The sequence below is a fragment of the Dasypus novemcinctus genome, chromosome 22, assembly GCF_030445035.2.
Source record: "Dasypus novemcinctus isolate mDasNov1 chromosome 22, mDasNov1.1.hap2, whole genome shotgun sequence".
Classification (NCBI taxonomy): Eukaryota; Metazoa; Chordata; class Mammalia; order Cingulata; family Dasypodidae; genus Dasypus; species Dasypus novemcinctus.
In genome coordinates this window covers 69193154-69265242 of record NC_080694.1, presented here as the reverse complement: position 1 = coordinate 69265242, position 72089 = coordinate 69193154, and the positions used below count along the sequence as shown (strand labels likewise).

The following is a 72089-nucleotide window of genomic DNA, read 5'->3' as shown; positions in this document are numbered from 1 at the left end:
TGTGCCAACCTCTCCAGGAAATTGCTGGCCTACCCATGGAGGCCAGTACTCATCCTACTCTGGCTGCACAAGCCACCCCTGGAGCTACACCATGGCTGCAACTGGAAGCTCCATTTCCAAAAAACAGGGGAGAAGGAGATGGTTGGCTACTAATTTCAGCTACTGATTAGTACACCTGGCTGGCTAAGATATAACCCTAGGTAGAGTAGGGTGTGAAACTGTTTAAATTGGAAAGAGACCAGTGGCCACCATTTTGACTCCACACCAGCGTGAGGGGAACCCAGGCTGATTGAAAATCACAGTGATGGTGGAACCAGTTTCTTTGACCCAGAGTGGCCTGCAGCCCTAAACTAGGCTTCAGCCCCACCTCTGCAGGGAAAAGGCCAGTGGGCCCTGCACCAGCCTATCCAGGTAACTGCAGTACCTTTGGCTGGCACAGACTGAATAATTGGAAGTCTACCAGAGCAACTGTGGTCATCTTGGACTAGCCTGCATAAATTGCTGCCCACACCTGTATTTCCTTCACAGCACCAGACTGGACAGAAATGGGTGTAAAGCTTCATCAGACTTTGTGTGCAACCACAGTCTTGGATGGCATAATTTGGATTATTCCACACAGCTGGGACTCTGTCCCTACCCCTGGCAAAGGAGAAAGTTGGGAGAAGCTTCATTGGTCCCTGGGGCAATGAGGGCAGAGTAAGCCTTCACAACTTACAGGACCAACTATATCCTTGGCTCCTACTATAAAACCAGCAAGGGAGAAATGACAGAGAGTCCTAAACTAAAGAGAAAATCTGCACCCAGACTAAATTTACTTCCAGTAGGCCAGATGCTAAGACACCCGCAAAAAACTTAAAATCCACACCAAGGAACAGGAAGCTAGGGTACAGTTAAAGGAACAAGATCAGCCTCCAGATGACATAAAGGAACTGAGACAACTAATCATAGATGTTCAAACAAATCTCCTTAATAAATTCAATGTGATGGTTGAAGAGATTAAGGATATTAAGAAGACATTGGGGGAGGTGGAAGTAGCTCAACTGATACAGCATCCATATACCATATGGAGGGTCCAGTGTTTGATCCCCAGGGCCTCCTGACACATGTGGTAAGCTGGCCCATGCACAGTGCTGTTGCACACAAGGAGTGGCATGCCACACAGTGGCACCTCCACCTAGGGATGCACCATGTGCAAGGAGTATGCCCAATAAGGAGAGCTGCCCCACATGAAAAAAAGTGCAGCCTGCCCAGGAATGGCACATGCATGGAGAGCTGATGCAACGAAATGATGCTCCAACAAAAAAAGAGACACAGTTTCCCAGTGCTGCTGGATAATGAAATCGGACACAGAAGAACACACAGTGAATGGACACAGAGAGCAGGCAGTGGGGGGAGGGAGGGGAGAGAAATAAAAAACAAGAAGGCATGGATGAGCACAAAGAATAATTTGAAAGCATACATTGAAAAATAGCAGATCTTAACCCACAAGAAGCACTTCACTCTCCAAATTTCTGTGGTGATCCTGGTGATCCTAAAGCCAACCTCGTTATGCCTCTTCAGAGTCACCAGCATCATCTGGCAGCCCCCATTCTGCAGTGCTCTTGAGCCATCACCTGCTCCACGAGGAGAGCACAGCTTAGGAGCCAAGCCTCAGCTCTGCAAGGCCCACCCCTAGGGACGTCAGCGGGTTTCTATACCTACAGTGTCAACAATTTCAGGGTTTCCTTTGTTTTTTAAGTCTCCCATATCTGTTTAAAGTTCTTGTTTATTATTTTTAAATTTTCAAAATTTACATTCTATGTCCCCAAGCAAGTTTCCCTTTCCCCTCCCTCCACCCCCATGTAACCTCTAATTTCCTTTCTATATGAACTTGCTATTTCTAGCTATTTCATGCAAGTGAAATCCTACTGTTTTTAGTCTTTTTATGAGTTGCTTATTTCATGCAGCATACTGTTTTCAAGGTTTAGCCATGTTCCAGCATATTTCAGAGCTTCACTCCTACTTAATGGCTGAATAATATTCCATTGTGTGTACACGCTCCTTTTTGGCTGTTTCCTTCTTTTGACTATGGTGAAAAATGCTGCAAGAAACATTGGTGTACAAGTATCTGTTTGAGCTCCCATTTTCAATTTCTTTGGGTATTCACCAGATTTTCAGAAAACTATAGAAATCTACTGCCCTTCAAACTCTTGCAATGACTAGAAAAGAGAAAATAAATCTCAATTCCTTCAATGAGACCAATACAACTTTTAAATTATACCCTGAAGGAAGCGGACTTGGATCAGTGGATAGGGCATCTGTCTACCACATGGGAGGTCCGTGGTTCAAACCCTGGGCCTCCTTGACCCATGTGGACCTGGCCCACATGCAGTGCTGATGCATGCAAGGAGTGCTGCACCACACAGAGATTTCCCCTGCGTAGGGGAGCCCCACGCATAAGGAGAGTGCCCTGTAAGGAGAGCCACCCAGTGTGAAAGAAATTTCAGCCTGCCCAGAAATGGTGCCACGCACATGGAGAGCTGACACAGCAAGATGATGTAAGCAAAAGAGACACAGATTCCAATGCCGCTGACAACAGCAGAAGCGGACAAAAGGAAGAACACGCAGCAAATGGACACATAGAACAGACAACTGGGGCAGGGGGGGAAGGGAAGAGAAATAAATAAAATAAATCTTTAAAAAATAAATAAATAAATTATGCCCTGAGAAGAAAGGCATAAGGAAGGAAATGACAAACTTTTTTCACAAGGGATAGATGTGGTGGAGGATAATGAGGATGAGGATGATGGTGATGATGACCCTGATGACAAAGAAGATAGAGAGATGATAGATTAGAGGATGATAGAAAAATAGATAGACAATGGATAAAATAAATGATAGATAGATGATAGATAAATAGATGATATCTTGATGATAGATAGATGAGAGAGAAAATCCCAGACATACCAGCAAACTAAACACAACATTCATGAAAACGATAATCCACTATGACTAAGTTGTGTTTACCTCAAGAATGCAAAGACGTTTTTTAATCTCAAACTAGAAATAAAAGAAATAAAATCTCAAAAAGAAATAACCTATTAAAGACACATCTTTTTAAAAATTCACAATAAACATGATCCTAAATAGGAAAGTGTTAGCAGCAAATGTCCTATATGATAACTTATATTCTACAGTGTGCAAGATTTCCAAGCCAAGAGCAATCAGTAAGAAAATGAAACTGAAGCCATAGAAACTGGAAAGGAAAAAATAAAAGTCACATAAATCAGAGTCTATATGATTGCATATGCAGAAAACTCAACAGAATCTACAGACAAGTTATTAGAAATGATAAAAGAGTTTAGTGAGATGGTTCAAGTCTATTGCATTTCTGTATACCAGCAACAATTAGAGAATGCAAGTCCCTATTTTAACAAGAAACAAGATTTATAACAGCAACAAAAACTCTAATTTAAGAACAATATTTAAACAAATGTGCAAGACCTTTACATAGAAAATAGTAAAATTTCACTAAAAGATATAAGGATGGTCTCAACAATGAAATGATAGATCATGTATAAGGGTAAGAATATTTAAAGTGATAAAAATGTCAGTTCTTTCTAAATTGATCCATGGAGCTTGGATTAGCAGAATTACTCAAAAAATACATACTGACTTCTTTTTGTAGAACTTGGCAAGGTGCTTCTAAAATGCAATGGGGGACGTGGATGTGGCTTAAGTGAATGGGCTCCCATATGGGAGGCCCCAGTTTCAATTCCCAGAGCCTCCTGGTGAAGGCAAGCTGGCCCATGCCACTGTGAGAGCTGAGAGCAGACAGTGAGAGCAAAAAACAATAAGGAGGGGGGGTAAATCATGTAAAATAAATAAATCTTAAAAAATAAAGTAAAATGGAATAGCAAACGGTTAAGAATGGCCATGGCACGTCTAAATCAAAATATTCAGAGTCCTGTTCTACCAGTTAAAGGGACTCATCATAAATATATAATAATTGATACAGATGGAACTGGCATAGGAAATAAATTTCATCATTGGCACAGAATAAAAGCCCAGAAACAGCACATGCTCACACTCACACACAGGCACACACACACACACTCAGGATGTTGACATATGTATGAGGTACCACAGCATCACTGGATAAGAAAAATTATTTCATTAAATTATGCCAGAATTTCATTTCCCATCTGAAAAAAAATTTGTATCCATATCCTCCGCCACATACTTAAATTAACCCAATTCATTAAGGGTATAACTTTAAGACTTTTAAGGAAAACTATAAGTAAATGTCTTTCTGACTTTGGGATAGAGAAAGATTTCTCTCTCTTTTTTTTTTAAGATTTATTTATTTATTTATTTATCTCCCCTTCCCCTCCCCCCCACCCTGGTTGTCTGTTCTCTGTGTCTATTTGCTGCATCTTCTTTGTCTGTTTCTGTTGTTGTCAGGAGCCCCAGAATCTGTGTTTCTTTTTGTTGTGTCATCTTGTTGTGTCAGTTCTCCGTGTGTGCAGCACCATTCCTGGGCAGGCTGCACCCTCTTTCACACTGGGTGGCTCTCCCTACAGGGTGCACTCCTTGCGCATGGGGCTCCCCTACGGGGGGACCCCCCTGCATGGCACTGCACATGGGCCAGCTCCACACAGGTCAAGGAGGCCCAGGGTTTGAACTGTGGACTCCCATGTGGTAGACGGACGCCCTGACCACTGGACCAAGTCCGACGCCAATTTCTCTTTTTTTTTTAATTCTATTTTTAGAGAAGGTTCAGGTTTACATTTACAGAAAAATTATACTGAAAGGATAGAGAATTCCGCTATAACCCCTACACACTCATCCTCACACAGTTTTGCCTATTGCTGACATCTTAGATTAGGGTGGCATGTTTGTTAAAGTTGATGAACCAGTACTAAAAGCATTGCTACTAACCATGGTCTGTAGTTTGCCTTTTGGTTAACACACTGCACTGTACAGTTCCATAGGCCTTGACAAAAGTGCACTGTCATGCGTCCATCATTGCAGTATTATACAGAAGAATCTCCCCACCCCAAAAGTGCCCTCTTCCACCATTCATCCCCCTCTCTCTTCTGAACCCTGGCAAGCCCTATCTTGATATCAATGTTACAAGTTCAAGAAGGATTTCTTAAGAGAGTAAAGAAGACATTAGTAAATTCTTCTACATTACAACCGAGAACTTCTGATCATCAAGAGATATATTTTTATAGTATATATATTTTAATATGTATTTATATAAACATAAATATTTTAGAAGGTATGGGGGATTGAACCCAGGACCTCCTACATAAGAGGCAGGCACTCAACCACTTCAGTTACATCCATTCTCCAAGAGATATATTTTTTAAAGATTTATATGATTTATTTATTCCCACCCCACTTGTTTGCACTTGCAGTCTGCTCTCTGTGTCCATTCACTGTGTGCTTTTGTGCATCTGCTTGTCTTCTCATCAGCAGGCATCAGGAACCAAACCCAGAAACTCCAATGTGGAAGACTGACACTCAATTGCTTGAGACACCTCAGCTCACTGCTTTGTTGTATCTCTCATTGTCTTTCCTCTTTGTGTCCCCTTGATGCATCAGCTCCCTGAACAATCCGGACATGCCGGCTTGCTGTCCTACTCATCCTCTCGAGGAGGCACCAGGAAATGAACCCAGGATTTCCCATGTGGTAGGTGGGAGCTCAATCACTAGAACTATATCCACTTCCTGAGAAAGATAAATTTTTAAAAGTAAAAAGCCAAGCAACAAACTGAAAGAAAGTATTTGCAAGGCACATAACCAAAAGAATTAAAAGCAAGCATAAAAGCCTACTGTAAATAAATAAGAAAAAGACAGCAATGCAATAGAAAAATTGGCAAAATCTGTTTGTAGGCATTACAAAGATGGGGGATTAGATATGTCAGTAATAAGATGAAAACATATTCAACCTCATTAGTTAATATTTTGCATACCCCAAGGGCAAAAATGTGTTTTTTTTGTTTGTCCCTCTCCACCTCCAACTCCATTGTCTGCTCTCTGTGTCCATTCACTCTGTTTTTCTGTGTTTCTTGTATTCTCCAGGAACCCATCCTGGGACCTTCTGGAGTAGGAGAGAGGTGATCATTCTCTTGCTCCACCTCAGGTCCCTAGTTCGCTGCATCTCATATTGTGTCTTCTCTGTGTCTCTTTTCTGTTGTGTCATCTTGCTGTGTTAGCTCTCCATGTGGGCGGGACCACCCCTAGGCAGTCTACTCTCCTGCGTGGGGCTGCACTCCTTGCTCAGGGGCCACTCCTTGTGAGGGGTGTACCCCTGGGTGGGGCGACAACCCTTGCATGTGGCAGCACTCCACTTGGGCCATCTCACCACACAGGCCAGGAGGCCCTGGGTATCGAACCTGGACTTCCTATATAGTAGGCTGAAGCTCTATCTGTTGAGCCATACCTGCTTCCCTGGCCATAATATTTTTGTAGATTTTTTTTAAGATACATAGATCACACAAAATGTTATATTAAAAACTATAAGAGGTTCCCATATACCCACTCCCCACACCCACCACTTCTCCGACATCAACTTAGTGTCAATTTACCAAAATACCACAATGACTTATTTCATTAGTGTGGTACATTCATTTCATTTAATGAGTTCATTTTGGAGCACTATTACACAGCTTGGATTATAGTATATGTTGTAGATTACACTCTCTCCCAGTCCATTGAGTGGGTTATGGCAGGATGTATAATGTCCTGCATATCTCCCTGCAATGTCATTCAGAACAACTCCAAGTCCTGAAAATGCCCCAATATTATTCCTCTTTTACCCTCTCCCTGCCTTCAACAACTCCTATGGCCACTGTATCCATCAATGATATAATTTCTTGCATTGCTAGAATCATAATGATTCTATAGTAAAATACTAGTAAGTCCACACTAATCTGTACTTTATTCCTCCATGCTGAGGACTCTGGGATGGTGATGCCCACTCCACTTCTAAATTGAGAGAAGACTTAGATCCCACATGGCTGATGGATGAAATTCTCCTACTTTAACATGTACTCTCGGTTCTTTGTATGGTGGTTGACCCTCTTCACCTCCTTGTTGATTAACCTGGGTAAGTCCAATAAAGTGAAGAGTAAGTGTTCCAACTCTGCTGAGGCTCAGGGCCCAGCTGTCATATGGACTGTCCAGAGATGCAAGACTCCTGAGCATACACCAACCCCAGTGCCAACCACAGATTCAGTAAAAGTGATAGAAGAGGCATGTGTAGAGAAGCCACATCTGAGTCCAACTCCATCACACTCAGGAGCACAAATTCCAAAGTAGGGACCAGTGGCAAGGCACTGAACTCCAGAGCCATCTGTCATAACTGCAGGACCTGGGTGTCTCTGTAACCCTCAGGTGCACCACTACCAGGACATATAGCTACTTTGGCTGCCTCACAGATCCTACAGAGACATGCATAAATGCAGCACCTCTGATGACCTCCTGACTCATTTCAAGTCTCTTAGCCATATAAATTCATCTTTCTTTACCCTTTCCCCCTTTTGTTTGAGGTCTTTTTCTAGTTGCATCACCAGCTGGTGCTTGGTAGTAATCTCTCAGCACAAGGGAGGGTCATCCCTGGGTGTCATGTCCCATGCTTGGGGTGAGGTAATCCACTTATATGCTGAGTTTGGCTTACAGAGTGGCCACATTTGAGCAACATGGAGGCTCTTAGGATGTAACTCTTAGGCACTCTGCAGATCTGGGCCTAGTTCAAATTTCAAGCACCAGGCTCACAAGCATATTCATCTGTATCAAGGGCCCATCACTGGACCATAATTCTTCACTGGTCTTTGTCCTTGCATATGGGGGATAATTGCTGTTCCATTGGGGAATGTGACAGAGCTCCCCAGGATGGGAACTCAGCACTCCCTCAGTTGTCGTGTGAAACTCTACCGGAGATGCCAATACCCAAAGAACATCTGAAGACATCTATATACACTATATGAATGCCTAGGCAAACTCCCTCCCATATATCCCCCATCAATGACACCCCACTCCAAAACTTCTTCAAAAATGAAGCCTAATATATTGCCAAATTCAATTAATAGGAAAATGGAATAGGAATGATAGGTTTAAAGATTAGAAATAAAATACATCATAATTTAGAAAAACTAAAATAAAGTAAAAATAAATTAGGGTATTAAGAAAAGTGAAAAATATCTTTTAAAATTTTTTTGACATTTTGCCTTTCATCACTGTAATAGGTGTTGCCCTGTAGGTATAGTGGCAAAGCAAACTCTGCCATTCCTTCTTCAGTGTTTACATCCTTTTTTTATTCTTCAAAAAAGTTTTAGGTCCAGGAAAGTCACATGTAGAATATAGGGGACTCCCGTGTACACATCATCAAATCATTTTCCCCCTTCCCCAGTAGTGATCTTTTTACACGTGGATGTTACATTTCCTACAACTGGTGTACAGATATTGAAACATAGCTACTAACAATGGTTCCATTATGGTTGACATTACGGCTTACATTTTAGACTATACACTTTTATAAATTTTTGGTGAAATTTAACATGGCTTATATCAATCATTGCACATACAGAACACTTCCATTGCACTCCATTTACCCCGTTCCATCTACTCTATTCCTCTCTACCCCTCCACTTGGGGCCCACGATGACCGCCAGGCTTCATTGCTTGAAGGGCAAAGTTGACAGATACTTCCAACAATGCTGAGGGCTTGACATACTAGTCTGTCCTCCCTCATTGGGAGCCATGCATGCTCTTGAGAGACACACTCTCCTCTGTTTGAGACTATCAGGCCTCCCCAGGATGGGGGTATAATGCTATCCTGTTCATCGTATGTGTCTCTGCCCATTGATATAACACACTATGACATGAGGAGCACTCACACACTCCCTAGAAGCCTATCCCAAGATGCACTCTGTGCCAGATACTCCTCGACAAACACCTTACACAAGTAACTCTTCCTTATTATATTTTCTAAAGTGTTTTCTCAACTTCAAGTGTTTTCAACTTTCAACCATGTACCAGACAATCTCCCATGTTCACCTGCTCCCTCCCAACCCTCCCCCCAATTCCATGGACCATCTGACTCATTCTCCCAACCCTAGGCCCCCTCAAGTCTACAAGACACCACCCAATAGTATCCCTATCCTCCGGTCTCATCCCTTCACTGCACAACTATTTACCTCCATTTTATCATAGATTTTGCCATGTGGGCACTGGTTCACAACCTTTCTCTCCCTGCCCCATTTCCTGTAAGCCTATGTTCCATCTCTACCTCTCTGAGACAGCTTGATTTGCTTAATTCATATCAGAGAGTTCATGTAGTATTTATCCTTCAATGCCTGGCTTGCTACACTCAACATAAGGTCCTCAAGAGTCATCCATGTTATCCCATGTTTTAGTACTGTATTCCTTCTTGCACTTGAGTAGTATTCCATTGGATGTGTATACCATAATTTGTTTATCCCTTCATCACTTGAAGGGAATTTGGGTTGATTCCAACATTTAGCAATAGTGAGTAATGCTGCTGTGCACTTTGGTGTGCATATATCTCTTCATGTCCTTGCTTTCACTTCTGGGTATACACCTAGCAGTGGAATTGCTGGATTGTGTGGCAAATCTATACTTAGCTTCCTGAGGAACTGCCAATCTGTCCTCTACAGTGGCTGCAAAATTCTACATTTCCACCAGCAGTGGATTAGGGTTCCCATTCCTTCACATCCTCTCCAACACTTGTAGTCCTCTGTTTTTCTAATAGCCATAGTTGTCTTATTAACCATAGTCTAATGGTGTGAGATGATATCTCACTGTGGTTTTGATTTGCATCTCCCTAATACCTAATGATGTTGAGCATCTTTTCATGTGCTTTATAGCCATTTGTATTTCTTCTTTGGAGAAGTGACTATTCAAATCACTTGCCCATTTTTCAAATGGATTGTCTTTTTATTTTCAAGATATAGGATTTCTTTATATATGCTGGATATAAGACCCCTGTCAGATTTATGGTTACCAAATATTTTCTTCCTTTCAGTATGCTTACTTTTCACTTTCTTGACAAATTCCTTTGATGTATAAAAGTTTTTAATTTTGAGAAAGTCCTATTTGTCTATTTTTTCTTTCATTGCTCACACTTCGAGTGTAAAGTTCATGACACCATTTCCTAATACGAGAGCCTGTAGATACTTCCCTACAATATCTTCCAAGGTCTTTATGGGCTTGGCTCTTATATTTAGGTATTTGACCCATCTTCTTTTTTAATATATTTTATTTCTTTCCACTTCCTGCCTCTCCCCACTGTTGTCTGCTCTCCCTGTCCATTCACTGTGTATTCTTCTGTGTCCGCTTGCATTCTGGTCATGTGGCACTGGGAAACTGTCACTTTTTTCTTGCATCATCTTGCTGTGTCAGCTCTCTGTGCAATGCCACTCCTGGGTGGGCTGTGCTTTTTTCACATGGGGCGGTTCTCCTTGTGGGGTGCACTCCTTGTGCATGGCACACCTTGCATGTGGCAGCACTGTGTATGGGCCAGCTCACCACATGGGTCAAGAGGCCCTAAGTATCAATCCCTGGACCTATATGGTAAGCAGATGTTCTATCAGTTGAGACACAACTGCTTCCCTATCTTTGATCCATCTTGAGTTAATTTTTTTACAAGGTTTGAGGTGGTTTTCCTCTCTCATTCATTTAGATATGAATATCCAGTTCTCCAAGGACCATTTGTGAAGAGGCCATTCTCTTCTAGTTGAATGTGCTGAATTGCCTTGTCAAGTATCAGTTGACTGTATATGTGAGGATCTATATCAGAACTCTCAATTTGGTTCCATTAGTCGGTATGTCTATGCTGCAATACCATGCAGTTTTGACCACTGTAGCTGTGCACTATGTTCTAAAGTCAGGTAATGTGATTTTTACAATTTCATTTCTCTTTTTCCATGTCTTTGGCTATTTGGGGCCTCTTGCCCTTCCAAATAAATTTCATAGTCATTATTTCTCCAAATCAGTAAAAAATGTGCTGACTTTTATTTGGATTACATTAAGTCTGTAGATCAGTTTGGATCTTTTTTTTTAAATTGATTTTGTAAAAATATTACATTAAAAAAATATGAGGTCCCATTCAACCCTACCATCCCCACCCCACCACTCCCCCCCCCAGCAACCCTCACTCCCATCACCATGACACATCCATTGCACCTGGTAGGTACATCTCTGGGCATCTCTGCACACCATGGTCAATTTATTTAGTCTTCCTATCCATGAATAGTATATTCTTCCCTTTTTTAGGTTATTGGTAATATTAGGGGAAGAATTCCAGTTATTTGCTGTTTTGATTGGTTACCCCACCTGTAAATTGCCCAGGGTGCCCAATGACAAGACCCTTTGATAACATCCAGGGCTTCTCCTTAATCCTGGATGAAATCCTGTTCCAAATAGGATTCTCATGTGGTTCTTCCAGCAGCCTTCCTGTGGGGTCTTCATGGCCGGGTGTTTCATGCTGTGCTCCTCTGTTAGGTCCCAGACTTGTCTTTTTATTCCCTAATCTAGCCTACCTCATTAGGAAGTAATCTGTCCTCTTCAATTTTTTTGGAAGAGTTTGAGAATAAGTGTTAATTCTTCTCTGAATATTAGATAGAATTCACTAGTGAAGTCATCTGATCTTGGCCTTTAAGAACATCCATGAACAGAAATTGGGAAGAAGTTGATTCCAACCTTCCTAGATGACTTTGAAGGGTTCAAGATGTCAGTGGAGGAAGTAACTGCAGATGTGGTGGAAACAGCAAGAGAACTAGAATTAGAAGTAGATCTTGAAGATGTGACTGAATTGCTGCAATCTCATGATAAAATGTTATGGATGGGAACAACCAGTAAATGGTGGCAGAGTAAGGGGCTCCTAGAGACAGTTCATGCCACAGAGCAGTTAGGAATCACCCAGATCTATCTAAAGCACCTATTCAGGGGCTCCAGGAGAATTGTAGAACATCCTGCAACATTCTTGAAAGAATGGAGGGAAGAGACTGCATATCTGTAATGAAGATTTGTGAGTAGGGCACTCCATGCCGTGGAGGACAGTGCCCATCCTCCAATGGAGGCACAAACCACCTCGGGAGCTATTCTGAGACTGGAGCTGGAATTTCCATTTTCTAATAACATGGGAGAAAGAGACAGATGGTCACCAACTTTAGCTATTAATTAGTAAATTTGTCTAGCTAAAAAATAACCTTAAGAACAGTTAAAGTTTGAGCCTATCCAAGTGAGAAAGAGGTCAGTAACTGTCATTTTGACTCTGCCTCCAGTATGAGGGGAAGACAGTCTGACTGAAAATCACAGTGACAGTGGAGACCAGTTTCTTTCCACCCAAGTCAGACTACAGTCTTAGTCTAGACATCAGCCCCACCTCTGGCAGGGAGGAAGCTGGTAGTACTTGCTCCAGTCTCTCCAGGTAACTACAGGTACATCTGACTGGCACAGACTGAATAGCCAGAAGTCTACCAGGGCAAATATGATCATTTTGGACCACAAGGCATAGATTGCTGCTGAAACCTGCAGCTCTATTTCTACCTTAGGCAGGGGAGAAAGGGGCATGAAGCTTCATGAGTCTCTCTGGGCAACTCCAGTCTAGCCCTGCAAAACTTGGATTATTCCACATAGCTGTAACTCTGTCCCTACCCCTGGCAAAGGAGAAAATTGGGAGAAGTTTCACTGGTCCCTGGGGCAATGAGGGCAGATTTAGCCTCCATATCTTATGGCAGCAATTACATACTTGGCTTCTATTACACAACCAGTAAGGGAGAAAGGGCAGAGAGTCCTAAACTAAAGAGAAAAAGTGCATCCAGACTAAACACATCCTGTAAGCCAGATGCCAAGATGCCCACAAAAAATTACAATCCACACCGAGAAACAGGAAGCTATGATCCAGTGAAAGGATCAAGACAAGCCTCCAGATGGCATAAAGGAGTTGAGACAACTAAACCTAGATATTCAAACAAATCTCCTTTATAAATTCAATGAGGTGGCTAAAGAGATTAAGGATATTAAGAAGACATTGGATGAGCACAAAAAAAGATTTGATAGCATACATAGAAAAATGGCCGATATTATGGGAATAAAGTTACAATAAATGTAATGAAAAATGTATGGGGATCTTATAACAGCAAATTTGAGGAGACAAAGAAAAGGATTGGTGAGCTTGAAGACATGGCCTGCAAAAGCAAACATACAAAAGAACAGAAGAAGAATGGAGAAATTGAACTAGGTCTCAGGGAACTAAACAACAGCAAGAGATGTGCAAACATATGCATCATGGGTGCCCCAGAAGGAGAAGAGAAGGGAAAATGGGGCAGAAGGAATATATGAAGAAATAATGGTAGAAAATTTCCCAAACTTATTGAAGGACATAGATATTTGTGTCTAAGAAGCATGATGTACTTTCATCTGAATAAATCTGAATAGACCTGCTCTGAGGTACATACTAATCAGAATGTCAAATTCCAAAGATAAAGAGAGAATTCTGAATGCAGCAAGAGAAAACAATACGGGATATCCAGCAAGATTAAGTGCTGATTTCTCACCAGGAACCATGGAGGCAAGAAGACAGTGGTGTGATATATTTAAGATTCTGCAAGAGAAAAACTTCTAGTCAATAATTTTATACCTAGCAAGATTGTATTTCAAAAATGAAGGTGAGTTTAGAATATAGACAGACAAATGGAAACTAAGAGAGTTTATAACAAAGTAACTGGTTTTGCAGGAAATACTAAAGGGTGTTCTAAAGTCTGAAAAAAAAAGAGAGGAGAGAGAGACCTGGGAGAGAGTCCAAAAATGAAGATTATATCAGTAAAAGTCAAACTAAAAGTCTCAAAAGAGTGGTAAAAATGAAATATGGCAGGTAAAACACAAAAGTCAAAATCAGTGAAATGAGAATGACCTTTAAGTAATAACATTGAATGCTAATGAATTAAACTCCTGATTCAAAGGACAGAATGAATAAGAAAATATGGATGATCTATATGCTGTCTGCAAGAGACTCCCTTAGACCCAAGGATACCAAAAGATTGAAAGTGAAAGGCTGGAGAAAGCTATCCACACACGGAGTAACAACAAGAACAACAAAAAAGCTGGAATAGCTATACTTACATCAGATGAAATAGACTTTAAAAGCCACTAGTTATATGCAACCTGAGAAGGAAGTCAGGGGAAAAAATTCCACTCACAGTAATGACTAAGAGAATCAAATATTTAGGAATAAACTTAATAAAGGATATAAAGCACTTGTATTCCGAAAACCACAATGGATTGTTAAAAGAAATAAAAAGGACATAAATAGTTGGAAAAACATTCCATGCTTATGGATCGGAAGACTAAATATCATTTAAATATCAATTCTACCCAAACTGATATACAGATTCAATGCAATCCCAATAAAAATTCCACCAGCATTTCTAAAATAAATGAAATACACAATTATCACATTTATTTGGAAGGGTAAGTGGTCCCTAACAGCTATAAACATCTTAAAAAAGAAAAGCGAAGCTGGAAGACTCTTACTCCTGGACGTTAATTCATATTACCTAGCTGCAGTGGTAAAACAGCATGGTACCGGCATAAAAACAGACACATTGTCCAATAGAACTGAATTGGTGGTTCAGAAACACTCTCACATCTATGGTGAAGTAATTTTTGACAAGCCTGTCAAGCCCACCTAGCTGGGTCAGAACAGTCCATTCAAGAAATAGTGCTGGGAGAACTGGGTATCCATAGCCAAAAGAAAGAAAGAGGATCCCTATCTTACATCTTATAGAAAAATTAATGCAAATGGATCAAAAATCTAAACATAACATCAAGAACCATAGAGCTCCCAGAAGAAAATATAGGAAAACATCTTCAAGACCTGGTGGTAGGTGGTGGATTCTTAAAGGAGATAAGGGGAGGACTAGATCAACTACTGATGCTTAATGTATGTAGAAGTTTTATTAACCTTCCTGTAAAAGTATGGAAATGTATAGAGTTGATGATAAAACATTATAGTGATATAACAGCTGGTTTATAAATGGGAATGTGGTTGGAAAGGGTAATCTAGGGATGAAAATGTCAATTGGAAGAAAGCTAGAGAATAATCTACGGACTGAATAACACAGTAAACCCAGAGGTAGATGAGAATTGTGGTTGATGGTATAGATGCAAGGGTGTCTGATATTAGGTAGAACAGATGTACATCATTATGGAAGGGTGTTGGGAATGCGGAGAAGCATGGGGAAAATACAACTGGAGTGACCTATGGACTGTGGTTGGCAGCAATGCTATCATGTTCATGCATCTATGTCAAGGGTGTACTGTGTTGACAATAGGGGAGTATGGAAGGAGTGTGCCACGTGTGCAGAGTGTACCATGGTTGGTGGTGATAGTCTGATAAATTGTCTCATGGTCTGTATAAAATGTTCCACCACAGTGTGGTGTGTTGCTGGAGGGGTATTGTACTGGAATTCTGCACATGGGCGTGGTTGTATTGTATGTTCACAATTTCTGTAATAAAAATATACTTTTAAAATAATGATAAGGTGGGTTTGGGGGGAATACACCAAATGTAAGATAAGGACTGTAATTAGTAGTAAGATTTTGGTGATATTCTTTCATAATTTGTAACATATGTCCCACAACATTGCAAGGTATTGGTGCTGGGTTGATGTATGGGACCCCTGTATGATGTTAGGCATGTTTGCTTTGTAAGTTTACAACTTTTAATAAACACTAATTATTTGTGTATATTCAGGTATAAATGATATAAAAATAATAATAGGGTGGTTTGGGGGGAAATATACACTAAATGTAAGATCCTTTGGTTACTAGTAATATTTTGAGGATGCTCTTTCATCATTAGTTAAAAATGTTTCGCAACAATGCAAGGTATTGGTGGTAGGGTGACGTATGAGAGTCCTGTATGATGTTATATATATTTGTTTTTAAGTTCACAGCTATTATTATACACTTATTGTTTACATATGTTTATGTATAAGTCGTATAATTTAATAACTTTTTTAAAATTATAAAAAACTTTATGGATGAGGAGTTGCTTCTTATGGATCAGCAAAGAAAGTGGTTTATTGAGAAGAACTCTACACCTGGTGAACAAGATGGTATCAGAGTAGCTCTGGCTGGGTGCAGCTCTCTTGCAAAATAAGGAAGAAGGCATAGAAGTAGTCCAAGGGAGCCACTTTGGGGGCCCCACAGGCCAGGAAAGTGCCTCATGCATTGCCCATGAGGGACCGGGGATATGGACATGGAAAAGCCAAAGGGAAAACCATGAGTTGATGCCCCTGTAGGCTCTCCTGAGTCTTTCCCAGGCACGGAAGACCTGGTCGGGCCCTGTGAGGGGCTCCCTGCCACAGTTTTGATTTCTGAAACAGAACAAAAATAAGGTTTCAGTAAAATTAAACTAAAAATCAAAGAAGAGCTGTTAAATAAAACCACTAGGCAAGATAGAGAAACTGATCAACAGAGCAAAATCATCAACATAAACAGATACCAAGGTATCAAGAAAAGATAAAATCACCCACAGTAAGACACAGGAAGATATGGCCCAGTCAAAGGAACAAGCCAAGAATCCAGATAAGACTCAGGATTTAACAAATACTAAAGGATGATCACACAAACCTCCTCAATCAATTTAAGGAGAAGAGGGAAAATATGACCAAAGAGATAAAGGATATTAAGATGAAAACCTGCACACACAAAAAGAGGAACAGGGCTTATGAGAATGAAAGACACAACAGATGAGATTAAAAATATATTAGATAAATAGCTCCAAGGAAAAATGTTTATTTTCAGGATTCATTTAGAGACCATCAAGTTTTCATTTGTACTTTAACTGGAGAGCCACCTTCAATAGTGTGATTGTCATGACAGGAATATTGTGAAAGACCAACAATCACCACTTGGACAAGGCCAGTGAAATAGAAACTTTCTTTTCATAAAAAAAATAGGGGAAGCTGAAGGCTAAGGGAACCTACCATCTCACAAAAGGCACTGAGTACTGTGGTCTCATCAAGTGTTTTCAAATATTTCAAAAGCTTATATTTTTAAAAAAGGAAAGAAAAGAAAAAGAAAAAAGCAGCCTGTGTCTTTCTGTGTTTGCAGTTATCCAATGCTGCTTTCAGCAGGCAGCTTTCAACGCTCCAGCCAGCCTGGCCCCTCTGTACCAGCCCAGTAGTAGCTGCTGCTATGCTGAGCACTGTCTCCTGAGTGGCAGTTCTCAGTTTAAAGTCTGATTAAGGGCAGGGGAATTGATGCAATAGGTCTGGACAAGGAAAATTTGGCATCTGCAGCTTAAAGGGCACACATAACCATATTAAATTCCATTTTTATGCAAAAATTTTAAATCATAATATAGAGAAAGGCGTGAAGACAGTGGATTCCATTCACATGCTGACATTTACAATAGTAATTTAAGAGATTTGTAGCTTACATGACACAAAAACCTTATCAACATCATGCTTAGTTTTAAGAATATTTGGTAGCTTGTTTTCCTTTTCAGCTGGTATTAGGCAAGAATTTTTATTTGCTTTGTCAACAGGACAGTACTCACCTCTTGTTGACTGACCAGAGGAAAAGCAGAAAATTGCTGCCACTTGTGGGAGTCAGGCCTATTACATGGACCATTGGGCATGGCTCCCAGGGACTTGGGGGGCAATGGCTTTAACTACCAACTTCCTTCCAGTTAAGCCATAAGCAGCTGTGTGAAAAGGAGATTGAAAATCACCACCTAGAGTTTTGGACATTAGAATAAAATGCTTTCCAGCTTCCTGGCCCTAATCTCTAATACTAGAGATTAGAGAAAGTTCACCCTGTCAGAACCTTTTCTGTTTGGGATTTTTCCCAACACAGAGTGGAGATTCACCTTTTACCTGGTCTCATGGGCCTTCCCAGCCTGGCTCACCCAAAGGAAAACGGAGTTAAGAAAATCATCAACTAATCTCCCCAGCTGAGGGACCTTGGAACATCCATCAATTTACATTAACAACTCTATCATAGACTCTTCAAAACATGGAAAGTTTGGATATGTGGCCACAGGTTTGTATACATAATATAAATCTGTATACACATATGCACACTATATTCACTGTATACATATGGAAGATATAAACACATGTACATTCATTCAGGCATTGAAGCCTATAAATCTGCACATGCACAAGGCTGCCAAAGGACCCCAGGGTGGCTGGACATGCAGAAGTGCACGCTGGGAGGAGGCACACAATGAGGAGGCCCAGAACCCTGCTCACAAAGACCAAACCAGCTCTGTCTCTATTGGGGGCTGGTATTTTAAAAATCACAAAGTTTAGACATTTTCAAAAATGCCTCACAATCTAGGGAACGAAAGTTGGAACAATGGAAGCATGTGTGGGGTCATCTGTGTTCTACCAGCTGAGATGTTTCCAGGATCTAAAGGGTACTGCCTTCTCTCCCTTTCCCACCCCCTCCACCCACCAAGAAAAGTGACTCTGAGAAGATAACACTTACATGGCTTAGCACAGAGGTATTAAAGTAGACAAGGCAATTCACACTGCAAAGTGGGCAACAAGCTTCCAGACTCCAATCTGATTGGTCCTGAAACTTGGATCCACAAACAGTTGGATCCAATGCTAGAGCCAGAGGACAGGCTCAGAGCAAGACAGTTCTGGTGGAAATTTCCCCACAGGATTAGTACTTTTTCCCCCTAAAGTGAAAGCACTAGATACACCTAGAGCCCTTATAATTTCTTGGCTCCTTATGTGGCTACCCCAGCAGAACAGCTTAGTATATATGTAGTTGGATATATAGGAATCCTTAAGATAAACATTTTTCCTTGGAGCTATTTATCTTAACAGCAGTCTAAAAATAATTAAACTGTGTGTTTAAAAAATATATAGATCTTGTGGGGGAGAGAAAGAAAGGTATGAGAATTTTTTGTAATGCCCAGCTCTGCTTATCAGTTAAGAAGCCTATAATTTTGGTGTCTCAGTATTTATGCATACAACACAGAAAAAAAAGAAAGAAAAAACCTCAGCAACATTTATCACTCATTTTCCAGGTAATGTTCAAGTTTGTTTAATATTTGTGTAACACGTGGAAGTAGTAGACTTTATGTTAAAATGGCTTTTCTTTAGGCAAGTATAATCAGCTGTCATTTTAATGACCACAGCTTCCATGGACTTAAGTGCTGCTACCACATATAACTCAAGTGCTGGAATATTTTTCTACAGTCTCTGTTTTCCCAATTGTCTTATAAAGCAGTGTTCAACTAGTTTTATAACTGAAAAGCTGCACATTTTTCATAGTACAAATTGTAGTTTTTACTTGTGTTTTGGACATCTCTTATAAATAGCTGTATTTTCTGCCCTTTTAAAAGACATCCGTTAAAGGAAGATTTGGATGTTAGATTTTCTTGGGACCGGTACTGTAACCTCTCCCTTCATGAAATAGAAAATGTTGTTTAAGCCATTACATTTTTTTTTTATAAATTTCTTTATTGCAAATGAAATAACACACTCGCTGTAGAATATTTAGAAAATAATCCAACAAAAAAAAAAAGCAAACAAGAAAATGAACGGTGTTGTTAGTCCTTTTGTTTTGTAATTGCGTACCTGTGTGTTTTTCATCCGGCGCTCCTCCTGCACATCTCCGACCCCTCCCCAGGCTGAACGCAGAGCTGCCTAGGGGCAGCAACGGCAGCAGGTCAGGGCTGTACCAGCCACATCCTGTCTAGACGCCAGTGCAGTGAGTAACGCAGCTGTCTCCCCTCTCTTGGTAGGTCCTTCAAGCCAGACTTCGTCCTGGTGCGCCAGCACGCCCATAGCATGGCCCTGGGCGAAGACCATCGCAGCCTGGTCATCGGCCTCCAGTACGGAGGGCTGCCTGCCGTCAACTCCCTCTACTCCGTCTACAACTTCTGCAGCAAGCCCTGGGTGGTAGGTGACGCTCCAGGCTGAACTAGAGGGGCCTGGAAGGCAGTGGGTGGCCTCCCAGACCCAAAACGGGCCCATTCGTCAGCACAGCAGCCTCAGTAGTGAAAAGACTTGTTCAGCAACTGTATATGCAACTTGGATCCCAGGCGCCATTCTTTTTTAAAAAAAATTATTTTATTGGAATAAATTCTACCATTTTATTTACTTATTGACATGGTCCAATCAAAGCCCTAATCATAACTTAATTGTGCCCAGGTACAGACTAGATGATAAACATAATCCAATATCTATTTTTGGAATTCATAACCATATCAAACTGCTATACTCCTTGATGTCTCTTTTCGGTGCATCATCTTGCTGCACCAGCTCTCCATGCATGCCAGCTTGCCATGTAGGCCAGCACTCCTGCGCGGGCCAGCACTAGTGCCCGGGGCTGCACTCCACTCAGGCCAGCACTCCAGGTGGCCAGCTTGCCTTCACCAGGAGGCCTCGGGAATCGAACCCTGGACCTCCAGTAAGCCATTACATTTTAATCCCAGGTTTAAAACTTGTTGAAAGCTGTAGCTTTCCAAAGATTCCCACCCACCCCACCCCCCACAAAGTCAGCTTTGTATATGTGATGGCATTTTAAAAATAGCATGTTCTTTTTAAACTTGGTTTTATATCTAATCATTGTCTTCAGTCATGAAGAAGAATTTACATTGTTGTGTTTGTATATAGAGTATTGCAGTGCATGTATTAGCTTTATGCATTTTATTAAATGCTGTTTCAATGTGGCATTACTGTTGTGGCTTAATACTACTACTGAAGTAGGTTTCTACCATTAAAAGTGAATTAAAGACTAAAAAAGATACAATAGAGGCATAAAACAGCAGATTTGAATTTGGAAAGATAGGAGAGGGGAGTGGATGTGGCTCAAGCAGTTGAGCACCTGCTTCTCACATGAAAGGTCTCAGGTTCTGTTCCCAGTGCAGTAATACCAAAGCCAAACAAAAATATTGTGAAATAAGAAAATTACAGACCATTTCTTTAATGAATATGGATGAAAAAATCATGATCAAGTAGGCTTTATACCAGGAATTGCAAGGGTGGTTCAATATAAGACAATCAATCAGTATAATATGCCACATTAATAAATTGAAGAGGAAAAATCACATGATGATTTCAATTGATGCAGAAAAGGCATCTGACAAAATACATCATTTCTTGTTAAAAAACACTCTGAAAGACATGAATAGAAGGAAATTATCACAATACGATAAAGTGCATATGTGAAAAACCCACAGCTAACATTGTACTTAATAGTAAAAACCTGAAATCTTTCCTACAGAGATCAGGAACAAGACATGGATGCCCACTCTCCCCACTGTTATTCAATATTGTGCAAGAAGTTCTAATTAGAGCAATTAAACAAGAAAAAGAAATAAAAGGCATCCAAATAGGAAAGGAAGAACTAAAAATTTTGTTATTCACTGATGATATGATCCTATACTTAGAAAATCCCAAAATTCAACAACAAAACTAAAAGGACTTATAGATAATTTCAGCAATAAGGCAGGATACAAGATTAATATGCAAACATCAATAGTGTTTCTAGGCTGTTCCCAAACTCTGAGTGGGCTGTTTCGGGGGCTTGCAGGGCAGGAGGTGTCTGGATGTCGATTTGGTGAGACAGTGAAAGAAGAGATTCTTGCAAGAGGTGGAATTTTAGGATTCTGACACAGAGGTCAGAAGTTGTAGGCAGAACCCCTCCCCCTAGGGCTGGTGGTCAGGCCCCAGCGATCCCTGAAATCTTTGTTGTGCTGCAGTGCTCCCAAACCCTGAGCAGCTGTTTTTGGGGGCTTGCAGGGCAGGAAGTGCCTGGATGTTGATTTGGTGAGGCAGTGACAGAAAAGATTCTTGGGAGAGGTGGAATTTTGGATTTCTGACACAGAGGTCAGAAGTTGTGGGCAGGACCCCTCTGCCTAGGGCTGACACCTGGCAGCAGCGATCCCTGAAGGCTTTGTTGTGCTGCGGTGTTCCCAGGCCCTGTGTTAACAGGATGCATGGTTCCCAGATCTGTGTCCCCTAAACCCTGGTGGCCCATGCTCCAGAGACTCACACCTCTTGAGTCTGCAATATCACGGACTTCCCATCCCCAAATCCACCGTGCCCTGAGGTCCGTCTGAGGTCCTTGATTACCCTAGCCCTTGGCGTTTTGTGTTGGTTTTTTTTCTCTCTCTCTCCCCTTGAACTTGGAGGAGTGTACCAGCTGAATTGGGGAGCATCTGGGAAGAAAGGAGAGGCAAATCTGCTGAGAAAGCCTAATTTACCTAAACATCCTGGGATAGGAAACTTGGTCTGGGAGAAGGTGGAGTCAGAAAATCAATTAGAACTCTCCTAGCACACCTAAGGGGAACGGACTGTAGGCGGTGCTATCGAAGCTTCCAGTAACATATTTTGGGGTTCTGTTGAGGGTAGGTGCTCTCACACTGGAAATAAAGAGTCATAGTCTTCTGTGTTGAGTTGGTTCAACAAGGACCTACTTGAATCTCCTACCAGACCTCTCAGGCACCTTTCCTGCTCCACTGGGAGAGAGAGAAGTGAGCAATGGAGAAAGGGGGAAGGTCAGATCCCTAAGTGTATTATTTAACTGCAAAGAGGATTTCTAACTTGAAATATTGGTTCTTTTTTTTCTTTTTTCTTTTTTTTTTTTTTTGCGTGGTTCCTAATATTGCATTGTCTCCTCTTTCATCCCCAAGGTTCTTTTTCATTTATTTAGGTTTTTTTCTCTTTTTCTTTTTCTTTTTCTTTTTCTTGCTTGTTCCCCCTGTTCTTTGCCCCCCCCCTTCTCTTCTCTTTATTTTTCTTTTCTCTTTTTCTTCTTTTTTATTTTATTTTCTTTATATAATGGGTGCTGCAAAGAGTGTTTCACACTTGCTGTGTTTCCTCATCCTCCAGTTCCTCGTTTCTGTGTGTATTGATTTGGCCACCTACACTATCCCCTTTCCCCCACATCTTTCTATCCTCCATTATCTGCTGTTTCTCTTATATTCTACCTCCCTTTCTTTGACCCCCAAATTGTCTAACATTTTATTTCTAATATCTTTCATCTGTTTTCTGTCAGTTATACACTTTTGATATTATTGTCTTTCTTTTTTTTTAATTATTTATTTATTTTTACAAATTACATTCAAAAAATATGAGGTCCCATTCCACCCCACCGCCCCCACCCCCCACTCCCCCCACAGCAACACTCTCTCCCATCATCGTGACGCATCCATTGCACCTGGTAAGTACATCTCTGAGCATCACTCCACCCCATAGTCAATGGTCCACATCATAGCCCACACTCTCCCACGTTCCATCCAGTGGGCCCTGGGGGGATCTACAATGTCCCGTAATTGTCTGTGAAACACCACCCAGGACATCTCCTCGTCCCGAAAACGCCTCCACATCTCATCTCTTCCTCCCATTCCCCAAACCCAGCAGCCACCATGGCTACCCTTCCCACACCCATTCCACATTTTCTCTGTGGACACTGGATTGGTTGTGTCCATTGCACATCTATGTCAAGTGGGGGCTTAGATTCCACATGGATACTGGATGTACTCCTCCTGCTTTCAGTTGTAGACACTCTAAGCTCCATGGTGTGGTGGTTGGCCTTCTTCAACTCGATGTTAGCTAAGTGGGGTAAGTCCAATAAATCAAAGTGTAGGAGCTGAAGTCTGTTGAGGCTCTGGGCCTGGGTGTCATATTATCAGTCCAGAGATTCAAATCCCCTAAATACATCTAAGACCCCAGTACCAACTACAATTCCAATAAGGTAGCATGCAAGTCTTGTGAAAAGAGATCCCCTCTGAGTCCAATTCCATCACGCAGAAACAACAGCTCCATAGAAGGGCCATCTGCCATGGCAGTGAACCCCATCTGCCATGACCATAGAACCCGTGGGTCTCTTTATTCCTCAAAAGAACCAATACCTGGGGTTGTATCTACTTTATCTGTCTCTCAGACTCTGCTCAGTTGTGCATAAGGGCATTCCTTCTGACAACCTCCAGACTCTTTTTTAGAGACTCATAGCCCTATATTCTCATTTCTCCTTTCCATTTCCCCCTTACATTAGGTCAAACAGCATTTTGAAGTCATGTTATTATATGTAGACAGGGATATTCTGCTGATCCGTGGTGAACCTTTACTTCAAGGTCCTTTTCTAGTTGCATCTTCAGCTGGTATGTGGTAGTGATCCCTCGGTGCCAGGGAGGCTCATCCCTGGGTGTCATGTCCCACGCTGGGGGGAATGCACTGCATCTACATGCTGAGTTTGGCTGTGAGAGTGGCCACATTTGAGTAACATGAAGGCTGTCAGGAGGAAACTCCCAGGCACAGTGCTACTCTAGGCCTTATTCTTATTGCAGGTGTATAGGCTCAAAAGCATAGCCATTAGTATCAGAAGCCCACTGTTGGGCCCTCCTTCCTTCCTAGTTCTTGCCGTTGCACCTGAGGGACTGCCGCTGCTCCCCCAGGGTCCACGACAGTGACCCCCCAGCCAGGGGCCCAGTACCCCCCCAGCTGTTGTTTTTAATTGTTTCCACTATGAGTATATCTAGACATTACTATATACCCTGGGCATATGCCCTGTATAACTCCCTGTCAACCATATATATCCTGTCAATAACATCCTATATCAGTATTCCTCCGCTGCCATTGTTGAACCACTCTGTGATCCAAAACTTCCTGTAAAGTGAATCCCAACGTAATGTCAGCTTCACAAGAGTCTTAGATCACCGAAATTCATATATACAATATACAGTACTTCCCCAGATTCACCATAAAACCTTTTCCCTTCCACAGCAAAAATCTTTTAATTTGTTCATATCATATTTCCTGAAACTGATGTACAGATTCTGAGACAATAGCTTTCAAACAAGATGACATCTGTGCTTACTATGTGGTCCATACTTTAGGTTGTACAGTTTTCTAAATTTTTCAGTTATCCTATGTTTTGCCTTATGGTTTACATTATTAGTCTGTCGTCCCCTATATGGTTTTGGTGTGATATTACATGTTTTATATTCATCTTCGTGTACTCTCACAAAACTCCTCTCTTGCCCCCATATTTACCTTGGTTCCATCCATTCCACATATTGTCTTTCTTTTATCATTCCCTCACTCATTAAAACACTGGCCTTTTAATACATACTATATTCCTCCCCATATTCAGTTGACTGTCTCATTATAGGTACTCTACTTACTGCTATAACTCTACACAACTTACATGAGTCTAATATCCATACCCCTAGGTCTCACATTATTGCTTTGCTAACATTTATTATCAATACTACTTTATAAGTTTTCTTTTCTTACTCATTTTGCTTTGGCTGGCCCTAATATTTTCCTTCACAGTTAACTTAGTCAGCAACAAGAAAATAGAGGAGAAGAACAAAGTGACAAAGAGAAGACATACCACATACACATGAACAACAACTAATTAATCCCCAACACTAGACAAAGAAGCTAAGGAACTGATTAAACCCGTCAAGATAAAATGATGACCAGACAGCAAGAAAAAAACTACAAACCAAAACAATAATCAGCAAAACATGGTGGAATCCAAAGAACAAATGAAAAACCAGGAAGAGAAGCAGAACATTGGACAAGTAACTAAAGATCTCAAAACAAATATTAGAGACCAACTTAATGAAGTAAAGAGATTAACAATACGAAGAAAACACTCGGAGAGGAAATTGCAGGCATACGCAAAAAGATAACAGATATGATGGTGATGAACACCACAATTCAAGAAATCAAAAATACACTCTCAGCAAATAGCAGCAGATTAGAAGAGGCAGAGGAGAGAATTAGCAACATGGAAGACAGTACATTTGAAATCAAACAGATAGTAGAACTGAACGATAAAAAGGTAGAAAAAATACAGCTAGGACTTAGGGACCTGAATGACTGCAAAATGCACAAACATACATATTATAGGCATCCCAGAAGGAGAAGAGAAGGGAAAGGGGACAGAAGGGGTGTTGGAGGAAATAATGGCTGAAAACTTCCCAAATCTACTGAGAGAGATGGAAGTACAAGTCCAGAAAGCAAAATGCACCCCCAAACACTATAAATCCCAACAGACCCACCCCAAAACATATACATGTCAAATTATCTAACGCTCAAGGCAAAGAGAAAATTCTAAAAGCAGCAAGAGAAAAGAGAATCATCACATACAAGGGAGGCTCCATAAGATTAAGTGCTGATTTCTCATCTGATACCATGGAGGCAAGAAGTCAGGGGTATGATATAGTCAAGGTACTAAAAGAAAAAATTTTCCAACCACAAATACTCTACGCAGCTAAACTAGCATTCAAAAATGATGGAGAGTTCAAAATATTCACAGATAAACAGAAATTGAAAGAGTATGCCAACAAGAACCCTGCCCTTCAATAACTACTGAAGGGAGTTCTGCAGGAAGAAAGAAAAAAACAGGAGGAACAGAGTTGGAGGAGAGTGTAAGAGCAACAAAAAAGACAAAAAGAGGAGGAAAATAAACAAAATATGACAAACACAAGTCCAAATAAAATATAGCTAACATAAATAATTCCTTGAAAGTAATAACACTGAATGTCAATGGATTAAACTCACCTGTCAAAAGATTCAGGCTGGAAGATTGGATAAGGAAATATGAACCATCTATATACTGTCTATAAGAAACACATCTTAGACCCAGGGATTCATGGAGGTTGAAAGTGAATGACTGGAAAAAAATCTTACAAGCAAACAATAACCAGAAAAAGGCAGGAGTAGCTATATTAATATCAGACAAAATAAACTTTAAATGCAAAAGAACTGTGAGAGACAAAGATGGATACTACATATTACTGAAAGGAATACTCTTTCAAGAAGAATGAACAATCATAAATATTTATGCTCCTAACAAGTGCGCCTCCAAATACGTGAGGCAAACACTGGAAAAACAAAGTGAAAGAATAGATGCATCTACAATTATAGTCGGAGATTTTAATACAAAACTATCAACTTTGGACAGAACATCTCAAAAGAGAATCAATAAAGAAACAAATACTTTGAACAGTATATTAGAGGAGCTGGATTTAGTAGACATATACAGATAATTACACCCGAATAAAGCACAATATACATTTTTCTCAAGTGCACATGGATTATTCTCCAAGATAGACCATAAGCTAGGCCACAAAGAAAGGCTCAATAAATTCAGAAAATCGAAATCATACAAAATAATATCTCTGACCACAGTGGAGTGAAATTCAAAATCTGCAAGGGCTAGAGACCCAGATTTCACACCAAGATATTGAAATTAAACAGCACACTCTTAGAAAAACAGTGAGTCAAAGAGGAAATCTCAACAGAAATTAATAACTACCTTGAAACTAATGAAAATGATAACACAACATACCAAAATTTATGGGATGCAGCAAAAGGAGTATTGAGAGTGAAATTTATAGCCATAAATTCATGCATCAAAAAAGAAGAAAGAGCAAAAATTGAAGAACTAACTGCATATTTGGAAGAATTAGTAAAAAAACAACAAAGTAATCCCACAGGAAGAAGAAAGAAAGAAAGAACAACGATACGAACAGAACTAAATGAAATAGAAAATAAGAAGCACTTGAAAAGATAAACAAAACCAAGTGTTGGTTCTTTGAGAAGGTCAATAAAATTGACAAACCCTTAGCTAGAATAACAAAGAAAAAAAAGAGAAGATGCAAATACACAAAATAAGAAATGAGAAAGGAGATATCACCACTAACCCCACAGAAATAAAGACTATCATAAGAGGATACTTTGAAAAACTATACTCCAACAAAAATGACAATTCAGAGGAAATGGACAAATTCCTAGAAACATATAAGCAACCCATATTGATGAAACAAGAAATTGACGATCTCAACAAACCAATCACAAGTAAAGAGATAGAATCAGTCATTAAAAACCTCCCAACTAAGAAGAACCCAGGGCCAGACGGCTTCACAGGTGAATTCTACAAAATATTCCAGAAAGAACTAACGTCGATCTTGCTGAAACTCTTCCAAAAAATTGAAACGGAAAGAACGTTACCTAACTCATTCTATGATGCCAACATTACCCTAGTACTAAACCCAAACAAATACACCACAAGAAAGGAAAATTACAGACAAATTTCTCTAATGAACCTAGATGCAAAAACCTTCAACAAAATACTTGCTAACTGTATTCAACAACACATTAAAAGAATTATACACCATGACCAAGTGGGATTCATTCCGGGTATGCAAGGATGGTTCAACATAAGAAAATCAATCAATGTAATACACCATATGAACAGATTGAAGGGAAAAAAATCACATAATTATATCAATACATGCAGAAAAAGCATTTAACAAAATCCAGGACACTTTCCTGGTAAAAACACTGCAAAAGATGGAATACAAGGAAATTTTCTGAACATGATAAAGAGTATATATGAAAAACTCACAGCCAACATCATTTACAATGCTGAAATCCTAAAATCTTTCCCTCTAAGATCAGGAAAAAGACACGATGCCCACTCTATCCCCTTCTATTTAACATTGTCTTAGAAGTACTTTCTCGAGCACTGAGGCAAGAACCAGATATAAAAGGCATTTGAATTGGAAAGGTAGAAGTGAATATTTCATTATTTGCAGATGACATGATCCTATACATAGAAAACCCTGAGAGGTCTACAACAAAGCTTCTAGAACTCATAAATGAGTTTAGTAAAGTTGCAGGTTATAAGATCAATGCGCAAAAATCAGTAGCATTTCTGTACACCAATAATGAGCAAGATCAGGAGGAAATCAAGAAACAAATACCATTTACAATAGTCAATAAAAAAATCAAATACCTAGGAATAAATTTAAATAAAGGTGTAAAAAACTTATACACAGAGAACTACACAAGACTGTTCAAGGAAATCAAAGAAGACCTAAATAAATGGAAGAATATTCCCTGTTCATGGATAGGAAGACTAAATATTATTAAGTTGTCTATCCTACCAAAACTGATCTACACATTCAATGCAGTCCCAATAAAAATTGACACAGCCTTCTTTAAGGAACTAGAAAAACTAACTATGAAATTTATTTGGAAAGAAAAGAGGCCCCAAATAGCCAAAGACATATTGAAAAAGAAAAACGAAATTGTACGAATCACACTACCTGACTTCAAAACATACTACAAAGCTACAGTAGTGAAAACAGCATGGTATTGGCACAAGGAGAGACACACAGACCAATAGAACCGAATTGAGAGTTCTGATACAGATCCTCATATATACAGTCATATAATATTTGATAAAAGCACCAAACACTCTCAACTGGGAGAGAATGGCCTCTTCAACAAATGGTGCCTGGAGAACTGTATATCCATATGTAAAAGAATGAAAGAGGATAACCATCTCACACCTTATACAAAGATCAACTCAAGATGGATCAAAGACCTAAATATAAGAGCCAAGACCATAAAGACTTTGGAAAGCAGTGTAGGGAAACATCTACAAGACCTTGTAATAGGAAATGGCTTCATGAACTTCACACCAAAAGCACGAGCAGAAAAAGAAAATATAGATAAATGGGACTTCCTCAAAATTAAGGCTACTGCACCTCAACTGAATTTGTCAGGAAAGTGAAAAGAGGGCCTACACAATGGGAGAAAATATTTGATAACCATATATCTGACAGGAGACTTATAACCTGCATATATAAAGAACTCCTATATCTTGAAAACAAAAAGACAAACAACCCACTAAAAAATGGGAAAAAGATTTAAACAGACACTTCTCCAAAAGAAATATAAATGGCTAAAAGCACATGAAAAAATGCTCCAAATCTCTAGCTATTAGGGAAATGCAAATCAAAACTACAATGAGATACCTTCTTACTCCCATGAGATTGGCAGCTATGAAAAATACAGAAGACTACAAATGCTGGAGATGTGGAGGAATGGGAACACTCATCCACTGCTGGTGGGAATGCAGAAGGATTTAGCCATTCTGAAGGACAGTTTGGCGGTTTCTCAAAAAACTAGCCATAGATTTGCCATATGACCCAGCAATCCCACTGCTGGGTATGTACCCAGTAGAAATGAAAATAAGGACACAAACCAATATACGCACACCAATGTTCATAGCAGCATTGTTCACTATTGCCAAAAGTTGCAATCAACCCAAATGCCCATCAACAGATGAATGGATAAATAAAATGTGGTATATACTTACAATGCAATACTACTCAGCTTTGAGAATGAATACACTACAAACACATGTGATAACATGGATGAATCTTGAGAACCTTCTGTTGAGTGAAGCAACCCAGGCATTGAAGGACAAATACTATATGACCTCAATGATATGATAATTAAACCATGCTGCCTCAGAAAGCTAGAGACTGGATGATAGGCTTAAAGGTAATTGGGGGGTAGAGGAAGGATGTAAGCTGAAACCTACATGGGTGAAATCTAGGATAAGCTGGAGGTAAGTATTTGTACAAGGAAGGGATAAAATGGGGGCATAGGGTTACCGTTGGGTGGGGATTTGTGGGCTTGAGGAGGGCTAGGGATGGGAGGATGGGTAATATTGCCCAAGAAATTGGGAGGAGGGTGGGGAAACATACAAACATAGGAGATTGTCAGGTATTTGTTTGAGAATATAATGCTGAGAAAACTTTTTCAATAATATAATAAGGAGGGTTACCTGTTTAAGATGCTTAAAGGGGATAATCTGATGCAGGACATGCTCCTAGGGAATATGTGAATGCTCATTTTGCCATTGTGGGTTATATCATTGTATAGAGACCCATACAATGAGAGTGAAGGTATACCCACATCCTGGGGAGGACTGATGCCCTCAAATAGAGGGAATTGTATCTTTCAAGAGAAATGGTGGCTCCAGTGCATTAGGGCAGTTGAGCATGTCAAGCTCTCAACACTGTTTCAAGTATCTCTGAACATGGCCCTTCAAGCAATGAAGTTTGACTGTCACTGTGGGCCCTAAGGGGAGGAGGGAAAGAGGTACTGAATAGATTGAACCAATGTAACTGTGGGGCAGCAGATGTGTTCCACAAGAGTACACAAGAATGGATATAAGACATGTAAAATTACACCAAAAATATATAGGGGCTGATAGCCTAAAATGTAAATCATAATGTAAAACATAAGATAACTAAAAATTTAGAAAATTGTGTAGTCTAAAATATAAACCACAATGTAAACCCAATTGTGACCTTGTTTGAAAGCTATTGTCTCAATATCTGTACATCAGTTTCAGTAAATATAGTAAGAATATGTAAAAAGATTAATCTTGTGGAATGGAAAAGGTTTTATGTTGGATATGTGGGAGTACTGTATATTGTATATATGAATTACTGTGATCTAAAATTTTGTAAAGATAAGCTTAATAATTAGGAAAAAGAAAAGAAAAACATAGGACCTAGACACTGAGGAAAAGATGGAAGTAGTTGCCTTGCCAATTTGCATACAGGGCAACACTTACTGCAGTGATGGAAGGCAAAACATCAAAAACAAAGCTTTTGCATTTTTAAATTTTTTGATACCCCAATTTATTTTTACCATAATTTTTCTAAATTATTATGTATTCTATATCCTTTAAACTCATCACTATATTCCATTTTACTATTAATGGAACCTGGCAATATATTGGGCTTCACTTCTGAAGAAGTTTTGGATCACAGAGAAGCTCAACAATGGCAGATGAGGAATACTGGTGTGGGATATTATTGACAGGGGACACATGGTTGGAAGGGAGTTCTCCAGGGCATATATCCAGGGTACATAAAAATGGTTGGATATTTTCATAGTGGATACAATTGAAAACAACAACTGAGGGAGTGCTGAGTTCCTAGCCAGGGGAGCTCTATCACAGTCCCTAAAGGAACAGCAACAATCCCCCAAGTGCAATGGCAAAGACCAAAAAAAAAGGAAGGTCCAACAATGAGCCCTTGATACTAATCACTATGCTTGTGAGCCTGTGCACCTGAAATAAGAAAAGGCCAAGAGCTGCAGGGTGCCTAAGAGTTACCTCCTGAGAGCCTTGGTGTTGCTCAAATGTGGCCAGTCTTGAAGCCAAACTCAGCACATAAATGAGTTGTCTTCACCCCAGCATGGGAAAAGACTCTCGGGGATGAGCCTCCCTGGCACTGAGGGATTACTACCAAGTGCCAGCTGATGATGTAACTAGAAAATGACCCTGAATAAAAGGGTCAGCTCGGACCAGCAGAATATGTCAATCTACATATAATACCAGGAGTTAAAAATGCTTTTCAATCTGAATAAAAGGGAGAAATGGAAAGGACAAATAGGTTGATATGGCTATGAGTCTCCAAAAAGAGCCAGGAGGTTATCAGAGGGGTTGCCCTTATGCACACCTCAGCAGAGTCCCAGAGACAGATAAAGTAGATACAACCCTAGGTATTGGTTCTTCTGAGGGCTACAGAGACCCACAGGTTCTATGGTCATGGCAGATGGAGTTCAGTGCATTGTCAGTTGGCCCTACTTTGGAGTTTGCATTTCTGTGTGATGGAGCTGGACTCAGATGTGATCTTTGTTCACAAGCCTCTCCTGTTACTTTTACTGCAACTGTAGTTGGTGCTGGGGTTTAATATATACCCAGGGGACCTGAATCTCTGGACTGACCATGTGATAGCCAGGCCCTGAGTCTCAACAGACTTCAGCTCCTACACCCTGGTTTATTGAACTTACCCCTTTCAGCTAACAGGGAGTTGAAGAAGGTCAACCACCACACCAGGGAGCCAAGAGTGCCTACAACTGAAAGCAGGAGGATTGCATCCAGCATCCACGTGGAATCTAAGCCCCCTCTTGATATAGATGTGGAGTGGACACAACCATTCCAAGGTCCACAGGATGGAGGAATAGAGTATGGATTAGAGTGGACTTACTGATATTCTATTCATGAACTATTGTGATTAGTAATCGATGAAAATGTGGCATTGGTGTGTAGAAAATGGCCATGGTGGCTGCTGGTGGTAGGGAGTGGGAGGAAGAGATGTTATGTGAGGTCATTTTTGGGACTTGGAGTTGTCCTGGGTGGTGCTGCAGGTACCGTTACCGGATATTGTATGTCCTCCCATGGCCCACTGGGTGGACTGTGGGAGAGTGTGGGCTATGGTGTGGACAATTGACCATAAGATGCAGCAGTGCTAAAAGATGTATCCACCAAGGGCAATGAATGTGTCATGATGATGGAGGAGGTTGTTGTTATGGGGAGAGGAGTGGGGTGATTGGGGTGTGGGGTATATGGGAACCTCATATTTTTTAATGTAATATTAAAAAAATAAAGACAAAAAAATACTTAAGCACAAAAAAAAGAAAGTGAAGAGAGAGCCTACACAATGGGTGAAAATATTTGTTAACCATATATCTGATAGGAGACTTATATCCTGCATATATAAAGAACTCCTATAATTGAAAATAAAAAGACAAACAGCCCATTTTAAAAATGGGAAAAAGATGTAAACATACACTTCTCCAAAGAAGAAATTCAAATGGCTAAAAAGCACATGAAAAAAAAGCTCCAAATCTCTAGCTATTAGGGAAATGCAAATCAAAACTACAATGACATACCATCTTACTCCCATAAGATTGGCAGCTATGAAAAAAAACAGAAGACTACAAATGCTGGAGAAGATGTGGAGGAATGGGAACACTCATCCACTGTTGGTGGGAATGAAGAAGGAACCAGCCATTCTGGAGGACAGTTTGGTGGTTTCTTTAAAAACTAGCCATAGATTTGCCATATGACCCAGCAATCCCACTGCTGGCTATATACCCCGAAGATCTGAAAATGAGTACACAAACTGATATATGCACACCAATGTTCATAGCAGCATTGTTCACTATTGCCAAAAGTTGCAATCAACCCAAATGCCCATCAATAGATGAATGGCTAAATAAAATGTGGTATATACATACAATGGAATACTACTCAGCTTTAAGAACAATTACAGTACAAACACATGTGATAACATGGATGAATCTAGAGAACCTTCTGTTGAGTGAAGCAACCCAGGTATTGAAGGACAAATACAACATGACCTCAATGAGATGAAATAAGTAATCCAAGCTGCCTCAGAGAACTAGAGACTGGCTTGGTGGTGAACAACTGAAGATAACTGGTGCAGGATAGAGGAGCCTTATTTTTATTCTGGCAGCTTGCTATTTTTGTAACATGGTGATTTAGTTGAACACAATCAAAGTGCAATGACTGGTCTCCCCTTCTTCCTGGATGAGTGAACAGATGATTAAATATTGAGGTCTGCATCCTTGAATAACTTCAAATGGGCAGTGTTTGGCTATTGCTTCTGTTTGAAATGATGCTGTGTTTTGGTTGTGGCCCAAAGCTTTCAATTGATACTTGGCCTATCCTTTCTTCCATGGAGCTCTCACCATTCAAACATGACAGATTTGGTAATATGCTAGTTAGGCTGAATCCTGCTTGCCACCACTCCATCATCTTTGTATGAATCCAGTGTTTTTTTATTTTGTTTGGTTTTTTCTTTTTGTTTTTTACAGTTTTTAGCTGATGTTCATGAAGAGCAATGTCCTTAGAACTGTGCCATTAATTATACAAAATCCTATCTAAGAAGGTGAATGTCTTTACCAGAGTTGTGTCACACCATCCGTTGGGCCCTCTGCTGGAAAAGTAGAATCAAGTCTCAAATAATGCCTTTTTTAATTGTATCCTCTAGTATTATAGATGTAGGACAATGCTGTATCATACCTCTGTGAATGTGAAATATTTTGTACCTGCTTTATGATACGTAGTAGTGAACGTGCTATATCAGATCTGTTTTTAATGATGTTATTCTAGAATGTTTTCTTTCCAGATGATGATTGAGAAGCTAATAAAAAATGGTGCCAGGTACCATAAAGTTAAAAAATAAAAATAAAAATAAAAAATAAAAAAGAAGTAAAAGTCAGACCATAGGTAGGCTAGTGCTCAGTCTACCATGAAGGAGAAAACATGAAAGGTATGTGAGACATAAATAAATATTAATATTTTAATATTCTCTCAGGAGTAAGGATCATAGTAAATTTCAACCAAAACAGTCAATGGATTTTAAAGTTCCTGCCTGCATTCAATGTGCCAAGAATCACACTAAATATTTTATGTTTAGGACTCACAACAGTACTGTGAAGCAGATGCTACTGGAATCAGGATTTTACAGATGAGGAAACTGAGAATGAGAGAAGCTAATTACTTGCCCAAGTTCATACAAGGAGAAAGTGGCTGTAATAAAACCACAGATGGTCTGAATCTAGAGTCTAGGGTCTTAACTATTTTTATATTGTCTTATTGCACTTGGACACTGTACAGATAAAGCAGTGCACATTTTGTTTATAATTAGTAAGAGATCCATTTTAGATATTTTTATATTTTACAAAATTCTATATAGAGTAAGATTTAATGTTCCTAGTATTCTCTCATTACTACTATGCCATTCAATTTAGGTTTAAACGTGCTTAGGTTCATCTGTATTAAATTTTCCTGAGGAAAATAAAATGGAAAAATATTGAAGTCCATGTCATGAAACTGAATAAGTGAGTTTCATTTAAAATGTAGCTGCCTCTTTTTTAACTCTGTCTTCAACTCCAGTACTCTAAATTTCATTTTTAATTCACATCCATTTTATATTAAAATATTAATAATATCTAAAATTTAAGATCCAATCTATCTCTATGGAAAAAACTGTTTAAAAAATGTAAATGAAAAGCCCTATATTTGGGTTTGCAATAGTAATTCACATAGAAAATAATTCCTTGGCAACATTTCTAATAAAAAATATCAGGGGCCTTTTGTGATACAAAGATAAAATTGAGCCAGTTATATGTTTCACTGCTAAAAATAGCTAACATATATTTCAGAAAATGTGCACAAATTTTAGATGTTCACTGATTTTTTTTCAGTAATGGAGCACACCTGCTCACTTCTTTTTTTTTTTTTTGAAGATTTACTTTTTTTTTTTAATTGACTTTGTAATAATATTACATTAAAAATATATATGTGAGGTCCCATTCAACCCCACCCCCCCACTCCCCTCTCCCCCCCCCCAACAACACTCGTTCCCATCATCATGACACATCCATTGGATTTGGTAAGTACATCTTTGGGCACCTCTGCACCTCATAGACAATGGTCCACATCATGGCCCATACTCTCCCCCATTCCATCCAGTGGGCCCTGTGAGGATTTACAATGTCCGGTGATTACCTCTGAAGCACCATCCAGGGCAGCTCCATGTCCCAAAGACGCCTCCACCTCTCATCTCTTCCTGCCTTTCCCCATACCCATTGTCCACCTGAAGATTTACTTTTATTTATTTTCTCTCTCCTCCCCCTGCCCCAGTTGTCCGTTCTCTGTGTCCATTGGCTGTGTCTTCTGTATTCACTTCTATTCTTGTCAGGGGCACGGGTAATCTGTGACTCTTTTTTTGTGTGTGTCATCTTTTCACCTCTTCGTGTGTACAGCACCACTCCTGGGCAGGCTAGACTTTCTTTTGTGCTGGGCGGCTCTCCTTATGGGATGCACTCCTTGTGCATGGGGGTCCCCTATGCGGGGGATACCCCTGCATGGCAGGGCGCTCCTTGCATGCATCAGCACTGTGCATGGGCCAGCTCCACATGGGTCAAGGAGGCCCTGGGTTTGAATGGTGGCCATCCCATGTGGTAGGCAGATGCTTTATCTGTTGAGCCAAGTCCACTTCCCTTGTGTTCACTTCTGATCTCACTACATGGAGGTGTTTGATAAACATGGTGTGTCCAAAATATATCAACCAGAAGCATGAAAATTAAAGCTCATGTGTGTTGGCGACAGTTAACAACACTCTACATAGTCTAGGAAGGGAATTCTAAGAGTATATTTGTTAATAGATTATAATATTAAAAGAGACTTAAAAGACAAAGCAAAATCTTTCATAAGCCAAACTAAACAATGTGTTAGGGATCCACATGTAGGTAATTTAACTTAAAAACTGCAGGGAGGTGAGTGATAGAAAACTCTGGTGCTGGAGACTTTGGGGGCAGGAAAGGTTGGACTGAGATGGAGCCCTGGAGAAGCTGCAGGCGACGTACTTGCAAGAATATTCACCTAAAATCATTACGCTGTACTTTTATTTTTGGGGTTTCTTTTTCAGTCCATGTTTTATATTATAATAAACCATTTTTAGTGAAGCCATATAAAATAAATTTACTCTGTTATTTCCAGAGTAAAGAAAAGGAAGCTGTGCCTGGGTGTCACAAGGACCATCCTTGAGCTCAATATAAAAGGTAAGTAAAAGGCACTGATTAAAGAGGTTACTACACGTGTGATGAATTTTCTGTCTCTGAAGTTATATAAATACAAGTTGTGTGGATATTCAGTGGAGTGATTTCCTATGCAAGGTGGAAGGCTGGACTCATGGCTTTTGAGGTCCATTACAACCCTCAAACTGTATGGCCTTTTCATTCCCAACATTATCCTAAAAATAATGATCCAAAAAGCCAAGCGCATTTTTTAATAAAGGTAACTGGGGAAATAGAGTCATCTCCACCAATGAGGTTTATCAATTCAAAGAGTCCATTGTGTTAGTAGGGATTTGGGGGTAAATTAGCTTATGCTTTCTTTCTCTTTTTTTTTTTTTCATTTACTCAAAATTATAGAAAATGCCTCCATTTTGGCTCTGAGCAATCATGGTAAAATCACTCATGTGAAAAATGAAGAGAATAAGAGTAGAAAGACTACTAATGGATGGCAAGTAGATGGATACAGTTTATAATTTTTAGAGTATCATAGGAACCAAGAATGGTGCAAGTGCTTTCACAAATGCAACTGGAAAATGACCTTATACGGAAGGTTCAATGCGGATCAGCAGAATATCCCTGTCTACATAAAATAACATGACTTTAAAATGCTGTTTGACCTAATGTAAGGGGGAAATGGAAGGTAGAAATGAGTTTATATGGCTACGAGTCTCTAAAAAAGAGTCTGGAGGCTCTCAGAAGGATTGCCCTTATGCACAACTGAGCAGAGTCTGAGAGACAGATAAAGCAGATACAACCCCCAGGTATTGGTTCCTTTGAGGGCTAAAGAGACCCATGGGAGTTATGGTTATGGCAGATGGGGTTAACTACCAGGTCAGATGGCCCCTCTTTGGAACTGGTGTTTATGTGTGATGAATCTGGACTCAGATGGGATCTCTCTTCGTAAGACTTTCATGCTAATGTGCTGGAGTTGCAGTTAGTGCTGGGGTTTAAGATATATTTAGGGGATTTGAATCTCTGGACTGACAATGTGATAGCCAGGTCCTGAGCCTTAACAGACTCCAGCACCTACAATCTGATTTATTGGACTCACCACACTCAGCTAAGATGGAGTTGAAGAAGGACAACCACCACACCATGGAGCCTAGAGTGATTACAACTGAAAGTGGGAGGATTGCATCCAGCATCCATGTGGAATCTGAGCCTCCTCTTGACATGGAGGTGCAATGGACACAACCAATCCAATGTCCACATAGAAAAGGTGGCATTGGATTGGGAAAAGTGGACATGGTGGCTGATGGGTATGGGGAAAGGCAGGAAGAGATGAGAGGTGGAGGCGTCTTTGGGACATGGAGCTGCCCTGGATGGTGCTTCAGAGGTAATCACCGGACATTGTAAATCCTCACAGGGCCCACTGGATGGAATGGGGGAGAGTATGGGCCATGATGTGGACCATTGACCATGAGGTGCAGAGGTGCCCAAAGATGAACTTACCAAATGCAATGGATGTGTCATGATGATGGGAATGAGTGTTGCTGGGGAGGGAGAGGTGGGGTGGGGGTGGGGGGGTTGAATGGGACCTCATATATATATATTTTTAATGTAATATTATTACAAAGTCAATAAAAAAAAAGAAAAAAAAATACTGCTCTTCACAGCCTCCCTTGGAAGAAGGGACTCTTATTATCTTTACTTAACACATAAAGAACCTAGGTACGAGCAGGTTAATTAACTGCCCAAGGGCACAGAGCTTCTAAGTGGTGACTCTGGGTTTGATCCTAGGCATTCTAGGCACTTAAGAGCAATATTTGACTTAACTGAAATCCTACTACATAAAAAGTGGACGCAATTCAATTTGCATTTTTCTATTGGTAAAACCGCATCTCTATCTCACATTACTGGCAGCAGACCACTCTTTACAATTATAATACTATAATATTTGCATTTAAACAAGAATGCCCACTTCCACCACTGTTGTTCAATATATTGCTAGGTGTTCTAGCTAGAGCATCAGGCAAGAAGAAGAAATAAAAGGCATCCAAAATAGAAAGGAAGAATTAAAACTTTCATGATTCGCAGATGACATGATTACATATCTAGAATGTCTGGAAAAATCAACAACAAAGCTGCTAGAGCTAATAAATTATTTCAGTAAAATGTCAGTATACAAGATTTGCATTTAAACAATATACTACAGTTAGTTTACCTTCACTTTATTTTACTATAACTTCAGCAAATCAAGTTATTTTCCAATGTACTCTGGGTCAGGAATTACTTGGATTGAAAAAATTTTTAAATCATTCAGTCATTAACCATTCCATCTAGTGGACGGTATGCTACAATATCAGAAATAATAGTAAGATTGATTTATTTTTATCCCTTATCTGTATTATTTGAAAGTCTAAGTGAGGTGATGGCTTTACCTATACAGTTCTAAAGCTACCAGAAGATCCACGCATGTGCTTGTGTGAATTCCATGGGGAAAATCAACTCGCTGATTGTTTAATGAGTTGCCTTTTGTTTGAATAGCGTGCCTTGCTAACTGTGCCTAGTGGCCAGGTAGGTGGAGCTGACAGCTATGTTGCTGTGTGAATAAATGGTTCTGGAATTAGTTTAGGGTGTAAGTGCATCAAGTTAATGAGGCTGTTGACGTGGTGAGGCACACAGTAGTCCTTAAAAGTATCCAAAGCAATATATGACCTCTGTACATGTAAGTAAGGGCTAATAATAAGAAAGCTGTTCAGGCGTCAGACTTGGCCCAGTGGTTAGGGCGTCCGTCTACCACATGGGAGGTCCGTGGTTCAAACCCTGGGCCTCCTTGACCCGTATGGAGCTGGCCCAGGCACAGTGCTGATGTGCGCAAGGAGGAGGGCGCTCCGTAAGGAGTGCCACCCAATGGGAAAGAAAGTGCAGCCTGCCCAGGAATGGTGCCACACACATGTCAACAAAAAGAAACACAGATTCCCGTGCTGCTGACAAAGAAGACATAGCAAATAGACACAGAGAACAGACAACCAGGGTGCGGGGGATGGGAGAGAAATTAATTAATTTTTTAAAAAAGAAAGCTGTTTAGTTCCTGGCATAAAAACATACAGAAGAAAAGCAGTGTCCTCGGAAACACCAAGCCTGATGGAGGAAGAGCAGTGCCACCCAATAAGGAGGAGGAGGAGGAGAAGGAATGGGAAAGGAAAGGGCTGGTGAGCTCGACTGTGATTACAATTACCATGACTGCAGGCAGACACATGCAAAGAGGTTTTCCTACCAAATAGTGGAGCTAATCCCAGGAATATATATGTTTTAAAATTTACTCCCAGCTCCCTTTCATAAGGGAAATGCTATCACTAATCAGGGTCTAGTGATGCTAATATCATAGTGTCTAGGAGGAACAACTCCTCCAAATACATCCCACTCTTAAAACTAGATCATTGGATTTATAACGTTATTAAGAAAGATACATTGAACCACAGGTGAATAGCATATTAAGTTCTTTCACTATTATACAATTTAGTCTGATTGCATTTATCATGTTATTTTTAGAACCACTTTGAATATGATTACATATTAAGGCACTACATTCTCTGAATACTTGGCAAAAAGAGAGATACCCCAATGAGAGAAAACACACAAAGCACCGAGGTTTAAGCACCCATGACAAACTGCAGAGATTTTACAGTTCTGCCTAAGTCTGACACCATTTCTGTTTACCATGGTATAATCTAGCCTTTCATAAGCAGTGGAAACAGGCAATGGAAGTTCTGGAACATACTTCATCCTCCTGGGGTTTTCAGATCAACCCCGATTAGAGCTTGCTATCTCTGTGGTTGTTTTCTTCTTCTATATTGGGACTCTGAGAGGAAACACAACTATCATTCTCGTATCTCACCTGGACACACAGCTGCATACCCCCATGTATTTCTTCTTTTCTGATCTCTCTTTTGTGGACCTCTGTGTTGCAACCAGCATTATCCCGCAGATGCTGGTAAACCTCTAGTGTCAAAAAAAATCTATTACCTATGAAGGGTGCATGCTCCAGTTTTTCTTTGCCCTTGACCTGGGGGACACAGAGTGTCTTCTCTTGGCTCTGATGGCCTCTGACAGCTATGCTGCTGTTTGCCAAACTCTTCAGAACATGGTAATAATGCATCCCCAGCTCTTCCAGAGGATGGTGCTGTCCACCTGGTTGGGCAGTATTGACAGCACCCTAATCCTTCGTTCCTCGACTTTAAAGTTGCTAAGGTGTGGGCACAGGGAGGTAGATAATTTTTTCTGTGAGATGCCAGCCTTCATCAAGATGGCTTGTGCCTACTCAAATATTATTGAGATTGTCTCTACACTTGGAGTCATTTTTCTCCTAGTACCTCTATTACTGATTCTTATCTCATATGCAATTACCACTCAAGTTGTCATGTGGATCAGGTCACAAGCAAGGCAGCATAAGGTCCTGAATACATGTGGTTCTCACCTCACAATCGTAGCTATGTTTTATGGAACAATCATTTCCATGTACATGAAGCCACAGAATAGCACATCCCAAGATGAAGGCGAGTTCCTTTCTCTCTTTTACACAATTGTCAAACCCAGCCTTTACCCTCTGAGCTACACTTCAAGAAATAAAGAAGATGTAAAGAGTGCAGTAAAGAGAATACTGTGGAGAGAAAATTGTTTAGCCAATTTATGAGTTAGATAGGAAGAAAATCAGGGCATCAAGAGAAAAAAAATATCAGCCTTTGTCATCAGAAACTTCATCAATTCATTCATTCAACAAGCACTTCTAGGGTGTTCACCATATATCAAGAATTACACAAGGTGCTAACTTGGTAAGTACATAGATAAATAGAGAGAAATGACAAGAAGAGAGATATAGAAAAAGTTCAATAAATAAAATATAGTCCATTAGCTTACAAAGCCCCAAGATTAATGAGGAACAAAGATAAATAAAGATATAGTTATAAAATATAGTAAGTGCAGTATTTGTGCAAATAGAGTAAGTGGAGATTTTAGCAAATATTAAGGTAAGACTTCACACCACTGTGTGTCCTTTCTTGGCCACCCTCCTAAGGATAAAGCCACTTGCTCCCACCTACCTCACTCTTCTTTCATGGCTGAAATGTGGATTTGGAGGGTACCATGCAGATGAGAACAAATGCTGGAGGTGAATGGAGCAGTAGGAGGGAAGGAGAGTTCCTCAGTGACTGAGCAGAGCCACCCACTAGCAGAACATCATCCACTACCAGAGGAGAAAACTTTCTGCACATCTAGTGAAGTAAGCCACTGAATTGGGGTCTTTAGCTTTTCCCATTTCCTGGTATGATAAGGAGTTTGGGCTTTTTCCTACAGGACAGTTTGGTACCTGGACCAGCAGTAGCAGGGAGATTGTTAGAAATGCAACTTCCTGGGCCCCATCTCAGACCTACTGAATCTACAATCCAAAAATGGACCCAGCCAACCATGGTTTATAAACAAGCATGCCAGGCTGTTCTGATCAGGCTAATGTTTGAGAACCACGATTGTGGAGAATAGGGAAACACTGAGTGTCTCTAGCTGGAAAATTAGCACAGCTCAATAGATCATCCCAGCAGATCATGGAAGGGGGAAGATATTAATTTCTCAAAGCGTTTAAATAAGCAGTTCCCAATTGTTCAAAATACCAGCCTCCAATTCAGTGTCAGTCCACAAGACACTTTTTTTTCACACCAATGTGGAGAAATGAGAAGTTTCATAGAGGTTGAGAGAAATCAATGTGAAAGGTTATTCTTGTTCAATTATTAACCCAACCTGTACTTGGGGTTTATAATGTTCTTTCTTTTATTGAGTGATGGGGGTGGGGAAAGATAAATTTTGGAAAGGAGTGTGATGTTCTTAACTGACAAAACAGAAATTTGGTAATTTCCTGTTCATCATCCTATTTTATTATTTTACTGGTAAATACATTCCCCACTTTTCTACCACCAGCCTTTGAGAGCCTGAAAATCCTCCCTACATGTGACAGAATCCTCACACCTTGCTATATCATATCTATGGCAAAGAAAGTCACCACCTACTCAAGTGTGGATAGGGAGAACAGCAGGGTTATGATTTTCTCTCTCCAATCCTTAAACTCAGGGACTCCCAAATTTCCACAGTGAAACCATCCTATCTCTATTTTAAGGTTTTGAGGCCTCTTTGCAGGACACTTCAAAACTGTCAGTTGTGTAATTCTTGGTAAAAATGAAAAATCTGAGGGTAATGATCACAGGATAGGGAAAGCATGAAAACTCTAAACTTTACGGTGTTGTAAGGACTACAGAAGAAGGAAAACATTATGAAAGGTGAAATTGTGGCCACTAGAAAAGAGTATCACATGTTCTTATAATATCTGACATTTCTTCATAGACATTAGATTTATCACTTCAAACTCTCCTACTCAATATTCTAGACCCAGTTGAAATCTTACCTCATCTGAAAAGTGCTTCCAAATCTCATCAATCCATCCTCTGAATTCCCTACAAAGTCTGATATCAGTGTTATGACATTGTCCCGTTTTATTTATTGTCAGCATGTGTGTTTGGGAAGAAGACATTGATAAACTTTTCAATAACATGGAACTAATCTTATTCATATATTATTTTCCAGTGTTTAAATTGGTTTATGACATGAATTGCATATTCAATAAATGTCTGAATATATAATTATTAATAAAATAATTAAAAAGATTAAATGAATGAGGGTTTTTAATTAAATCTGCTTAAAAATATGATCAACTCTTCAGATTATAGCAAATGCTCATTGGATAATGAATACTGGAGCAATGCCTTCACTTTTTGTGTTTTTTTTTTTTTTTTTAGTGTTTAAGACATATGAAACACCTGAAATTGATGGGGAATGGAAAGATAATATAATTTTCCTTTCATATGCATAATCTTATAGAATCTTCTAAGCATCCCTTGGAAGTACATGTAATATATATTTGGAAACCATAAAAGCAGGAGAAATAAAAGAAAAACAAAGAAAAAAACCACATGATCTCACAGCCCAGAGCTAATATCACTATTTTTAATTAATTTCCTTTTAATTTATTCATATCTATATTAAAGTTTGGGTCAAGCTCAGTTTAGTACCTGCTTTATTTCTCTCAATGCATGCATTCTCAAGAGGGGTGCTGTCATGCCCAAGAGAAGGCGAAAGATCTTAGCTATTACAATAGTTTTTGGCCCTCCATAGAGTCACAGTACATGAACAGATACTGTGTAACTGTTGTATTAAAATTTCATTAGAGGCCAATGGTGATGGAAAAAAAGTGAAAAAAACTGTATTAATGTAAGAGAATGTGCTTCTCCCTATTTGAAAGGATGATTAAAAGAAAGACTCCATTGGGCTAACCCGATTGACAAGGGCACACCCACTCTCCAGCTCTTGGGAGAGGCATTCAGAGTTTTCTAGGTCAGTAACTAAAACAGGGTTTCAATAATGTCTTCATGTAATCAAGTTAAAATGCTGGAAATGTTTTGACATACTATTCAGCTGTGTTTTTTCCAACTTCAATGCTGTGACCCACACCAGCTGAACAGGTTCCTGAGGTGGGAGGAGTGTGAGGCTGAGAAATGAAAGACACAAAATAGCAGGGGCCACGTGGACCATGAGGAGCTTGCAGCTACCTCAGGCACTTGGCTTGAACGTGCACTTTATTTTATATCATAAGGGGAAACACCACATTCAGAAGGTTTGCATTTCCAGGTCACTACAAACACAAAAGTTATTCTTCTATTCATAAGCCTACAGGTAATAGTTTCTTTCTTATCCACACTGAGCATATTTAGTTCAGCACATGACATTGCCCAGTGGGCACCTCCTAATTTATCTCCAGACTCTCCAGTGCACTTTGTCTACATTCTAACTGTGAACCTTGGAGCCTGCTTTGCAGACTTCTGGGGACCCTGCTTTTCAGGGCTCCCCACATCTCCCTGTTTATTATTATAGAAAAAGGCTACCAGCTATGACTGTGCCTGTCTTAGGTTGGTCCTCTCTGGGGCTCTTACCCATCATTGACTACCAGCCAGTGAGGACAAGAAACTTGTCCTAGGTGACTCTTTTTCTATGGGGTTGTTCATATCTTATTGTGCTGTAAAGCTTTTCGAGTTAGATGTAATTGAGTTTTCTGTTTGTATGCGATATATCTACTCTTGCAAATGTGCACGGATTATGAGCAGTAAGCACCAGAGAAGTAGCAAAAGACAGGCCAAAGCCAGCAAATACCAAAAGTTATGATGGAGGAGGTCCCAAATGGCAAAATTTCATAAACTGGTTAGCAGGCTGTTAGCAATAGCTTCAGGATTTAATGTAGCAAGATGAGCCATTTGGAGGGCCAGGATTTTATCATGTAGGCTCCATAAATCTAAACTAATATTTTCATGATTCCAAATTCCTTGCAAATGGAGACAAATGGCAGTCCAATTCCATTTTGTATTATTGAACAATACGAGAGTGACACAAACAAAATTATACTGGGGATGGCACTGTAGGTGCATCCAGTATTGTAAAGCATCTAGTGGATTACCCAAAGAGATAACAGGTTCCTCCAAAGCATTTAATTTTTGTTCTAATTTGTGATCTGCCAGCTACAATTAAACCTAGGGCTCGAGGGCACTGGCGGGGGGTGGGGGGGGAGTGCTAAGTGTTGCTGCATAATTTGCAACACTCTTTCCCTGGTGTCACTATAACAGGGGGTATCTAAACATATGGGAAATGTAACAAAAGTGGGCTGTTGAACTATTAAAAGATCATCATTCCAATTGGCAGTAGTAATACAGTTAAATTACAATGCAAACAATGTACATAAAATATCTTTCCACATTTGTAATATTAGCAGTTCCTCCTACAATAGCATAAGGAGATGGCACATAGGCCCAAGTCCATAGATAGACATAAACTACAAATTCACAGTTCCAGGATTTGTAGTCAATATGATGCATGGCAGCCACCAATTGCCAAAGGTCTCATTGGAGTACTCATTCTGGGCTGGTGAAAACATTGCCAACAAAACCTCCAGCAGACTTAAGATGGACATGCAGATGCTTACCACATTGTGCCCAGGTATACAGTACCTTATGGAGTCCAGTGATGTTATGAACATAACCACATTGCCACTGAGTTAATAACACAGCTATCATGTCATGCTGTGGGCTTGTTAGCTTTTCCCATGCTTCTTCCCCTTTTTGTTTTAATAAGCAAAGTTTTAAGAGTGTTATTGGCATGTTTAATGATAGACTGTCCTTGGGGATTGTATGGAATGCCAATTATATGCCAGAAAATAGTAGCTGTCTTGTTATAAGAGTTCCAATGCAGTGTCTGTAGCAGTGAAAGCATACCTCATCCCCCCCAAGAGCAGGAGGGGTCCAGTGTCACAGTCCTTGGAGTGAGCATAAAAGACACTCACAGGTGATGTTCTTGAGCTGGTGGAGCCACTCAGCTTCTTTTCAGGTCTCAGTGGCATGGCTCTGGATCTTCACAAAGCCATCTGCCTCAACAGTCCTGAAAGGGGTGTTAGAGGAGTGGGCAAGAACATAACAGACAGTTATCTGTTACTACTAGCAGATATCCCAGATGTTTTTCCATAGATCTGAAGGTGATTTACAACAGTCATCATTTCTGTCTTGCTTTTAGTATTTGCAAACCACCCTGTATAGGATAGGCAGTTTTCAGAGTGACCAGACACTAGTGGGTTAAATCTTTCACTTTCAGCAGGGCCTTCTATGCTGCACTCAATTGCTTTTTTATATTGTACTTTTCGCTTCTTTCCAGAATTGTGATTAAAAACCAAGGTGTACTTGTTTACAATTTTGCCTTTGCCACAAACCCCACCCAAAGCTAATATTAGTGCTGGCCACATCCAATTCACAGGCTAAGTTAATGTCCACCTTTTCCCTCCCTTTTATTATTATTTAAAGCAGCTTGCTGGAGGTTTTCCTACTTCCATGAAGGACTTTTCCAAATTAGTACATACAATGATTTTAATACTTGAGCTAGATAAAGGATGAAACATTTTTAGTATTTCAACAATATTACAAACTCTATTAACATGAGAAAACATTGTACTTTATTAATTACAACAGAGGTTATAGTTTATTTAACCCAACCAAACAACATTTAAAAACTTGATAGAGCAGTACAGACTTTCAGCCTGTTCTAATTGTTTGCCTATTTTAGGCTTTTAAGATAGGATACAATTATTTCTGATGTTTCTTTTAATTTTTGGAAAGAGGATTACTGGTTAACATAATGTCATCAGTAGGGTTTCAGCCACAGATTTTTCCTACAGAGCCAAATTTTTTTATCACCATGCCAGTACAGATGGTTGGGCTATGCCCATAGCCTCTGGGAAGCAATGCAAAAGTCCATTGTTGGGTTTTCCACAGATAGGGGAATGCAGGCTGGCTTGACTGTATAAAAAGATACTAAAGAAAGTTTTAGCAAGTTTTGAAACAAAGTGATAGTGACACAGTTGGATATTCATTTCTTGCAACAAACTAGCAGTATTTGGAATTGCTGCATACTGCAGTATTGTTACTTTAATTGATAATAAGAGGTTGTTTCTGTGACACACTCCATTTTTAAATTTTTTTATTTGTCTTTTCTTTTAAAGGTACATAGATCACAAAAAAAATGTTACATTAAAAAATATAGGGAGTGGCTGTGGCTCAATCAGTTGGGTTCCCATCTACCATATGGGAGGCCCTGGGCTCACATCCCAGGGCCTCCTTGTGAAGGCAGGCTCACCGGCATGCTGAGGAGAGCCGACTCAGCAAGGTGATACAACTTTCAAGCACCAGCTGGTGAGTCAACTAGAAAAAGACCTTTAATTAAAGGGGGAAATGGTAAAGACAAATGAGTTTATATGACTGAGAGACTTCAAAATGAGTCAGGAGGTCATCAGAGGGGTCACACTTACACACATCTCAGCAGGATCTCAGAGACAGCCTAAGTAGATACCACCCCAGGTACAGGTGCTCCTGAGGGCTACAGAGACACCCAGGTCCTATGGTCATGACAGATGGCTTAGGAGTTTGGTACCTAGCCAGAGAGCCCTACTTTGGAATTTGTGCTCCTGAGAGTGATGGAGTTAGACTCAGATGTCTATGCATACATCTTCTGTCACTTTTACTGAACCTATGGTTGGTACTGGGATTGGTGTATGCTTCAAAAACTTGAATCTTTGAACTGTCTTTATGTCAGCTGGGCCCTGAGCCTCAGCAGAGTTTCCACACCTACTCTCCAGGTCATTGGACTTACCCAGGTCAGCTAACAGGGAGATGAGGATGCTCAACCACCACACCAGGAAACCAAGAGAGTTTATAGCTGCAAGCAGAAGAATTCCATCCATCAGCCATGTGGGATCTAAGCCACCTCTTGATTTAGAGATGGAGTGGGCATTGCCATCCCAGGGCCCTCAGGATGGAGGAACAAAATACATATTAGGGTGGACTTGCTGGTACTCTACTATGGAACTATTGTGACTCTAGCAACCAAAGAAATTATTTCATTCATTTGGAGACAGTGGCCACAGGAATTGCTGAAGGCAGGGAGAGGGGAAAAAGAGGTGTGATATTGGGGCATTTTCAGGACTTGGAGTTGTCCTCAATGATATTGCAGGGACAGATGCACACATTATATATATACTGTAGTAACCCACTGGATGGGCTAGGAGAGAATGGAAACTACAACATAAACTATAATCCATGCTGTGTAGCAATGCTCCAAAATGTACTCATCACATGCAATGAATGTACCACACTAATGAAAGACGTTGTTGAAGTTGGAAGAGTGGGGGGAGTGGGGAGTGGGGAATATGGGAACCTCTTATATTTTTCAGGGTAACTTTTTGTGTGTCCTATGTATCTTTAAAAAAGAAAAAAGATAATTTAAAAAAATAATAACTGCCCAAAGACTCAGAGCTTCTAAGCGGTGATTCTGGGATTTGATCCCAGGCATTCCAGACAAAAAGAACAACATTTGACTTAACTGAAATACTACGACATAAAAAGTGGACACGATTAAATTTGCATTTTAGTATTGATAAAATCACATCTCCATCTCACATTACTGGTAATAACAGACCCTTCTTTATGATTATAATATTATAATATTTTTACTTAAAATGCTTACAACAATATACTATAATTAATTTATCTTCACTTTAATTTACTATAACTTCAGCAAATCAAGGTATTTTCCTTAGCACCAAAGAGACTATAAATACAATGTACCCTGGGTTAGGAATCATCTGGAATGAAAAAATTTAAAAATCATTTAAAAAATGAGAAAATCAGGAAGTGAAACCTGGATTCAACCCATCCGCCTCCCACCAGAGCACCAGGATGGAGAATGTTTCTTAAACTACATCCACAAAGTGAACATGGATTCACCTCATCCTCCTCCTCCCACGAGCACTAGGTGGGAGCATGTTTCCTAAACTACATCTCAGAAGTGCAACCTGTCATCGTCCTCCTCCCATGGCCACCAGGTGGTAGCATGTTTCCTGAACTACTTCAGGAAGTGGAACATGGAATCACCCCTCCTCCTCTCCCCATGGTCACCAGGTGGCCACCTGTTTCTTAAATTACATCCAGAATGCTGTAAAATTGAATCAAACCCTTTTCCTTCCCTTGAGCACCAGGTGGGAGCATGTCTCCTAAACTACATCCAGAAAGTGGAGCCTGGAATCACCCCATACTCTTTCCCCTACCCCGCCCCGCCCCGGGAACCAGGTAAGAGAGTTTTTCCTAAATTACATGCAGGACATGGAGCCTGAAATCACCCTGTCCTCCTCTCACCACTGGCACCAGGGTGCACCCTGTCCTCCTCTCACCACTGGCACCAGGGTGGTGCTCCTTTCCTAAACTATATCTAGGAAATGGAGCCTGGAATCACCACATCCTCCTCCCTCCCTTGGCACCGGAAGGGAGAATGTTTCCTAAATTACACCCAGGAAGTGGAGCCTGGAATGACTCCATTATACTTCCCCCATGGGCAGCAGGTGAGAGCATGTCTCCTAAACAACAGCCAGGAAGTAGAAACTGGGATCACCCCTTCCTACTCCACCCATTGTCAGCAGGTGTGTTTCCTGAAGTACATAAAGGAAGTGAAACCTGGAATCACCCTATCCTCTCCCCCTCCCCCATGGACACCAGGTAGGAGCATTGTCCCTAAAATATATCTAGGAGGTAGAACCTGGAATCTCCTGATACTCCTCCCCCTCCACCCTACCACTGCGAACCAGGTGAGAGCGTTTTTCCTAAATTACCTGTAGGATATGGAGGCTGGAATCACCCCATCCTACTTCTCCCATGGGCACCAGTAGAGAGTGTTTCCTAAACTACAGATATGGAGTGGAACTTGAACTCGCCCCATCCTACACCCTCCATGGACACTAGGTGGGTGCATGCTTCCATAACTAGATCCAGGAAGTGGAAGCTATAATCACTCTTTCTTTATCCTCCCACAGCCACCAGGTGTGCATGTTTTCCCTGAATTACATCAAGAAGAGAAACCTGGAATCATGCCATCCCTCTCTACCCATGGGTGCCAGGTGGGAGGCTGTTTCCTAAATTACACCCAAGTGTAACCTGGAATCAGCCCATCCTCCTCCCCATGGGCAGAGTTGGGAGCATGTCTTAAACTACATCCAAGAAGTGGAGCCTGGAATCACCCTAGACTCCTCCCCTATGGGCATCAGGTGGGAGCGTGTTTCCTGAACTACAGGCAGAAAGTGGAACATGGAATCACCCCAAACGTCTCTCCCCAAGGTGACCAGTTTGGAAGGTGTTTCCTTACTACAGGCAGGAAGTGGAACCTAGAATCACCCCATCATATGTCCTCACAAGCACCAGGTGGGAGTGTGTCTCTGAAATAAAACCAGGAACTAGAACTTCGAATCATCCCATGCTCCTCCGCCCACGGGAACTGGAGGAAGTGTCTATCTATACTACATCCAGGAAGTATATACTGGAAGCACCTGATCCTCCTCCCCACCGGGAAACAAGTTAGAGTGCGTTTCCTAAACTATAGCCAGGAATTGGAACCTGGAATCGACCAATCCTCTTCCGCTATGGACACCAGCTGGGAGCATGTCTTCTAAACTACATCCAGAAAGTGGAGCCTGGAATCCCACCTTTCCTCCTCCAATCACAGGCACCAGGTAGGTGCATGCTTCCTTACCTAGATCCAAGAAGTGGAACTTGCAATCACTCCTTTCTCCACCCACAGTCAACAGATGTGAGTGTGTTTACTGAATTACATCAAGGAAGTCATACCTGGAATCATGCCATTCTTCTCTTCCCATGGGCACCAGGTGGTAGTGTGTTTCCTGAACTACATCAGGAAGTGTAATATGGAATCACCCTATCCTCCTCTCCCGAGGGTCGCCAAGTGGAAGCCTGTGTCCTAAATTACATGCAGGAAGTATAAAATGGAATTAACTTTTCCTCCAACCCATGTGTACCAGGTGGCAGCATGTCTCCTGAACTACATCCAGGAAGTGGAGCCTGGAATCAACCCATCCTAATTCCGCCACCGGCACTAGGTTGGAGCATGTTTCATAAACCACAACCAGAAATTTGAACACGGAGTCACCCTGATATCCTACTGCCATGGGCACGAGGTGGGTGCTTGCTTCCTTAACCAGATCCAGGAAATGGTACCTGGAATCACCACCTCTTCTTCCCCCCATGGTTGTTGTGAATGTGATTCCTGAACTACATCAAGGTATTGAAACCTGGAATGACTCCATCCTTCTCCTCCCACAGGCACCAGGTGGTAGCATGTTTCATAAAACACATCCAGGTACTAGAACCTGGAATCACCCCATCCTCTTCCACCAACTGGCACCAGGTGGGAGCATCATTCCAGAACTGTATCTATGAGTTAGAATCTAGAATCACCCAATTCTCCGCCCCCCCCCCACCATGGGCACCAAGTGGGACCATGTCTACTACTACATCTAGGAAGCGGAGCCTGGAATCACCCCATCTTACTTAACCAAGGGCCACCAGGTCAGAGGATTTTTCCTAAAGTACAACCAGGGAGTAGAACCTGGAATCACCCCGCTTCCTCCTCCCATGGCCAGCAGGTGTGAGTGTGTTTCCTGAACTACATCAAGGAAGTGAAATCTGGAATCACTCCATCCTCCTTTTCCCATGCACACCAGGTGGGAGGGCTTTTCCTAGAAATCCAGGAAGGGGATGCTGTAATCATGACATCCTCTTCTTCCCATGGGTACCAGGTGGTAGCATGTTTCCTAAACCTTACCCAGTACTGGAACCTGGAATCACCCCATCCTCTTATCCCCACTGGCACTAGGTAGGAGGGAATTTCCTAAACTATACCCAGGAAGTGGATCCTGGACTCACCCCATTCACCTCCCACTACTGGCACCAGGTGGGAACATCATACCATAACTACATCCCATAGTTGGAACCTGAAATCACCCAAACCTCCCACTCTGGCCCTGGGAACAAGTGGGGTCATGTTTCCAAAACTGCATCCAGGAAGTGATACCTGGAATCAACCCATCCTCCTCCCCATGGGCACTAGTTGGGGGCATTTCTGCTAAACTACATCCAGGAAGTGGAATATGGAATAACCTCATCCTCCTCCCCCCACCATCACCAGGTAAGAGCCTGTTGCCTAAACTACATCCAGGAAGTGGAAGCTGGAATCAACCCATCCTCATCCCCATGAGTACGAGATATGTGTGTGGTTCCTAAATTATACCCAGGAAATGCGGAGCTGGAATCACCCCATCCTGATCCCACCACTATCAAAAGGTGGCAGCTAGGCTCCTAAACTAAGCCGAGGAAGTGGAATATTGTATCACCCCAAACTCCCAAGTTTACCAGTTGGGAACATGTTTTCTAACTACATTTCGAAAGTGTACCCTGGAACCACCCCATCCTCCTCCTCCAAAAGGCACCTGGTAGAAGCGTATTTCCTATACAACATGACAGAACTGGGTTCTGGAATCACCCCAACCCCCTCCCACAAGGCACCACGTGATGTCGTGTTTCCTTAATTATACCTGGGAAATGAAACCTGGAAGAACTCCATCCTCCTTTCCACCGGTCTGCATGTGCGAGCATGGTTCCTAGGGGCTCCTCAGAAGGGAACCTGGAGTCTCCCTTCCCTCCTCCCTTCAAGGGCACCAGCTAGCAGTGTGGTTCCTAAATTATTTCAGGAGGGCAACCTGAAGTCACTCCATCCTACTCCACTCAAGGGCTCCCAGGTTGTTGCAGTTCCTAAGCTCCATCTCGGAAGTGCAACTTGGAATCACTCTATCCTCCCATCATCAAAACACTGGGTGCAAGCGTGGTTCCTAAACTACATCCTGGAAGTGGGGCCTGGAATTGCCCCATCTCCTCCCCCAGCGGGAATCAGAGGAACCGTATTTCTAAACCACATCCAGGAAGTAGAACCTGGAATCACCCAAACCTCCTCACTCTGAGGGAACCATCGAGGAACGCAGTTACTAAACTACATCTCTGAACTTGAACCTGGAATCACTCCATCCTCCTCCCCTCACAGACCCCAGGGTACAGCGTGTTCCCTAAATCACACTCTGGTAGTGGCACCTCAAATCACTCCATTTTCCAACCATCATGGGCCCCATGGGAGCATGGTTCCTAAAGTACATATCGGACGTGAAACCTGGGACTATTCCATCTTCCTCTCACCAAGGGCACAAGTGGGAATGTGGTACCTAAATTACCTCTTGGAAGTGGAACCTGGAATCACACCATCCTCCTCCCTGGGCACCTGGTGGGAGGCACCTGGTGGGAGCGTGTTGCCTAAATTTCATCTCTGAAGTTGAACCTGGAATTAGTAGATCCTCCTCCACTCAAGGGCACCAGTAGGGAGAGTGTTTCTACTACATTTCATTTTGGAACCTGGAATCACCCCACCCTTCTCACCTTTTGGGCCCCTGTTTGGCCTGTGATCCTGAAATTACATCCTGAAAGTTGCATCTGGAGTCACTCTATCCTCCTCCCATTCAGAACCCAGGTGGCATCCCTGAAATAACAACTGGAATCACCCCATCCTCCTCATCTCTCTGGCCCCATGTGGCAGGTGTTCCCTAAAATTCAAATCAGAAATGGCACCTGGAATTACCCCATCCTCCTCCCCTCAGTGGCACTAAGTGGGAGCATGGTTCCTGAACTACATCCTGGAAATGTCACATGTCATCCTCCTCCCCACATGGGCAAAAGGTGGGAGCTTCTTTTCTAAAAAATAGTCAGTTAGTGGAACGTGGAATCATCCCATCTTCCACCCTCCCCATGCACCAGGTGTGAGCATGTTTCCTAAACTATATCTCTGAAGTGGTACCTGGAATCACCCCAAACCCTTCCTCCCAAGGGAACCAGGTGGAAGCATGTTTTCTAAATCATATCTCCAAAGTGGAACCTGGAATCACCCAATCCCATTCCCCTCAAGGGCACCAGATGGGTGAGCTTTTCCTAAACTACAACTGGGAAGTGGAAACTGGAATCACCCAATCTTCTTACCCTCAAGGGTACCAGGTGGTGATTTTACCTAAATTATAACTTGTAAGTGGAACCTGGAATCACTCCATCCTCGTCCCCTCAAGTGCTAGCCAACCCTGGTCAATGAAGTGAAAAAACAAGACAAAATAAAAGAAACTTCCAAAAAAAGAAAAAGAAATTGGGAAAAAAAAAAAACATGCTAAGACACCCTAGATTACTATCCAGAGTGGAAGCAGCTTCAACAATTCAATTTATTCTGTTACATGCCATCCCAAGCAGCTGGCATGTATTTTAGAGGCATGTTGCATCCAGCAATATGCCATATCAAATATTACAATGCCCTTATAAAAATTTAGCTAAGTGATTTTTGGCAAATGTTTTCAAAGCAGCCACAGGTTAAATATTCTTTAAGCTTTCTTAAACATGTTCCCACATTACTGCAATACAGTGAGTCATTGCAAAACCTTTCAAAACCTCAGTTGATCCAGTCTTCTGAGTATTTTTTGCCCACTTGCTAGGGTCTGCTTAATAAGTCTCTCTGTGTGTGGCAGCATTTCTTCAGAGTCACTTTCATTATAAACTGGTCATAAGGTTTGGGGGAAATGCTTAACCATCCACCTACCCCCAAGATTTTCAAGGTGTATTCGGTTTTGTTTTGTTTTTTGTTTTTTTGAGTTCTGATTTTGTTTCATTTCAATTTTTTTTATTTAATTGCCTTTTTTAAAAGGTACATAGATCACAAAAAAGTTATATTAAAAAATGTAAGAGGTTCCCATATACACCACACCTCAATCCACCCTACTCCTCCCACATCAACAACCTCTTTCATCGTTGTGGCACATTCATTGCTTTTGGTGAATACATTTTTGGAGCACTGCTGCATCACATGGATTATAGTTTACAGTGTAGTTTACACTCTTCCCCAGTACATTGAGTTTGTTATGGCAGAATATATAATGTCCAGCATCTGTCCCTGCATTATCATGTAGGACAACTCCAAGTCCCAAAAATGCCCCCACATCACATCTCTTCTTCCCTCTCCCTGCCCTCAGCAACTACCATGACCACTGTCTCCATATCAATGCTACAATTTCTTCCACTGCTAGTCACAATAGTTCTATAGTAGAATACCAGTAAGTCCACTCTAATCCATATTTTATTCCTCCATTCTGTGGACCCTGGGATGATGATGACCACTCCACCTCTAAATTGAGAGGGGGCTTAGATTCCACATGGTTGATGGATGTGATTCTCCTGTTTGCAGTTGTAGGCACTCTAGGTTCCCTGGTGTGCTGGTTGACCATCTTCACCTCCATTAGTTGATCTGGGTAAGTCCAAAAAACTGGAGAGTAGGAGTGGAAACCCCGCTGTGGCTCAGGACCCAGCTGGCACATGGCCAGTCCAGAGATTTGACAAATGAGTTTATATAGCTAAGACTTTGTGGTTTATGTGGCTAGGAGTTAATGATTTATATTGCTAAGAGTTTGTATGGTAATGACAAATGAGTTTATATGTCTAAGAGTCTTAAAAAGAATAGGGAGGTCATCAGAGGGGGTCACACTTATGCACAGCTCACCATGATCTCAGAAACAGCCAAACTAGATACAGCCCCAGGTACTGGTGCTCCTGAAGGCTATGGAGACACCCAGATTCTACAGTCATAGCAGAAGGCTCTGGAGTTCAGTGACTTGTCAGTGTGCCCTACTTTGGGATTTGTGTTCCTGAGTGTGATGGAGTTTGACCCAGTTGTGACCTTTCTACACATGCCTCTTGTGTCATTTACTGTACTGTGGCTGGCACTGGGGTTGGTGTATACTCAAGAGACTCGAATCTCAAGGACTATTCTTATCTACCAAAAATAATCTTAGAGTTGGGCATGACCAAATTAGCTTAGGTCAGCTCAAATCACAGGTATATTCTGCTTCTCCCATTACATACTATTTATTCTCTTCTTAATTCATTATGCCCTGCTTTCTCCCTTCTGTAAATAAGAGGATCTGAACTAAAATGTGGAGGACAAAAGTTCAACAAAACTTTCTATGCAGTTGTTTAACATTAAAGGAAGATAGACACACTTCTGCCCCTCAAAAATAAGGTAAGAATAAGAAGAAATTAAAACAATACTATCCATAGGAAATCTATTAGAAATCCCCATTGATTCAACAAGAAGAAAATAGAAAATATATCACAGAAATATTTAAAATGTATAGCTTTCTTCACAATCAACAATAAACAATAAGCAATTAAATAAAATATATGATATTAATAAAGATAACCCTAACAAGATGTGTGGAACACTTTTAATGAGAAAGTATTACTTATCTTTACCAAAAGGAAAAAAACTTGAATAAATGGAGACAAAAATAAATAAAAATCATTATTTAAAATGCAAAGTGTAATGCAGATATTTCAAACAATTATATTTGAATTGTAACAAATTTATTTCAAGATTTATTTGGAAAAAATGGTTTAGAAGGGGCAAGACATTTTTAGAAAGAGTAATAAAGAAGGATTTGCTTTGCCAGGTACTGAAATGCTCTATCAAGCAATAAGAGTTAAAAGTACTGATTTGAAGATTATTAAAATGAAATGGAAAGGTCCAAAACAGGCCCAGTTCATTTTACCTAAGAATATTGACTATGAAAAGAGGGACAATACAAAGTAATGAGTATTGAAGGACTATTTGATAAACAGCATGGGTTAAAGTAATGAAATGTCTGGAGAGCCTCATATTTACAAGTTAAATCTAATTTTCAAAAACAGACATTTACATAAATTTCAAATAGAAATTTTAAATGTTTAAAATTTACTACACAAAAATAGGAAGTAAATATGTATATTTATATTTATTTTGCAAAATGGAAAATAAACTTCTAAGCAATGGAGCAATGGAAATATCACAAAGGAAATAATATATTATAGAACAAAAGTAATAGAAACACTTCTGTTTGCCAAAGGCACTGAACCAGTTTGATATGGTTCATGAATTCTAAAATTAGATATTGGATTATGTTTGTAAACTGGTCTGTACCTGTGCATGATTAAATTATGATTAGGGCTTTGATTGGGCCATGTCAGTTGGGCCCTTGGTGGGTGGTGACTCACAGATAAAAGACATGGCAAAGGAGGGTTTATTTTGCTCTTGGAGTCTTGAGCTGGAGCCCAGGGAAATGAACACAAAGTAGAATACCACAGAGGAATAGAGATGGCCCCTTACACATGGCAGAAGCCCCAGGGAGAGGGAGAGAGAGCGCTGCTCACCTGATACTCTACAGCTGACCTTCTGGAGAACACAAAGGAACTGCACACAGAGAAAATTGAACCCTGGGAAGAGAGGAACCGAGGGAGCCTGAACCCTGGCAGACATCAGTAGACATCTGGCTCCAAAATGTGGCAAAAGACTTTGGTGAGTGAAGTAACTTACATTTTATGCCCTGGTAACTGTAAGCTTCTACACCAAATAAATACCCTTTATGAAAATCAGCAGATTCCTGGTATTTTGCATCAGCACCCCTTTGGCTGATGAATATAGCCACCATAAACATTTTTTAAAATCCTAACTTACAGAAATTTACTTTAGAGATAACAGACAAAACCATTTTATAAAAATCAAAAAGAAAAATCTAAAACATCCAATGGGAAAAACGTGCAAACATATTAAATATATAATCCAGAGAAGAAATAAACAATAGCTAAATCAAGCAAATGTTCAGCATCACTGGAATCAAAGGAATGAAAACTAATAAGATAATTTTTCAACTATCACATAAACAAAGATTTTTTATAAGTTGCTTTTCATAATTCAACAATGAAATTGTACATACCTTCTTATTAAGATATGTTTTATCAAAGAAACATTTAAGAAGAGGACAATTAGATTCAAAAAAATTACTGACATTTTAAATATAGTACTTTAATATGCCTCCTGTGGCTTCATCTCTCTTTGTCTGAATTTAATTTATTATAAAGGATTCTAGTAATAGGATTAAGACCATCCTGACTGAGGTGGGCCACACCTTAACTGAAGTAGATTCATCAAAAGGTCCTGCACACAGTAGGGTCACAACCACAGGAATAGACAAGATTTAAGAAAACATCTTTCTTTTTTTATTATTGTATTTTCTGAAGACACATAGATCACAAAAAATGTTACATTAAAAAAATATAAGAGTTTCCCATATACTCCACATCCCACCCCACCCCACTCCTCCCACACCATCAACCTCTTTCATCATTGAGGAACATTCATTGCATTTGCGGAATACATTTTGGACCACTGCTGCAGTGCATGGAAAATAGTTTACACTGTTGTTTACACTCTCCCCCACTATATTCACTGGGTTATGGCAGGATATATAATGTCCAGCATCTGTCCCTGCAATATCAAGTAGGACAACTCCAAGTCCTCAAGATGCTCCCACATCACATTTTTTCTTCCCTCTCCCTGCACTCTGCAACTATAGTGGCCACTGTCTCCACATCAATGCTACAATTTCTTCCATAATAGTTCTATAGTGGAATACCAATCAATGGTACAATTTCTTCCATAAACGTTCTATGCTGGAATGCCAATAAGCCCACTCTAATCCATATTTTATTGCTCCATCCTTGGACCCTATGATGGTGATGTCCACTCCACCTCTATATCCAGAGGGGGCTTAGATCCCACATGGTTCATGGATGTGATTCTCCTGCTTGGAGTGTAGGCACTCTCAGTTCCCTGGTGTGATGGTTGACCATCTTCACATCCTATTAGCTGATCTGGGTAAGTTCAATGAACCGGAGAGTAGAAATTGCAACTCTGCTGAGAACATGTCTTTCTGAGGTACATACAGCTTCAAACTACCACATTATGTTACTTGGCACTGGGGAATTAAGGTTGCTAATCAGATAAGATAAGGATACCATCCTGAGTTACCAGAGTGGCCCAATGCAATGAACACACAAGGACCTTAAAAGATGGGATTGGGAGTCAGTGTCAGAGTGATGCCATGTGAGAAAGAGTCACCCAGCCATTGCAGTGAAAATGGAATGTGGGGCCTCTAGGAACTGGAAATGACAAAACCAAAAGGATAGTCCTTGTGCTGGTAGAATCTTTACATGGATGCCAAGTGTAACAAGGATGAGCCAAACTGGAGTTCTATGGTGAGAACTATCGTGCTCACAGGTCCTAGAACAAGAAGGGCAGTACACCTTGCAGGCCACAGAGCTGCATGATGAAGTTTAAAGTACACAGGCCCTGGAACAGGGAACAGCAGCACACCTTGCAGGCCACGGGGCTGCATGGTGAAGTTTAAAGCTCACAGGTCACAAGAGGAGTAGCAGACCTCACAGGCCACCAATGTCACAACTACTAAATGATGGAAACAATTTGTGTCCGTTAACCAATGAATGGATAAACAAGTGGTATATTCATATGACAGACTATTTCTCAGCTATATGAAGAAATCACTTGGGGAAGCACATGACAACATGGAGGAATCTTGAAGATATTATCTGGAGTGAATCAGACAGACACAAAGGATGACTCTTGTATGGTCTCACTGATATGAACTAAACATAATGACTAGACTTATGGACTTGGCCAATGCAGTATATAATTGAAAGAGATGGAATGTGGGATGAGAAGGGGTCGTAGATGTTGGATGTATATAGAATGTTTAATAAGGTCAAATGTAAATATGTGGTAATGGTTGGACTTGATGGTAATATATTATAATGAATATAACAAACAGTGCTGATTTATGGATGTGATTGAGGCTAAGTAGCCAAAAAGATGAATGTTAGTTGGAAGACAGCTGGAGGATAATATGGGAAATACATAACAATGATTTGGGTAGATAAGGATGTGGTTAATAATATAAATACAGGAGTGTTCTTCTACAGGGTGTTAAGTATGTGGGGATATATGGGAAAATGTAATTTATGTGCTATAGCTAACAACATTGTAATGTTTTGTAACAAAAGCAAACTTGGTACTATTTAATTTCTTTAAAGGTAAAAAAAAAGAATATGGGGTTTGGTTTTGTGAGATATGAATATGATAAAGCATTTTTTCTCTTCATTTTTTTGGAATTAATAAAGTGACCTTGACTATTGCATTTAACTAATCTGTGTTCACCTGTGTGTCCTTCTGAACACTAGAGGAACAACTGAGTTAGCAGTTACAATTAGATGAGATAAAAGTGCCTGAAAAAGAACTTTCTAGGAGTAATTTTTCCTTAACTTGTTGAGCTGCCTTTTTCTTTTATTTTATTCTTGTGAATTTGAAATAAGTGGTTAACAAATAAACTTTTAAAAAGGATGCTGCATACACTGTTGAAATGACAACAAAGAATTTAGAATATTACACAGATTTAGTTGATAAAGCAGTGGTAGGGTATGAGAAAATTGAGTCCAGTTTTGAAAGCAGTTCTACTCTGTGTAAAGTTTTATCAAACAGCATCACATGCTACAGAGATACCTTTAGTGAAAGGAAGAGTCAATGGATGTGGTCAACTTCCTTATTTTAAGAAATCCCCACAGCCGCCCACCCTTCAGCAGCCTCCACCTGATCAGTCAGCAGCCGTCAACATTGAGGCAGGACCCTCCACCAGCAAAAGATTACGACTCACTGAAGGCTCAGGGGAGAGGGACCATATTTTTAGCAATTAAGTATTTTTAATTAAGGTATGTACATTGTTTTTTAGACAGAGCTATTTATTGCACCCTTAATAGACTATAATATAGTGTAAGCATAACTTTTATATGCACACAAAACCAAAAAATTCAGATTGCTGGCGGGTGGAGAGGAGCCGCTGGAGGCCTCTGCGACTTCTCTCGGTGGCTCCGAGGTATGGAGGGCGCACGAGATTCAGGAAGAAACCGCGGAGACAGGCTGGTGGCACAAGTCTGGTTTATTGTGGAAGGGGATATGGCTTTATAGGGTTAGGGACTGTGTGGAGAGATTTGATAGGTGCGGGCGGGTACTGCTTTCTGATAGGTGATTGTAAGCGGTTGCTAGGCAGAGGGCTAGCTGAGAGGTTTGGAATAGGGGAGGGGAAAGGGGAAGTGAGAGCCGACCAGATGTTAGGCTAGGCGGGAGATAGCGGGAGGCGACCATTATTGATATATCTCGCCCGGGTAGGCTGAGGGCGCTTCGCCCGTACCAGGCTGAGGGCGTGGTCGCCCGTTCCAGCCACCCTGAACTGCGGCTTCAGGCTGTGCACACGCCTGCTGCCGGGTCGGCTTAGTAACGTTGGTTCGCACCCCCATATCTCCCCCTCTGTTTTTAATAGCGGGTCAGAGCTCTCGGTGGGGGGGCTTGGAGGGGAATGTGGCAGGTGTGGGGCTTTTTGGTCTTTCGTGGCTGGCGAGGTTGTCGGCTGCGCTGGCAGGGTCTCGGCTCAGCGGTGTCGGTAGTGGGGAGTCACTGGTACCGGGCCTGCGGGGCTAGACTGGTGACAGGGTTAATCTGGACTTTGACTAGCCGGACAACTCGTTTTATGATCCATGGCCCTAGGGCTAACAGGAGGATAAGGGTGAGGAGTGAGCCCAGGAAGGGGAGAAAGTAAGAAAGGATTCCATTGGGCAGCCCCCAAGAGAAGGACCATCCGGCGTCTCGTTCTAGCTTCCTTTTGCAGAGGCCTTCTCTGACCTGCGCGAGATTGTCGCGGATGAGGCCGGAGTGGTTGGCATAAAAACAACATTCTTCTCCCAAAGCTGCACAGAGCCCTCCCTCCTTAAGGAAGAGGAGGTCTAGGCCTCTGCGGTTCTGGAGAACGACCTCGGACAGAGAGTTGAGAGATGTTTCTAAGTGGGCTATGGAAGTTTCAAGGCGGGCTATGTCTTCATCGACAGCCTGCCTAAGGGTAGAAAAAGAAATATCTTGGAGGCCGAGAGCTGTGGCCCCAGTGGCAGCACCAGCAAGACCTAGAAGAATAGCAATAGTTACGGCAGTGAAGACCTCTCATTTTCGTTCATACCGCGGGGGGCTGTAGCGCTGCCAGAAATCAAGGAATTGGTTACTGTTATGAAAGAGAATGTGGGGGACAATGAGAACAAGCACACAGGTTTCGTTGGTGGAGTTAAGGGTTTGGACATTGAGACATGGGGTGAGGCCGGAGGAGGAACATAGCCACTTGGCATTATTAGGTGGAATTAGGAACTTGGTGGTTGCATTAGGGCTTTGGGTTAGGTTGCAAAGGGATTGTATGGGGGGGGGGAACATTGCCTCCAATTTTTACTATGCAGAGTCCAGTTTGTGAGACCGACTGGAAGGTGAGTCCCACCTTTGTTTGGTTCCAGTTGCAAGAGGCACCAGTGGTGTCTGGGGAGGCGTGATAGGAGCCGTTGGTGGCTATAGCCTCATAGTAGGGGGCTGCGGAGGAGAAGCATAGCCAGCAGTCTAGGGTAAGGTTGGGATGGGATGAGTTTAAAGAGAGAAACAACGTGTTGAGGAGGGCTAAAAGAGGGCTGGGGGGGGTAATAGGATTTGGCGATGGGAAGGATATTTGGTGGTGGAGGCATTCAGGGCGGTATTAGGAGAAGGAGAAGGAGAAGGAGAAGGAGAAGGAGAAGGAGGAGGGGGAGGCTGTGCTTGGGGAGGATTGAGAACCTGATTTGGGCCCACTGGGGTGGAATGTGTGGGAATCGATTCCTTCTTTATGATGAAAAAGGCACCGTAGTCGTAGCCAGTCATATACAGGCGGACTCCCCACGTGCAGCCAGATAGCCAGACTGAATTTTGGGGGTCTTTGACTTGTAGGGTGACGGAGAGCCAGTTGGAGTTGTTGAGAACCAGATTGATATAGGGGTCTTTCTTAGGGGCCCCGGTCCACCCGTAGGCAACAGTTTCGCACCCCCAGGAGGAGCAGTAATAGTGTGCGGGGTCATGGCATCCCCTGGCAGTGGATGGGCAGATGTAGAAGCCTGAAAAATAGTTACCATTGGGGCCAAGGCACTTCGGTGAGAGGCTCTTACCGAACGTCGAGCCAGGGGTACGCCTTGTGTGGTGTGGTGGGGGTGAGGTGTAGCAGGGAAGGGAGCAACTATAGAAGGCGTTGCCAGGAGCAGACGTGTATGCTAGGTCGGTGAGATTACATATATGCACAGTGAAGGAAGGAGCGCCTATGGTGACATTCTCCACGAGGAGCTTTTCCTGCTGCCAGAGGGTGAGCGTCCAATTAAAGGGCTGATGATTAGCATTAGCCTGGCTTGATGTAGCAAGGGATAGAAGGAGGACGAGGAGGGGAACAAGGGTAGGGGAGGGCGTTGGAGGTGGAGGATGGAGTGTTCGAGCTTGACGATACAGCTGCAGCAGGTGAGTGAGCTCGTCATCCGGTGGGCGAGGGGGATCCTCCAGGGCAACTCGGGTCATGCGGTAGACCAGACTGCGAAGCTACCGGCGCTCCCTCCGCGTCATGTGAGGTGGCTGTTGTGGCGGGCTTGATGTTCCGTCCAGGGACCCAGATGGGTTGCGGGGCGTCATCTGGGAAGACACAAGCAAAACCTCGGCCTTGGGTGAGGAGGGGGCTGGGGCCTTTCCATGCATTGTCCTGAGGGTCTTTCCAGTGAACAAGCGGCATGGGCATGGGGGCCGAGGAGGGCCCCCAGTGTTTATGTATGGGGGACAGCCCCTCCTTATTAAATGTGAGCAGATTAAGATGGATGAGGCATGAGGTGATGATGTCCCCCGGGGTTTTTGTCTGGTGGAGGGATAGCTCCTTCTGAATGAGTACCTTGAGCCATGAGTGGAGGCTCTCAACAATGGCCTGCCCCTGGGGATTATAGGGGATGCCAAAGTGGTGGGTTATGTTATAAAGAGAGAGGAACTGCTGGAAGGAGGCGCTGCGATACACAGGGCCATTATCAGTTTTTAGGTCCCAGGGGACCCCCATGAAGAGAATTGCCTGGCGTAACGCGCGGACGCAGTGGCCGGCCGTTTCGCCCGTTAGGGGCACAGCATAGCACATGTGGGAGAAGGTGTCTACGACCACATGAACATACTTGAGGCGGCCGAACGAGGGCACGTGGGTGACATCGGCCTGCCACCTTGCATTGGGCTTGAGCCCGCGGGGGTTGACCCCCTGTGGCTGCAGCGGCCCCAGTGGCAGGAACGGCGCACACGTTTTGCACGCGCGGACAAGGTGCTTACATGTTTCGATGGGAAGGTCCGGCAAAAGGTGCTTAAGAGCCGCAGCCGAGAAATGGAAGCGGGCATGAAGGGACTTGGCCTGGTTGATAGGGTCTCCTATCGCCATGGAGGCGTTAAGGGAGGATATGGCCAGATCCGCTTGGGCGTTGCCTACAGCAAGAGGCCGGGGCAAGCCTGAGTGGCTGCGAATATGGGTAATGTACCAAGGTTGACAGCGGAGCTCGAGCTCTCGCTGCAGCGCACTGAGCGCTTGATCGATGGGTGTGTCACGGGGGGAAAAAAACCACGTGGGCGATAACCGAACAAGCCTGTAGGGCGTAATGGCTGTCGGTAAAAATGTTAACGGGCTCACTACTGAAGTGCCTGAGGGCCGTGAGGATGGTGAGTAATTTGCCCACCTGGACTGACCAGGGATGACTATGAGTGATGATGGTCGGTCGGGCGTGCCCAGGGGAGTGGGCCACGAAGGCAAACTTGGTCTTGGAAGCATCAGTGAAGACGGTGGGGCAGTTGGGGAGTGGTTTGGAGCTAGGGAAGGGGTGGTGCTGATCGGTAAGGGGGATCCGAGCGAGGCCTTGGAGGATCTTGTGAGTGGGGTAATGGCAATCGAAGGTTCCGTGGAAGATTTCCAGAAGAACCTGGGCATGGGGGTTCTCGGAGAGAAGGACAGTGGTGTGTTTGGCGGTAAGGGGCCAGATGATGGTGTCAGGCTGGCGGCCGTAGGTGTGGATGCAGAGGGAGACTAAGTCAAGTGCCAGCTCGATCCAGATGTGGAGAGCCAGACCGATCTTAGGCAGTCTGCTCTTGGAGGGGTGGACCCATTGGAGAGGTCCCTCCTGCCAGAGAGCTCCTGCGGGGGTGCCTAAGGTGGCGATGACAAGGGCCAAAATAGGGCGGTCCGGGTAATGGCGCTGGAGACAACAGTCTGGAAGGACGCTATTAACAGCCTTAATGGCCTTCCGTGCGGGCGGGGTGATAGAAATCCTCTTAGAGGGGGCAGCAGCCGTAGGCCCCGAGGTCTGTAGCAGCTCAAAAAGTGGCTGAAGTTGGGCAGTGGTGATTGGGAGTGTGGACCTGAGCCAGTTGATGTTGCCACAGAGCTGCTGGAGCTCAGCTAGAGTGACTGCATCAGGGGAGCCGATCTGTGGGGAGGTAGGGCGGACTGTGTCCCTGATGGTGTAGCCCAGGAAGGTAAAGGGGGCCGCTCTCTGGACTTTGCCCAACTGGATGCGCAGCCCAATCTGCTCGAGATTTTGATGACCACGGTGGTGAGCGAGGTTAGGCGCTCGGGGTCCCTATGGGCGATAAGGATATCGTCCATATAGTGGAGGATATAGGCAAGTGGCCGGAGAGGCTCAACAGCCACGTTAACAAAGTTTTGGCAGAGAGTTGGGCTGTTCTTCATGCCCTGTGGGAGGACCTTCCATTGGAAATGGGGGTTAGCTCCTGCATGATTGGTCAGAGGGACCGTGAAGGCGAACTTGCAGCGGTCACTCGGGTGGAGGGGAATGGAGAAGAAGCAGTCTTTGATATCTAGGACTGCGATGTGAAAATCGTGGGGGTAGGCCGAAGGGTGGGGAAGGCCGGGCTGGGGGGAGCCCATGGGGAGGATGTGCTTATTAATTTCTCTAAGGTCATGCAGGAGCCGGAAGGTGCCCGAAGACTTCTTCTGGATGACGAAAACAGGGGAGTTATATGGACTAGTAGAGGGCTCAATATGACCGGCCCGTAGCTGTTCCTGCACCAATGCCTGAAGCACGGCAAGCTTGTGGGAAGGTAGCGGCCACTGCTCAACCCAAACAGGATCCTCTGTATCCCACTGCAGAGGGGTGGGTTTTGGTGGTGTCAAACGAGCAGTGGCATATTCTATTGGGGGGGAATCTCTCGAGTGGGGATTGGGGGAGGAGCCATGGAGATGGTGGCCCCCATATCATGGAGGACATCACGGCCCCATAGGATAGAGGGGAGGGCTTCCAGGAAAATAGGCTGGAACATGCCCATGCGACCCTCCTCATCCTCCCAGACAAGGGAGTGAGCCACCCTCTTTGAGGGAGCGGCGCCTATGGCGCCCTGAACGGGCGGGCCGCTGGAGACTTCCCACTGGGTGGCATAAGAACTGGGGAAGCAGGAGACCTCGGCGCCGGAGTCGACAGTGCCCTGGAACCATCGGCCATCCACCCGTAGGCGGAGGGAAGGCCACTCCTGGTGTATGGGGAGGGCCCACATCAGGGTTTTGGCAGGCGAGGAAGGGCCTCTTGGGTTGGGGGCTGAGGCCTGCCCCCCCTGGAGTTTAAAGGCTGGCCAGCAGCGGTGGAGCGAGCTTTGCAATCCCGCGCCCAATGATAGCCGCGCCCACACCGGGGGCAGGCGTGGCCGGCCCTCCGATTTTTCGGGGAGGCACGGGGGGGGGGGGGGGGGGGCGCACTTGAGTGCACTCCCGGGCGAAGTGCCCGAACTCGCCACACCGAAAGCAGCCAGAGTTGAGTGCAAGGGCCTGCGCAAATGAGGTGGACATATCAGTGACCGCCTGGTTAATATCTTTACAGGCCAGAATCCAGTCGTGAATGCCCTTCTCCTTTACCGGGAGTAGGGCCTGTTTACAGGCAGCGGAGGCTCCCTCTAGGATGAGCTCGCGGGCCAGGGCCTGGCGGGCTTGTTCATCCGTGACCTTGCACTCGCAGGTCTCGAAAACCCGCGAGACGAAGGCAGCAAAGTCCTCGTCCTTTTTTTGGGTTAGGCGGGTAAACTTCTCCGCCTTGACGGCGGAGCAGTTGCGGAAAGCGCGCAAGGCCACCTCCCGGAGCTGAAGCCAGAAGCCAGCCGGGGCGTTGGTGTACGCTGTGGGGAGGTTGAACTGCCCCGTACCAGTGAAGGCCTCTGCCGGGTGGTGGACCCCAGCGCGGCGGTTTTCCGCGACCTGAAGCTCGGCCTGGGCGTGGAAATGGGCCCGCCAGTCAATGAACTGGCCCGGGGACAGGATGGCCCATGCGAGGGTGATCCAGTCAAAGGGAATGCATAACTGCATGGAGATCTCTTCGAGCAGCTGCTGAGCATAGGGACTCCCTAGACCGTCCTCCTTGACGGCCGCTCGGAGGCGCTTTATCTCGCTATGCTCGTGGGGGTACCAGGCGAGTGGTCTCTGGGGGGTGGGGGTGACATTCAAGGGAAAGCAGGTGGCAGGCGGGGGGAGCTCCGGGGAGGGGTGGGCATCCGAAAAGGGGAGGCCCCAGTGGGCAGCAGTAGGGGGGGGGGGTTCCACGGGTTAGGGGCGACAGCGGTGGGAGCGCGGGCACCCTGGAGGCAGGCCCGGATGGTGATGAGGGTGGGGATGAGGCCAGGGGGGAACCGCTTGCACTCGTGCTCCATAGCATTGGAGACGCGGTCGATGAGGATACGGTAGGTTTCGGGGTCCCAGAGGTGGCAGGTAGTCAGCCACGGGTTAAAAGGGAGTAGGAGGTCCCAGTAGGCCTGCAGCTGCCTCACAGAGACGCGGCACTTGTGGGTGTCAAGAAGGCCAGCGACAGTGGTGCTCTGTCGTGGTCCCTAGGGGAGCAGCGACGGTCTCCCGGGTGCAGCGGCGGGGACCGGGAGGGAGTGAGGGTTCAACGGTGAGCCCCTGATCCTAGTGACTGTGCTTGTGAGCTGATAAGCCTAGAATAAGAACAAGGCCTAGAGCAACATTGTGCCTGGGAATTTCCTCCTGTCAGCCTTCATGTTACTCAAATGTGGCCAGTCTCGAAGCCAAACTCAGCATGTAGATGCAGTGCCTTCCCCCCAGCGTGGGACATGACACCCGGGGATGAGCCTCCCTGGCACCGAGGGACCACTATCAACTACCAACTGATGATGCAACTGGAAAATGACCTTATACGGAAGGTTCAATGTGGATCAGCAGAATATCCCTGTCTACATAAAATAACATGACTTTAAAATGCTGTTTGAACTAAAGTAAGGGGGAAATGGAAAAGAGAAATGAGTTTATATGGCTACGAGTTTCTAAAAAAGAGTCTGGAGGCTGGCAGAAGGATTGCCCTCATGCACAACTGAGCAGAGTCAGAGAGACAGATAAAGCAGATACAACCCCCAGATATCGGTTCCTTCAAGGGCTAAAGAGACCCATGGGAGTTATGGTCATGGCCGATGGGGTTAACTACCAGGTCAGATGGCCCCTTTTTGGAACTGGTGTTTATGTGTGATGAATCTGGACTCAGATGGGATCTTCCTTCATAAGACTTTCATGCTAATGTGCTGGAGGTGCAGTTAACATTGGGGTTTAAGATATATTTAGGGGATTTGAATCTCTGGACTGACAATGTGATAGCCAGGTCCTGAGCCTCAACAGACTCCAGCACCTACAATATGATTTATTGGACTTACCACACTCAGCTAAGATGGAGTTGAAGAAGGACAACCACCACACCATGGAGCCTAGAGTGATTGCAACTGAGAGTGGGAGGATTGCATCCAGCATCCATGTGGAATCTGAGCCTCCTCTTGACATAGAGGTGCAATGGACACAACCAATCCAATGTCCACATAGAAGAGGTGGCATTGGATTGGGAAAAGTGGACATGGTGGCTGATGGGTGTGGGGAAAGGCAGGAAGAGATGAGAGGTGGAGGCTTTGGGACATGGAGCTGCCCTGGATGGTGCTTCAGAGGCGATCACCGGACATTGTAAATCCTCGCAGGGCCCACTGGATGGAATGGAGGAGAGTGTGGGCCATGATGTGGACCATTGACTATGAGGTGCAGAGGTGCCCAAAGATGTACTTACCAAATCCAATGGATGTGTCATGATGATGGGAACGAGTGTTGCTGGGGGGGGGGGGGGGAGAGGTGGGGTGGGGGGGTGGGGTTGAATGGGACCTCACATGTATATTTTTAATGTAATATTATTTATTACAAAGTCAATAAAAAAAATAAATTAAAAAAAAAAGTTAAAAAAAATAAATAAATAAACTGCAGTAGCTAAAAAAAAAAAAAAAAAGAAGGCCAGCGAGCGCCCGCACCTGCGGGGCCCGGCGGGAGGAGAGACGGCCACCCATATCTACTAGAAGAGGGTGAGGGCCAACAGGTCGGTGAAGGTGAGACCGAAGAGCAGCAAAAAGAGGGCAAGAAGACCCCATTGAAGGTGAGTCCAGTTAGGAGGGGCAGTGTCTGCGAGGCAGACGGCACAGAATAGCACGACGAACACAAATGCAACTAGGATGAAGTAGCACGGGGCCGACGGGGGTAGAGGCGAGGGTGTGGAGAGGGAGACAGGAGGCATAAGGGAGAGCAGTGGGCCGCCAAGTTATGGAGCAAGGCGGCCGAAGTCTTTACCTGCTTCCAGGCGGTGGTGCTTGGCCCCACGCTGGGGCGGGGGAAAGGGCCGGGGACCCTTACCTTCAGAGCGCCTCTGTGGTGGGGTTGCTTGTCCCCACGTTGGGCGCCAGTTGCCGGCGGGTGGAGAGGAGCCGCTGGAGGCCTCTGTGACTTCTCTCAGTGACTCCGAGGTATGGAGGGCACGCGAGATTCAGGAAGAAACCGCGGAGACAGGCTGGTGGCACAAGTCTGGTTTATTGTGGAAGGGGATATGGCTTTATAGGGTTAGGGACTGCGTGGAGAGATTTGATAGGTGCGGGCGGGTACTGCTTTCTGATAGGTGATTGTAAGCGGTTGCTAGGCAGAGGGCTAGCTGAGAGGTTTGGAATAGGGGAGGGGACAGGGGAAGTGAGAACCGACCAGATGTTAGGCTAGGCGGGAGATAGCGGGAGGCGACCGTTATTGATATATCTCGCCCGGGTAGGCTGAGGGCGCTTCGCCCGTACCAGGCTGAGGGTGTGGTTGCCCGTTCCAGCCACCCTGAACTGCGGCTTCAGGCTGTGCACACGCCTGCTGCCGGGCCGGCTTAGTAACGTTGGTTCGCACTCCCACATCAGGTGACTCATTTTATTGTGATATTCACTTTACTGCCATGGTCTGAAACTGAACCCACATCATCTCCAAGGTAGGCCTGTACAGTTGTACCTGGTTGCATTTTTCTGTGTGCCTTCTGCTGTTGTTCTTACTTAGAGTCCCTCTGGGATGAGACAGTGTAAAAATAAATAATACCACCCTCACCCAGCCAGTCCTGTCTTGGGGTGGAATCAAGTCAGGGACTTGGGGAGAGGCTGGAATGAGAGGGGGTGGGGCCAGGCCATGATGCAGTGCTGGGAACTGTTTCCAAAACACTTGGGTCTGAGAAATGCCACATTTTATATTTTTCAAGATAAACCTAACATTTGCAAAAAGTATTTAAATGTAAATTTATAGCATGAAATGGATGAAAAAGGACTAATAGAAATAACTTATACCAATATATTTGATAACTGAGACAAAATGGGCAGTTTCCTTTAAAGAGACAAATTACCAAAACTGAATGAAGAAGAAACAGGAAATGTGAATAGCCCTGTATCAATTTTAAAAACTAAATTCATAATAAGAAACTATCCCACAAAGAAAACACCAGGCTCAATGGCTTCACTGTTGAATTCTATCATACACTTAAGTAAGAAGTAATATCACTACTGTGGAAACTCTTACAGAAAATAGAGGAGGAGGAAAACACACTTTCAAATCATTTTGTGAGGCATTATCAAAAACAGAATAAGGTATCTAAAGAAAACTGTGGGTCAACTGGGACAGGCCATGGCGTCCACTTTTTGGTCAAGCAAACACTGGCCTGATTGTTACTGTGAGGACATTTCACGGATTTAAGTCATCAGTACGTTGATGGTATCTGTGGCTGATGACAACTACAATCAACTGAGGAGATTGCCTTCATCAAATCAGTTGAAGACCTTAAAAGGAGAAGAGATGGTTTCGGCAGTCAGAAGAGGGAATTTCCATCTCTACTTCAGCCAGCCTCTTGTGGGGAATTCATGGAAACCCTTCACTGGAGTTCCCAGCACACAGGCTGCCCCTCGGAATTCAGAATTTGGACAAGCCCATCCCTACAGTCACGTGAGAATAACTCTTATAAAAATCTGATTCACTAGTCAACACTGACTAATACAAAAACTTTAGATTGGGGGTTCTTAGCCTTTTTTGTTCTACAGACCCTGTTGCCCATCAGATGAAAACCACGGACCCCTTACTAAGTTCACACTATACTGTGTATTATTTAATAAATATGTCACACCCACACCAACACATCCCCACAAGAATGAAGTTTATTTACATTTCATTTCAAGCTC

At 42.6% G+C, this 72089-nt stretch overlaps 1 long non-coding RNA gene across 1 annotated transcript; it reads right to left on the bottom strand.

Moving 5' to 3' along the window:
* Positions 1–16081: 16081 nt before the first annotated feature.
* Positions 16082–41189, bottom strand: LOC139437325 (uncharacterized). Its single transcript, XR_011647088.1, has 3 exons — positions 41110–41189; positions 17579–17725; positions 16082–16391 (listed from the first exon to the last, which is right to left on the bottom strand). It is a non-coding gene; the product is annotated as an uncharacterized lncRNA (long non-coding RNA).
* Between the last annotated feature and the right edge of the window lie 30900 nt (positions 41190–72089).